Raw genomic sequence first — 54,947 nt, 5'->3', positions numbered from 1 at the left:
TTTAGCAACACAAACACAGCCGGTGTTTCCTTGTTTACATTCCCGAAGGTGAAGCTTTGCTAAGGAACAGAGCGGTCAAGCGAACATGGATCCCAACCACATGTCAACCGGCAGGTTTCGGTGAGAAAATTGTGGTAATAAATCGGCTCTTACCGTAGACATGACCGGAGCTTGCGTCCTCCTGCAACTGCGGACTCTCTTACCTCCTCCCACCGGAGACACCGGCGGTCACCACACCCGTGGCCACACCCCTCCGACTTTCAGGTACCATATGATCTCACTAAAACACTAGTAACACAATAAGCAGATAAGGGGTTTTCCCGAATTATCCTAGTAAATGTGTCTAATAACATCTGAATCGCTCCCACTGCCCTTGCCTTTTTTTTTCCTTTTTTTTTCTAGTCCTTCACTCTCACTATCCTCATCCACGAATCTTTCACCCTCGCTCAAATTATGGGGAAATCGTCGCTTTCTCGGTCCGGATCGCTCTCGCTGCTGGTGGCTATGATTGTAAACAATGTGAGGATGTGAGGAGCTCCACAACCCGTGACGTCACACGCACATCGTCTGCTACTTCCGTTACAGGCAAAGTTTTTTTATTTGCGACCAAAAGTTGCAAACTTTATCGTCGATGTTCTCTACTAAATCCTTTCAGCAAAAATATGGTAATATCGCGAAATGATCAAGTATGACACAAAGAATGGACCTGCTATCCCCGTTTAAATAAGAAAATCTCATTTCAGTAGGTATTTAAGGTGAAGAAGGAGCTGAGCCTACCGTGGAGTTGAAAGGTCACATATTCTATGACGTATGGTCATGAGCTTTGGGTTATGACCGAAAGGACAAGATCACGGGTACAAGCGGCCCTTAGAGATAGGGTGAGAAGCTCTGTCATCCGGTAGGAGCTCAAAGTAAAGCCGCTGCTCCTCCACATGGAGAGGAGCCAGATGAGGTGGTTCAGGCATCTGGTCAGGATGCCACCTGGGGGGGCATTTAGGGCAGGTCCGACCGGTCAGAGACCACAGGAAAGACCCAGGACACATTAAGAAGACTATGTCTCCCGGCTGGCCTGGGAACGCCTCGGGATTCCCCGGGAAGAGCTGGACCAAGTGGCTAGGGAGAGGGAAATCTGGGCTTCTCTGCTTATGCTGCTGCCCCCGCGCCCCAACCTCAGATAAGCGGAGGATGATGGATGGATGGATGGAAACACCACGGCACACAGCTGCGTACACATCAATGGGATTCATTAAAATGACAGAACTCACCTGTATTTCTGCAGAGGAAAACATTACACACTTTATTCTGTTGAGATCCACTTTTTGGATCTTCCACATATTATTGTTTATTGTTCCATTTTTATTTTCACTCTCCATCTGATCCTATTATTTCCTGTTTAAGTCGGTCACCATGGTAGCTTATCAGTTTTCACCTGTTTCTCACGGCCCTGCACACCTGTCCTCACTAATCACCTACCTTATATAAGCCTGCATCTTTTGTTGTTCAGTCTGGGATCCAAATTTGCTTTCACGCAACAAGTTACGCCTGCACTCTGTCATCGTATGTATATTTACGCTAGCTTTTCACGCTCAGCCATTTGTTTATTCCAGCTCTCATGCTGTATGTTTTGTTTTACTCTTTAATGTGTCTATGTGCCAGTTTAGTTCTCATTTTTGTATATCCTAGCTTTTATGCTAGCGTCTTTGGTTTGCCTTTCATTAGCACCAGTGTTTTGTTTCATAGATCCTTTTCGTTAAATAAATTGTTTATATCTTACCTTTGCTGTGTTCACTTGTTGACGCATCCATGATGCCGAAGAGGCGTAACAGTTGGATCCCAGCAAGTAAAAATAATTCCTTCGCGTCGAACACAAGGAAGGACGCCTTCGATGAAGACGCGTGGTTGGAGCTCATGGCGTGGGAAAAGGAGAGACTCCGTTGTAGGCCAGAGGTGTCCTCCGAAGCCGCACGCGCTGCCCCGAAGAGGCGTGGAGTCTAATGGAGGTTTCCCCCTCACGGCAGTAACGCTCCTACTCCACTTCATCCTTCCCATGGACACAGCCAACTTCACTCCGACCAGGATTCACCCTTCATGACCGGTAATCGTTTTGGTTAATTTCCCAAACACTCCTTCAACCGCCATGACACCTTCACAGACTGCCATAGTGACGACATTTGGGGAACGCCCCCCGGTGACTCAATACCGCCCCCTGTCGATTTTTATATTGTTGACTCTTATTCTCAACCTGTTTCAAATATTGACTATGATTTTTTGGACTCTATAGACAAAATTAAGTTCTATACAGATGTTATTTCTAGATGCAAACTAAGGCAACACGAGCTACCTACTTTTCTTCCTCCACCTCTTAAGCCCAATTCCCCGCCCAAGTCTGGGGTTTTTTCTCCTTTTTCAAAAGGACATGTTGGTCAATTTAAAGGGGAGGAGTCTGCCCACCTCCAAACCTCCCACCACCCTCCCTTAAGGTCAGTCCCTGACCATAGGGAACGGGTCTGGGATCCCCGTCTGGAGGGAGGGGCTAAGGCCTATAGCTGTGGTGGGGAAGTAGCTCAGATGCTAACTGTCAAACCGCAACCTCCTATGAGGCCACCTCCACCGATATTCCGCTTAGCTCCTCCTAGTAGACCTCCTCCACCTGTGTTTCCCCCGGTCAAGCCACTAAGGCCACCTAGACCTCCTCCGCCACCGGTGTTCAAGCCTAGTCCCAGTCCTGGTCCGACTTCTGGCCAACATTGTAGATCAACTCGTAGACTGACGCGTAGTCCGAGTTCAGGTCCAAGTTCTGGTCCGAGTCCTGGTCCAAGTCTTGGTACTAGTCCTTGTCATAGTCCCTGTTCTAGTTCCATCCCAACCCTGGTTTTCATACCAGCACATGACTCTAACCTGGTTTTCATACCAGCACCCGACTCTAACTTGGTTTTTACACCAGCAATCGACTCTAGCCTGGTTCTCACGCCAGCACCAAGTCCTCGCCTGGTTTTCGCATCAGCCTCAATGCTAGAGCCCACTCCAGCACCAGTTCCTAAGCTGGAGCCCACTCCAGCTCCAACTTCAGGGCTGGAGCATACACCTGCGTCTACGACAGGGCTGGAGCCCACTCCAGTACCAGCTCCTCGACAAGTGCCGGTACCAGCACCGCGCCGGTACCAGCACCACGCCGCCAAGCGCCGGTACCAGCACCACGCCGCCAAGCGCCGGTACCAGCTCCACGCCGGTACCAGCTCCACGCCGCCAAGCACCGGTACCAGCTCCACGCCGCCAAGCACCGCCGACAACGGGGCTGGAACCCACACCAGCGTCTACGACGGGGCTGGAGCCCAAATCAGCGCAGACGTTGGGGCTGGAGCCCACGCCTGCACCACCGACGACTCCTGCGGCTTCCACGCCACCAATGACGACTCCTGCGGTTTCCACACCTCCGACGACTCCTGCGGCTTCCACGCCGCCAATGACGCCTTCTTCGGCTGCAGCACCCGCATCATCCTCGCCAGCTGCACTCGGGCCTGCTTTGGCTGCAGTCTCCGCACCCTCGTCTACTGCTTCCAAGCCTGCAATGGCTTCGGTGCTGAAGCGTCATCCTCCACGTCTACCAAGGGTGTGGCCTCTGCGAGGTCGTCCGCCTCGCCGGGCACCTCATACTGCAAGTCGGCCACTGATGTGGCCTTTTCGAGGTCGCCCGCCAAAACCTTTTTGGCAACGGCGTTCCATCCGCCGCCGCCACATGACTTGTCCACGGTGGATTCGGGGGCACGCGACCTGGCGACCCTCCACCCTGGCCTCCCTCCAACCTCCCTTAGTGTGTGGACTTTCTGGTTTTGGGGAGGGGTTCAAGTTTTTTCTTATTGTTTTGAGACATCTGGTATTTGTCCATTTTGGGGGGGGAATACTGTTGAGATCCGCTTTTTGGATCCTCCACGTATTATTTTTTGCTGTTCCATTTTTATTTTCACTCTCCATCTGATCCTATTATTTCCTGTTTAAGTCGGTCACCATGGTAGCTTATCAGTTTTCACCTGTTTCTCACGGCCCTGCACACCTGTCCTCACTAATCACTTACCTTATATAAGCCTGCATCTTTTGTTGTTCAGTCTGGGATCCAAATTTTCTTTCACGCAACGAGTTACGCCTGCACTCTGTCATCGTATGTATATTCTCGCTAGCTTTTCACGCTCAGCCATTTGTTTATTCCAGCTCTCATGCTGTATGTTTTGTTTTACTCTTTAATGTGTCTATGTGCCAGTTTAGTTCTCATTTTTGTATATCCTAGCTTTTATGCGAGCGTCTTTGGTTTGCCTTTCATTAGCACCAGTGTTTTGTTTCATAGATCCTTTTCGTTAAATAAATTGTTTATATCTTACCTTTGCTGTGTTCACTTGTTGACGCATCCACGAGGGAATCGAACCCGGCATCACAATGCCGAACAGGCGTAACATATTCCTTCTTTTTCTGCCATGACAAGTTTAACGTCTTCAATAAACTAGATGAGGCAGGAATTGCGTGTGAATGCTCCAATGCTGAAGTTGAACTGAAATTCTGCAATTTTTTTTAGAATTGTTGAAGTAGAGCCCACAATTCCCGAACAGGCTGAATATTTTGAAGTCGGAACAGTTTGAATCAGATGAAACATGTGGGGGTTGTGGAACTTTGAAGAATGTCCCATTCATTTTAATGGGAATTTCCAGACATTTTTGGAATTTCTGGGAAAAGTAGGAAAACATTTTTGGAAAATGGTAAAAAAACAAAAAAAAAACTTGACTGGTCTGAATGAGTATAAATGGTTGGTGTTGGGATTTTTCAAAGAGAAATGTTGAAGTAGTAACATGTTGAAATGAGGAATTGAGAAAACCGGGAATTTTTCCAGTTCAAAAATCAGGAAGGAGTAGTCGCCAGTTTATGGAAATGTTTTCCATTCAAAATTAACTACCCATTTTTCAAACTTCCACAAGTCCCACATCAACCTGTTGAAACCATTCCACCTTCAACAAATATCACTCATACTGGAAATTCAAACAACCTTTTTTTCCACATTCATCGCATTTCTCGGAATTCTTGTTTTTATCCAACCTTATTTCCAACCTTTTTTAGTGTGACTACTCCTTTCATATTTTTCAACTCACTTCAAGCGTTCCACTGTCAAAACATTCCTCTTAGTCAGGACTAAAAAACAAGTTGGTTTAATAACTTGAAAAATTCCCGTTTTTCCCGCAATTGCGTAATACCATTTTTTTTCAATTAAGAAACTGTTACTACTTCAACATTTCTTGACCATTTAAACAATTTCAACACCAACTAATTCAGCTCATTTAAGACAAATTTCACTTTTCCCAAAATCCCGGAATTTCCAGGAAGTTCCCATTGAAATGAATGGGAGATTTTCCAAAGTTCCACAACTTCAATATTTTTCATCTGATTGAAACTGTTTCCAACTTCAAAATATTCAGCCTGTTCAGGAATTGTGTGCTCTACTTCAACAAGAATTTGAAAATTCTCGGATTTTCCTGAATTCCCAGTTTTTATGAACATTTTCCCCATTCAAAATTAAAATGGCCATTTTTTAACTTCCACAATTCCCACATTTTTCATTCTATTCAAACCGTTCCAACTCCAAAATATTCAGCGTGTTTAGGAATTGTGTGCCATTTCAACAATTATTTAAAAAAAATTCTGGATTTCCAAGAATTTCCAGTATTCAGGGATATTTTCTCCATACAAAATAAATTATCAATTTTTCAAACTTCCAAAATTCCCACATTTTTCAACCGATTCAAACCATTCCACCTTCAACATATTCCACTCATCCTGGAAATTCAAACAACCTTATTTCAACGTTCAATACATTTCCAGGAATTCCTTTTTTTTTCTAACCTTATTTCCAACCCTTTTTAATGTGATGACTTGTTGTGATACGCTTCTCGGATCACATTCTTATTTTGGTTTTTGAGTCGTTTTGTGTTTTTTGATTGTTTTGGACTCTTCCAGTTCCCAGTTGTTCACTTCCTTGTTTGTCCCGTCACCATGGTTTCGTATTAGTTCCACCTGCTACTTGTTTTTGACGCACACCTGTGGTAATTTATGACTTCCCTATTTAAGCCTGCCTTCACCCTTTGTTCAGGCTGGATCTTTTGTTTGCGGTAAGCAACTTTCACGTGGGTATCTTCCAATGTCTAGTTCTTGTGCTATGTTTCACCTTAGCTTCCCGTGCGCTCGGCACGCTAGCTTTTGGACTCTTGATTCCCTGCTAGTTTAGCTTTAGCTTCCCGTGCGTTCGGCACGCATTTTTCTTTTGTTCATTTTGTCTTCTTTGTCCCAGTGTAATCATCCTTTTTGTATTAAACTCAAGCGCTTACCTGCCATTCTTGTCCGATCTAGTCCTCTTGCATCTTGGGGTGACAAAACACGCATCACTATGCGTGCACCATGTGACAATGACTACTCTCACATTTTTCAACCCACTTCATCCGTTCTACTGTCCAAACATTCCTCTTAGTCAGGACAAAAAAACAAGAAGACTTAAGAACTTGAAAAATTCCCGGTTTTCCAGAAATTGCGTAATACCATTTCTCAATTAAGAAACTGTTACTACTTCAACATTTCTTGAGTCATTTAAACAATTCCAACACCAACCAATTCAGCTCATGTAAGACAGTAATGATCCCAAAAAATGTCGCTTTTCCCAATGTTCCCAATTTTCCAGGAAGTTCCTATTGAAATAAATGAGAGATTTTTCAAAGTTCCCCAATTCCCACATTTTTCAACCTATGCAAACCGTTTCCGACTTCAAAATATTCAGCCTGTTCAGGAATTGTGTGCTCTACTTCAACAATTATTTTTTTTCAATCCCGGATTTTCCAGAATTCTCAGTTATTAGGGACTTTTACCCCATTCAAAATGAAATGTCCATTTTTTAACTTCCACATTTTTCATCCGATTCAAACCATTCCAACTCTAAAATATTCAGCCTGCTCAGGAATTGTGTGCCATTTTCAACAATTATGAAACAAATTCCTTGATTTCTAAGAAATTCAAGTTTTCAGGGACATTTTCACCATTGAATATGAATTATACATTTTTCAAACTTCCACAATTCCCACATTGTAAAACCAATTCAAACCATTACACCTTCAACACATTCAACTCATCCTGGAAATTCAAACTTTTATTTTCCACATTCAACACATATCCAGGAATTCCTCTTTTTTTCCTACCTTATTTCCAACCTTTTTTTAGTGGGACTACTCCTTTCACATTTTTCAACCCACTTCAACCGTTCCACTGTCCAAACATTCCGCTTAGTCAGGACAAAAACAAACAGTGGGTTTAGGAACCAGAAAAATTCCCGGTTTTCCGGAAATACCGTAATACCATTTTTCAATTAAAAAAGAGTTACTACTTCAACATTTCTTGACCGATTTAAACAATTCCAACACCAACCAATTTAGCTCATTCAGGAAATACATGCTCCTAATCATTTTCCAAAAATTCCCAAATTTCCGGGAAGTTCCCATTGAAATAAATGGGACATTTTTCCAAGTTGCACAATTCCCACATTTTCAACTTATTCAAACCATTCCAACAGCAACACATTCCACTCATCCTGGACATTCAAACTAACATGTTCCCAAGTTTCAAACCAAATTCCGGTTTTCCTGGAAATTCAAACTCTCCAACATTCAAACCATTCCAACATTCCCGTTAAAACATTTAAATGATTGCAACATTTAAACAATGTCTATATTCCTCCTAACAATTAAAAAAAAATTCCGGCTTTTTCCGAAAGTCGCAAATTTTCTGGAAATTCCCATTGAAATGATGGGACATTTTTTAACTTCCACAATCCCCACATTTTTTATCCGATACAAACCGTTCCAACACCAAAAATATTCAGCCTGTTCAGGAATTTTGTGGTCTTTTTCAACAATTTAAACAAATTCCCGGATTTCCAAACATTCCTAATTTTTAGGGACATTTTCCCCATTTAAAATGAATTACCCATTTTTCAAACTTCCGCAATTCCCAAATTTGTCAATCGATTAAAACCATTCCACCTTCAACACATTCAAATCATCCTGGAAATTAAAACTAACATTTTTCAACATTCAACACATTTCCAGGAATTCCTGTTTTTCTCTAACTTTATTTCCAACCTTTTTTTAGTGTGACTACTCCTTTCACATTTTTCATCCCACTTCAACTGTCCCACTGTCCAAACATTACTCTTAGTCAGTTGGTTTAAGAACTTGAAAATTCCCGGTTTTTCAGAAATTGTGTAATTCCATTTTTCAATTAAAAAAAATATTACTACTTCAATATTTCATGACCGATTTAAAAAAAATCCAACACTAAGTCATCTCATTCAAGACATTAATGCCCCTAAAAATTTAACTTTTTCCAAAATTCCCAAATTTCCAGGAAGTTTCCCTTGAAATGAACGGGACATTTTTCCAAGTTGCACAATTTCCACATTTTTCAACCTATTCAAACCATTCCAACATTAACACGTTCCGCTCATCCTGGACATTCAAACTAACACTTCCTCAAATTCAAACTCTTCAACATTCAAACCATTCCAACATTCAAACTATTCTTACATTCAGACTGCATTTTGTCAGCATTTGAGTTCTACTTCAGCATTGGAGTTTCAGGAATTGCCTCATCCTTTATGTCATTATTATACTTCTGCTTAATGCCACTATGACCCACAATTAAAAATAATTATCACAGATTGATTAACACTATTCAATAAACAGTATGGTAAAGTTTAAAAGATTGGGAGTGTGATTATTAATAAAGATACAATAACACAACAAGTAATAGATTCATATAATACAATTACTTCAAAGCTGTACCTCAAATATTACGAGTATATGACAAATTATTTATTAGTGATACGGTAGAAAAGGTGAAGTATTCCTTTTGACCACCAGAGGGCACCATTACTAAACAACTAGTAAAGGAGCTAAACCAGTACAGTACTTATAAACATGCCAGTGGTTTCATTTTGAGTTTCAGGTTTAAAACATACAGTAAAAGTATTAAAAGTGACAGTTTAATGTCATATTAGAAATTATTTATGCAAGCACATGTCCAGTATTTACTGATTCTGTTAAAGTCACAGTGCCTCACCATCAGAGACACACAGTCCTCACAAGCCCAGCCCACTGCTCGGTCCTACCACAGTATCCCCCTGGACCACCCAGACCTGATGCAGTCTGTCTCACTATCACTCCAGGATCTGATGGCCTCCACCAAGGACAACCGCACCTCAGACCTTTGTTCTTTAACATCGAGGAGGATTTTCTAAGTCTGGTGGGACAAAAGTTAGAGATGTCTCAGAACCGGGACCGTCCACACGTCACAAAGTCCAACTTGGACTCGTCTTTGTCGTCCGCCACCAAGGACAGCCTTATGGTAAGTTTTTATCCAGGAGAGAAGATGTCAAACATGAAGTGGTTATGAAATGATCTGTGATCTGATCTGTGGGACGGTCAGCTCCTACAGGACTACACAAGAACTGTTCTTCAAAGGTCTGTGGTTCTGGCACTTATTGTCGGTTTTAAAGACCTCTGTACTTATTTACCCGCACAAAAGGTTCCTCATGTCTTCTTATTCAGATACTTTTTTGAATGGTCTTGTAATCAGACCATGTTTGGACTGTCATCTGCAGTCTTCTTTAGAAGGATCGCCTGACCGCTGTGCTGCGTTGCCTAGCAGCTGTTTTTATGGGTGTGGACAACCAGGCAGATCTGTCAAGTCTACCTGGTGGGGTTGATGGTTAATGGAGGAGGGATTCCTAAGTATGCTCTTTGGGTTGCTTCCTTAGTTCAATCGCCTCTTTAATTCATCGTTTCAATGTGTTACTTTCTGTGTCGATGGTTTTGCCGTTGTCCCGGTCCATGATGTGGTTATTTATTTTGCACTGATCTGATATGGCTGACTTTAAGATTCCCTGTTCAGATTGTTGTTTTAGGCTTCCTATAAAACTTCCAGTTGTCTCTGTCTCACATTTTTTCTGATGTTCTTACATTCTTCTGTTGAATGTCCTCCCTGTTTCTCTCAAGCATGATTTTTGTCGTAGATGACATTGCATTTCTTGTCTTGTTCTATTGTGTCAATGTTGACATATTTTGTGGTCCCCTTTATTTGGAAAATTGCCGAAAATTATCAAAATACATTTTGGTACCCTAGTAGCCGATAACAACGGCAAAAAAAAAAACTATAACAATAACAACAACATCAAACACACTTCTCATTCAACTCCCCTTTCCACCTGGTAAATAAGAAAGCATATTTTATGTGTGAAAAAAAAACAAAAAACACAACTTGTTAGATAAACAAAGTATGCACCAAACAGGGAATAGCAATTCACTCGCTAAACCTAAATATTTTCAAATTAAACTCAATGTAATTGCTTTAACAGTGTATAGTCCTCCCAGATCACTGAAAAACTGAACAATATGTGACAAAAATAATTTTAAATCGCCAGCATTCTTCATTTTAGTTTTATCTCCACTCACATGTCGTGAAACTGCTGTCTTTGAATGGCAAAAACAGTTTGTTTTTGTTTTATTTTGAAACCCAAATAGCTGTGTAGGATATGCCTTTAATGTGATTCTCTGATTGTGGACGTCTAAAATCATCCATCCATCCATTTTCTACCGCTTAGTCCCTTTCGGGGTCGCGGGGGGCGCTGGCGCCTATCTCAGCTACAATCGGGCGGAAGGCGGGGTACACCCTGGACAAGTCGCCACCTCATCGCAGGGCCAACACAGATAGACAGACAACATTCACACTCACATTCACACACTAGGGCCAATTTAGTGTTGCCAATCAACCTATCCCCAGGTGCATGTCTTTGGAAGTGGGAGGAAGCCGGAGTACCCGGAGGGAACCCACGCATCAGCGTGTCCTCATTCATTCACTCATTGTGTCAACAGAGTGAAACTGTATCTTAAAAACCTTTGACAGGTCAACTTAATTCGTCAGACTGGATATTTACTTTTTACTGGTTGTCCTTTGTTATTTATACATTTAATTTGCTCTTTATTATTATGTCCCATCGAACAGAAGTATGTCCATTCAGCGAGTCTTTTTTGTTGGTCCATATCTGGAAAAAGTATATATTTGAGATGTGATTTTGTTGTCGTTTGACTTTATCTTTAAGTACATGTTGTTCTAAAAATACTGTTAGCATGTCATTTTTTACAGAAAGTGTTTTTATTTTTAAGATTAATTAATTCAATCAATGAATGAATTTAAGCAATGATGAATGAATGGATGAATTCAACCAATGAGTTGACTAAAGTTTGTCTTAAAACGTGTTTGTCCTCACATTGTAGTAGTTTTCGTCACTTCATGCTCATAGACTTAGCTTGGACGAAACAGTTTTTCGTTTTTATTTTTAATGAATGAATGAACTAATTAATAAATTCAACAAATCAGGTGACTGAAGTTTTTCCTAAAACATGTTTATCCTCACATTGGAGTAGTTTTCATCACTTCATGCTCAGAGACTGAGCTTGGATGAAACGTTTTTTTTTCGCTTTTATTTTGAATGAATTAATGAATTCAACCAATCAGTTGACATAATTTTGTCCTATAACATGTTTGTTCTCACATTGGAATAGCTTTCATCACTTCATGCTCATAGACTGAGCTTAGATGAAAACGTTTTTATTTTTAATGAATGAATGAATGAAGTAATTAATGAATTTAACCAATCAGTTGACATAATTTTGTCCTATAATATGTTTGTCCTCACATTGGAATAGCTTTCATCACTTCATGCTCATAGACTGAGCTTGGATGAAAACGTTTTTCGTTTTTATTTTGAATGAATGAATGAATGAATGAATAAATTAATAAATGAATGAATGAATGAATTCAACTAATCAGTTGACTGGAGTTTGTCTTGAAACACGGTTGTCCTCAAATTGGAGTAATTTTCATCACTTCATGCTCTCATAGACTGAGTTTGGACGAAATAGTTTTTCCTTTTTTGAATGAATGAATGAATGAATGAATGAAATAATTAATTAATAAATTCAACCAATCAGTTGACTGGAGTTTGTCCTAAAACACATTTTTCCTCACATTGGAGTAGTTTTCATCACTTAATGCTCATTGACTGAGCTTGGACGAAACAGTTTTTCTTTTTATTTTAAATGAATAAAGGAATGAATGAAACAATGAATAAATTCAACCAACCAGGTGACGCGTTTTTCTTCACCTTGGAGTAGTTTTCATCTCTTCATGCTCATAGACTGAGCTTGGATGAAATGTTTTTTTCCCGTATTTATTTTGAATGAATGAATGAATGAAAACCAATCAATTGAAAGAAGTTTGTCTTAAAACATGTTTGTCCCCACATTGGAGTAGTTTTCATCACTTCATGCTCTCATAGACTGAGCTTTGACGAAACGGTTTTTCGTTTTTATTTTAAATAAATGAATGAATGAATGAATGTATTAATTAATAAATGAAAGAATGCATTCAACCAAAAAATTGAATGAAGTTTGTCTAAAAAAAATGTTTTCCTCACATTGGAGAAGTGTTAATCACTTCATGCTCTCAAAGACTGAGCTTGGACTAAACAGTTTTTCGTTTTTATTTTGAATGAATGAATAAATGAATTCAGCCAATCAGTTGACTGACGTTTGTCCTAAAACATGTTTGTCCTCACATTGGAGTAGTTTTCATCACTTTATGCTCATAGACTGAGCTTAGACAGATCTAGTCTGAGTGCCAAAATGTCCATTAACAAATGTCAACCATAGAATCGAATTGTGCATACACTGTATCCAATCTTACCAAATGTTTTTTTTTTTAATATATCGTTATTGAACAGCATAACCCATGTATCTAGAATTAGGGCTGTCCCCATCTGATATTGGTATTAAATATCGGTCTGATATGAAACAAGTATTGCAGTATATCAGTTTGAATCCAAATTGTTTGACACAAGAGTGTTTACAATATTGGACAGCCTCTAACAGCTAAATGTCCTCAATAACCACACAAGGTTGTTTTTTTTATATTTTAGTGAAGTAATTTACAAAAGGCAAGCATTGTAGGAGCTCGCAGCTACACAACAGCTAAGCACACAATAGCACACATACATAATAAGTGAGTTAATTGAACAACATTGTCAATATCTGTCAATATAAACAAGTATCAGATAAGTATACTTATACATATTCAAAGTCTCCAATTCGTAAAACGTCTAGTAACAAACGTGTCCGCATCATTCTAGTCATGAGCTTAAATGTATTAGAAAAAAACAAATACCAATCCAATTTAACATAGAGAGAGCATACATCCATTCCAGATGGTTAATAATAAACGTTGGGGATTTTCCACACCTGGAATTGTTATGAGTAACTTCCCTTGATCAAACCTTTTCTAATGTTCCTCACTCCAAAATGATAAAAGTATGGGCCATTACTCAAAGCTTCAATACTGCTATCCAATTAGAGGTTCTGTTTTGAGGCCTGTTTTTACCCCGTACAGAGCTCCACACTGTGCTACTCGGGACTGTGTCATCCTCCAGAAATGTCACTTTAGAAAGGGAGGGGAGGTGATGAGGAGTTCTTGGATCTGCCGGTGGGAACCCACTGGCAGTGCTAATGCGTGTTTATCTCAGGGGGGAAAGTCACTTTTTCCACTGAGGAAGAGTCAGGTCAGCGGTCAAGTGGTCCCGGCGGGAGGGAGAGTACTAGCTTGGAGCTCAGTCAGGGTTTACAGACCTCAGCCGGTCTGCCGAGTCTCGTAAATGTCTTAGGGAGGATGGAGGAATCTTTACCAGCTGTTTACCTTTCTGTGTTTGGACCTCAAAAAGTCAAACCGTTATCTCTTTGTGTTAGACGTCTTGAATGCTGACGTGTGCATTTGGGGCATACACCTCCGGCCAAGACACATCCATCCTCTTGTGTTGCCTTTTTTGGCGTTGTTTAGTCGACTCTCCCTCAGTTTATTTAGGGGACCGTTTCCTCCCACGTGGGCTGAGGAGCCTGGAACAACCTTTTCCTGCAGAAAAGACGTGCGTATGGACGTGGTCTGCAACCTTCCCTCTAGGGTGCACCCATTGCACATTTACGCATTGCTCACACCCTTTCTGCACACAACAAGTCTATGCTGCGCACTAGGGTTGTGCGGTATACCGGTACCGCGATACTAATGAATCATATTCGGTACTATACCGCCTCTAAAAAGTACTGGTTCCCCTTTTTTTAACAGGCATCACGGCGCATCGTCACGTGGTGACATTGCTGGTTTTAGGAGCAGATGAGCATGTTCGGCAGCGCACAAACACACAGTGCTTACAAGCAGACACAGTGTGTCGAAAGAAAAGGGAGAATGAATGCATTTTGGTGTAAAAAGTAAAGATAAAGGTGAATTTATAACACTGAAACATCTTCAGGAAGAGGTGCTTTAAGACATGGCTATCTGTGTTTTAGCTACTTCTAAATGACTAATCCTGGCCTCCATCCGTCATGATAGGAGGCGTGGCTTTTGAGAATGATGTTGCAACTGTTTCTCTCTGCTTGAAGGCCTAATAAAATCCACAAAAATCATAAAAATGCACTGACATCCAATAAAAGTCAAGATTTCTCGAAGAACAATGACTACCAACGCAAAGTCAGCAGCTGAAACGGCAGGAATTAAAGATTCCCTAAACTTTATGTCAAGGAAACTCAGTGAAGTGGTGGGACAGCAGAAGAAACTGACAGGGCTAATGGAGGAGATCAGGCAGCTAAAGACTTAGACTACAACTTCCCTTTATTGACATTCAAATTTGAACTTTGCAACAGATAAGAACAACATTTTGTTGCATTAGCTATCATCCAACAAAAAAATGAAGGGATTGAGCTCGTAAAATAAAAGGTGGATGACTTGGAACAGTATTCCAGAGCTGAGGACCTTGTGGTCACCGGCCTGGAGACCAGGCATCAGCATGATGAGGATGCACCATCTGAGGAGCTTGGCACCCTGGAGCAACAAGTGGTACGCTACGTGAAGAGTTAACATATTCCTCTGGAGAGTCAGCACATATCAGCATTTCACATTCTTCCAAATATGGACAAAAAAAAAAAAAAAAACCTGAATTCATCATCAAGTTTGCAAATAGAAAGTACAATGTGGAAATTCTGAAGGCAGCTACAAAACTTGAAGGCACTGGGGTTTATCTAAATGAAAAATGTGGGAATTGCTTGGACAGGCCGGATCCTCAAAAAGCAAAATAAAATCCAATCGACCTGGATCAGGAATGGATTTTTTTTTTTATCCGGACAAGCGGCCCACCAGAACAAGCCAAAGTGCCTGTGATGAGAAAATTGAAAGACCTGGATCAGTACAAATGAAAATAGTGAGTGCATTTTTCTTTTTTGCTTGATTATTGGATCTCCTCTAAGGAACTCATGACTCTTTCTTTCAAGACTGAAGCCCTTTCAAGTGTTGACTATACAGAAAGTGGCATATTTGATTTTGAGAATGAAGTGAATCCAGAGACTCATCCAGAGACTCATTCAGAGACTCATCCAGAGATTCAGCCAGAGACTCCAGAGGCACATTTGATTTTGAGAATGAAGTAGATCCAGAGACTCATCCAGAGACTCCGGAGGCACATTTGATTTTGAGAAAGAAATGGATCCAGAGACTCATCCATAGACTCATCCAGACTCCAGAGGCATATTAAATTTTGAGAATGAAGTCGATCCAGAGACTCAACCAGACTCATCCAGAGACTCATCCAGAGACTACAAAGGCACATTTGATTTTGAGAATAAGTGGATCCAGAGACTCATCCAGAAACTCCAGAGGCACATTTGATTTTGAGAATGAAGTGGATCCAGGCTCATCCAGAGACTCATCCAGAGATTCATCCAGAGACTCATCCAGAGACTCATCCAGAGACTCTAGAGGCACATTTGATTTTGAGAATGAAGTGGATCCAGAGACTCATCCAGAAACTCCAGAGGCACATTTGATTTTGACAATGAAATGGATCCAGAGACTCATCCAGAGACTCCAGAGGCATATTAAATTTTGAGAATGAAGTGGATCCAGGGACTCAACCAGACTCATCCAGAGACTCATCCAGAGACTACAGAGGCACATTTAATTTTGAGAATGAAGTGGATCCAGAGACTCAACCAAACTCATCCAGAGACTCGGGAAGCACATTTTATTTTGAAAATAAGTGGATCCAGAGACTCATCCAGAGACTCCAGAGGCACATTTGATTTTGACAATGAAGTGGATCCAGAGACTCATCCAGACTCTTCCAGAAACTCCAGAGGCACATTTGATTTTGAGAATGAAGTGGATCCAGACTCATCCAGAGACTCATCCCGGGACTCCAGAGGCACATTTGATTTTGAGAATGAAGTGGATCCAGAGACTCATCCAGAGACTCATCCAGGGACTCCAGAGGCACATATGATTTTGAGAATGAAGTGGATCCAGAGACTCATCCAGAGACTCCAGAGGCACATGTGATTTTGACAATGAAATGGATCCAGAGACTCATCCAGAGACTCAACCAGACTCATCCAGAGACTCCAGAGGCGCATTTGATTTTGAGAATGAATGGATCCAGAGACAACTATACAGTATTTCATCATATCAAGGATTCTTGCCAGTATTATACTGAGGAACAACTTGATGACGTACGCATAGAAAATACATTTGCTTTGATTCATTTTACTTGTAGAAGTCTACCAAAACACTTTTATAAAATCAAAATTGTTTTGTCCTATTGTCACTTGCAGAGACAATAGGACTGGAGGAGGGGTGGCCCTCTATATACAAGTTGTGCTCAGAAGTTTACATACCCAGGGAGAATTCATGATTTTTTGGCCATTCTTTAGAAAAAATGAATGATAACACAAAAACCTTTCTTCCACTCATGCTTAATGGTTGGATGAAGCTATGTTTTGGCAAACCACTGTGTTTACTCTTTTCAAATCAAAATGACAAAAGAAAGTACCCAAATGAGCCTGATCAAAAGTGTACATACCCTAGTTGTTAATACCGTGTATTGCCCCCTTCAACATCAATGACAGCTTGAATTTTTTTGTGGTAGTTGTGAATAAGGTTCTTTATTTTCTCAGATGGCAAAGCTGCCCATTCTTCTTGGCAGAAAGCCTCCAGTTCCTGTAAGTTCTTGGGCTGTCTTGCATGAACTTTACGTTTGAGATCTCCCCAGAGTGGGTCAATGATATTGAGGTCAGGAGATTGAGATGGCCACTCAAGAACCTTCACTTTGTTCTGCTACAGCCAATGACAGGTCGACTTGGACTCGTGTTTTGGATCATTGTCATGTTGGAATGTCCAAAAACGGCTGATGAGTGCAAATTGTCCTCCATTTTTTTCTGATAACATGCTGCATTCATCTTGCCTTCATTTTTGGCCAACTTTCCTGTGCCTTTGTAGCTCACACATCCCCAAAACATCAGTGAACCACCTCCGTGTTTCATAGTAGGATGGTGTTCCTTTCATAATAGGCCTTGTTGACTCCTCTCCAAATATAATGTACTTAAACGTTGTGGCCAAAAAGTAAAATTTTGGTCTCATCACTCCAAATTACTTTGTTCCAGAAGTTTTGAGGCTTGACTCTGTGCTGTTTGGCGAAATGTAAGCGAGATACTTTGTGACATTTGCGCAAATACGGCTTTCTTTTGGCGGCTCGACCATGCGGCCCATTTTTCTTCAAGTGCCTCCCTATTGTGCATCCTGAAACAGCCACACCACAATTATTCAGAGAGTCCTGTATTGCAGCTGAAGTTATGTGTGTTTTTTTCTTTGCATCTTGAAAAATGTTCCTGGCAGTTGAGGCTGAAATCTTTGCTGGTCTACCTGACTGTGGTTCGGTCTCAACAGAATCCCTCATTTTTCACTTCTTAATCAGCGTTTGAACACTACTGATTGGCATTCTCAATTTCTTGGATATCTTTTTATACCCCTTTCCTGTTTTATGCAGTTCAATTACCTTTTCTCACAGATCCTTTGACAATTATTTTGCCTTCCCCATGACTCAGAATCCAGAAACATCTGTGCAGCACTGGATGAAAGATGCAATGATCTGTCAGAAGCCCAGAAACCCACTGACCTTTTATATACACACACTAACTACAAACAAACAGGTCACAGGTAATGATTGGAACCTTGATTAGCCATCCAAACCTGTTTGTGTCAACTTTTGCTGCGTGAACTGCGCGTGTCATGGGACGAGGCTGGGCCGCCGGTCCCGCGGCACCGCATGACAGTGTCTGTCTCTCGCTCCAACTCCAACACTCGTGTCTCTGACCGGCTGCTGTTGATAAGTATGGCAGGTGATTGGATGACCAGTACCAGCTGGGTTATCCAATCACCTGCCAACTGTGCTTCGATGCAGGTCCCTCCACAACCCACTCTGCGGCAGGCCCGCTTACCACGCCGCCCTCCACAGTGAGGTTTCGAAAATGACGACTGTCAGTGTGTACAATTGTCATGATGATGACTGTCAGTGTGTACATTTGTCACTTTAAAAAAAATAAAAGTCATTTGATGATTAAAATAAAACTTCTTGTGTTTCAGCAGGAACGGGTGTCCAGGTAAGATCTGTTCTCTCCACCGACCATGTGACACAGTCCCAGTCTGAGGAGTCTTCTTGTCCCCAGACCCAGACCCGGGTCATCTGGTCCTTGGGACGCCTCCAACGACAGCAGCAAGAACCACGCAGAGTCTTACTTCTCACGCAGGGAGGACAGACTTTCTGCACGCAAGAAGGCGGAGGAGGAGATGACTCGCACCGACTATAAGAAGGCAGGTGACCCCAAACCTTACACTAATCATCCTCACACCTGTCATGAAGTCCACTAATTATCCTCACACCTGTCATGAAGACCACTAATCATCCTCACACCTGTCATGAAGACCACTAATCATCCTCACACCTGTCATGAATTCAACTAATCATCCTCACACCTGTCATGAAGTTCACTAATCCTCCTCACACCTGTCATGAAGTCAACTAATCATCCTCACACCTGCCAGGAAGTCTACTAATCATCCTCACACCTGTCATGAATTCAACTAATCATCCTCACACCCGCCATGAAGTCCACTAATCATCCTCACACCTGTCAAGAAGTTCACTAATCATCCTCGCACCTGTCATGAATTCAACTAATCATCCTCACACCTGTCATGAAGTCAACTAATCATCCTCACACCAGTCATGAATTCAACTAATCATCCTCACACCTGTCATGAAGTTCACTAATCCTCCTCACACCTGTCATGAAGTCAACTAATCATCCTCACACCTGCCAGGAAGTCTACTAATCATCCTCACACCTGTCATGAATTCAACTAATCATCCTCACACCTGTCATGAAGTCCACTAATCATCCTCACACCTGTCATGAATTCAACTAATCATCCTCACACCTGTCATGAATTCAACTAATCATCCTCACACCTGTCATGAAGTCCACTAATCATCCTCACACCTGTCATGAAGTTCACTAATCCTCCTCACACCTGTCATGAAGTCAACTAATCATCCTCACACCTGTCATGAATTCAACTAATCATCCTCACACCTGTCATGAAGTCCACTAATCATCCTCACACCTGTCATGAATTCAACTAATCATCCTCACACCTGTCATGAATTCAACTAATCATCCTCACACCTGTCATGAAGTCCACTAATCATCCTCACACCTGTCATGAATTCAACTAATCATCCTCACACTTGCCAGGAATTCTACTAATCATCCTCACACCTGTCATGAAGTCAACTAATCATCCTCACACCACCAGGAAGTCTACTAATCATCCTCACACCTGTCATGAATTCAACTAATCATCCTCACACCTGTCATGAAGTCCACTAATCATCGTCACACCTGTCAAGAAGTTCACTAATCATCCTCACACCTGTCATGAAGTCCATTAATCATCCTCACACCTGTCATGAAGTCAACTAATCATCCTCACGCCTGTCATGAAGTCAACTAATCATCCTCACACCTGTCAGGAAGTCTACTAATCATCCTCACGCCTGTCATGAAGTCTACTAATCATCCTCACACCTGTCATGAATTCAATTAATCATCCTCACACCTGTCATGAAGACCACTAATCATCCTCACACCTGTCGTGAAGACCACTAATCATCCTTACACCCGTAATGAAGTCCACTAATCATCCTCACACCTGTCATGAAGTCCACTAATCATCCTCACACCTGTCGTAAAGTCAACTAATCATCCTCACACCTGTCAGGAAGTCAACTAATCATCTTTACACCTGTCATGAAGTCCAGTAATCATCCTCACACCTGTCAGGAAGTCCACGAAACACACGTGGAAATCTCACACAATAGTAAAAATACTTTTAAGAATCCTGTTGCAGACTACATTATATACAAGGCAGGCCACTTAAATGATGTTAAAAGCCAAGTTAAATCATAAGGTGGACCACAAAAAATTTGGTGACGGGCCACATAAATTGACGTAAATGCCAAAATAAAATGAGGTGACAGGCATAATAAAATCAGGTGATGGGCTAAATAAATTAATGTGACAGCCCAAATAAAATGAGGTGACAGGCCAAGTTAAATGAGGTGATGGGTCAAATAAAATGAGGTGAAAGGCCATACAAAGTGAGGTGATAGGAAAAATTAAATGCGGTAACGGGCCAAATAAAATGATCTGACGAGTCAAATAAAATGAGGTGACGGGTCAAACAAAATGACATACCGGGCCAAATGAAATGAGGTGACGGGCCAAATAAAATAACGTGACAGCCCAAATAAAATTAGGTGACAGGCTAAACAAAGTGAGGAGACGGGCCAATTAAATGAGGTGACGGGCCAGTTTAAATGAGATGATGGCCCAAATAAAATGCGGTGACAGGCAAAATAAAATGATGTGACGGGTCAAATGAAATGAGATGACAGGCCAAATGAAAAAGTTTGTGACGGATCAAATAAAATGAGATGACAGGCCAAATCAAATGGGGTGACGGGCTGCATGAAATGATGTGGTCGACTATCTTGGATAATGTGACTGACCACATTATATACAGAGCGGGCCATTTTAAATCACGTGACAGGCCACATGGAATGACATAGCGAGCCACTTTAAATCATGTGACGTACCATCTTAAATCAGGTGTAAGACCACAATATATACAAGGCAGGCCACTGTCATGACGTGACAGACCACATTGTACACAAGGTAGGCCACATTGAATTACATGGTGGACCACTTTAAATCATGTGACTGACCATGTTCAATAACATGTAAGACCACGTTATAAACAAGGCGGGCCAGATTAAATCATGTGACGGACCATGTTGAATCGCGTGTAAGACCACATTCTACACAAGGTGGGCCATTTTAAATCATGTGACGGACCATGTTAAATAATGTGTAAGCCCACATTATATAGAAGGTGGGCCAAATTAAATCACATGAAGGACCATGTTAAATAACATAGACGACCAATTTATATACAAGGTGGGTCACTTTAAATTACATGGCGGACCATGATAAATAACATGTAAGACCACATTATATACAAGGTGGGCCACTTTAAACCACATGACTGACCATGTTAAATAACGTGTAAGACCACATTATGTACTAAGTGGGCCACTTTAAAACACATAATGGACCATGTTAAATAACATGTAAGGCCACATTCTATACAAGCTGGGCCAATTTAAATCACATGACGGACCATGTTAAATAACGTGTAAGACCACTTTATATACAAGGTGGGCCAATTTAAATCACACGACATTTATGTTGTAGATGTATGAAAAGGCACTGGCCACCAATCAGAGGCTGAAGTCCAGACTGGAAACCAGTAAACAGGAACTGGTCGTGATCCAGGAGCAGCTGCAGAGAGCTCAGGTACCAACCGTATATATATATACATATATATATATATATATATATATACATATATATATATATATATATATATATATATATATATATATATATATATATATATATATAAATAATATTATTGTTGTCATTATGGTGGTACTTAATGAATACTTACTGTAGGTCTACTACACTACTGTGTTTAATGTTGTCTAATCTTGTGTTGCAGCAAAAGGAGGCAAAGAGTGAACTTGGTTCCAACTTGCTTGAAACAGAAAAAAAGGTACAAATTATCCTTCTTATTATTAAAAAGTCGAAATGTCAAGTCATCATTTTTGATCAGATTGATCACACTGTTGGATTGGGATTAATTATGATTAATCACAGGTTATGATTTGCTTGCATGAATAACATTTGCTTTAAAAATTGCAATATTTGGGAAGAAATGCAATTAAGTAGTCACAATGTCATACAGGAACGTTATTTTAAATGTTTTACTGGACTGCAGTAGCATGTTTACATTGAAATGCTAACACTTAGCATGTGTGCTAACGTAGCATGATAACAGTTTCCATGATAACATGTGTCCTATACAAAGTTATATGATTCAAAGGTGTACGCAAATGGAAAAAAAAAGCGTAAAACTAGCTCAAAAAGTTAGCAAGCTTAAAGGCCTATTGAAACCCACTACTACCCACCAAGCAGTCTGATAGTTTATATATCAATGATGAAATATTAACATTGCAACACATGCCAATACGGCCTTTTTAGTTTACTAAATTACAATTTCAAATTTCCCGGGAGTTTCGTCTTCGAAACGTCGTGTAATGATGACGTGTACGCAAGACGTCACGGGTTTTTAGGAAGTATGAGCGCTACGCACACGCACAGCTAAATGTTGTCTGCTTTATAATTACACAGTATTTTGGACATCTGTGTTGCTGAATCTTTTGCAATTTGTTCAATTAATATTGGAGAAGTCACAGTAGAAAGATGGAGTTGGGAAGCTTTAGCCTTTAGCCACACAAACACACGGTGATTCCTTGTTTAAAATTCCTGGAGGTGAAACTTTCCTTTGGATCACACCGCGGTCAAGCCAACATGGATCCCGACCAAATGTAAACCAGCAGGTTTCGGTGAGAAAATTGTGGTTAAAAAGTCAGTTCTTACCGGAGAAAAGCTGAGCTTGTGTCGTCCATAGCTGCCGTTGACTCCCCTGAGACACTGCGCGTCAAGACATCCGGGGAGACACCCTTCCGACTATCAGGTACTATTTAACTCAGTAAAACACTAGCAACACAATAGAAAGATAAGAGATTTCCCAGAATTAACCTAGTAAATGTGTCTAAAAACATCGGAATCCGTCCAAATTTAATCGTGTTTTTTTTTTTTTTTTGTAGTCCATCGGTATCAATATCCTCAAACAAGAATCTTTCATCCTCGCTCAAATTAATGGGGAAATTGTCGTTTTCTCGGTCCGAATAGCACTTTTTGTTGGAGGCTCCCATTAAAAACAATGTGAATATGTGAGGAGCCATCAAACATGTGACGTCATTGTCTGTGACTTCCGGTAGAGGCAGGGCTTTTCTCTTAGCACCGAAAGTTGCAAACTTTATCGTGGATGTTCTCTACTAAATCCTTCAGCAAAAATATGGCAATATCGCGAAATGATCAAGTATGACACATAGAATGGACCTGCTATCCCCGTTTAAATAAGAAAATCTCATTTCAGTAGGCCTTTAAGTTAGAATAGAATAGAATAGAATAGAAAACAAAGGACTTTATTGTCAATATATCTGCATATAACGAGATTAAGGTCTCCAATTTAAGGCGCGGTAGTGGAAACAAATATGGGGTAAAAATAAATTGCATAAGAGGTATTAAAGAAAAAACGAACATTTGAAATAAACAGACTACTATCCAATAAAAATATATCTTGGACAATATACAAAACACTATAGGAATACAAAATACTTTACAATGTACAGAACAAGACAAGAGTAGCGGAGTAATAAATAACAATCAGTGTCGGACGTATTGCACTCGAAGGGTAATATTGCCTGCGATGAGGTGGCGACTTGTCCAGGGTGTACGCCGCCTTCCGCCCGATTGTAGCTGAGATAGGCACCAGCGCCCCCCGCGACCCCAAAAGGAATAAGCGGTAGGAAATGGATGGATGGGTAGTATTGCACAGTAGGGTATTAGGGTAGGATATTGTATAGGGGTGAATGATTTATTATAAGTTAGAGTTCAAGATGGTGACAGCTCTAGGAAAAAAGCTGTCTCTGAGCCTGTTTGTACTGGCTCTGATGCACCTGTAGCGCCTGCCCGATGGTAGCAAATGGAACAGGTGGAAGCCAGGGTGTGTGCTGTCCTTGGTGATGCTTTTTGCTCTTTTGAGGCAACGGGAGTTGTGTAAATCTTTCAGGGAGGGCAGCGGGGAAGCCCATGATTTTTTTGTGCAGACTTTATGACCCTCTGAATCGCTTGTTCGTCTGCTTCAGTGCAGCTGGCGTACCACACTGTTATGCAGTACGTCAGCAGGCTCTCGACAGCCGAGCGACAGAAGGTCACCATCAGCTGTCTCTCCAGTCTGTTCTTCCTCAGCACCCCCGGGAAGTGGAGTCTCCGCTGGGCCTTCCGGATGACCGCAGATGTATTTTGGGTCCAGGAGAGGTCAGCCGATATGAGGGTGCCGAGGAACTTGAAGTAACTGACTCTCTCCACCTCCTCGCTGTTGATGTAGAGGGGGGCAGGGTTTGCAGTGTTTTTCCTCAAGTCAATGAGGAGTTCCTTGGTTTTTGTGGTGTTCAGTGCCAGATTATTCACTTAACACCACTCTGACAGTTTCAGGACCTCATCTCTGTATGTAGACTCATCCCCCTCTGTAATGGGACCCACCACCATTGTGTCATCGTCGGATTTGATGATAGTGATATCCGGGTGGGTTGGACTACAGTAATGGGTGTAGAAGGAATACAGCAAAGGGCTCAGCACACAGCCCTTTGGAGAGCCGATGCTGAGTGTGCGGGAGGAGGAGAGATGGGGGCCGAGTTTCACTCTCTGAGGTACGTTGGTCACGATGTCCCTAATCCAAAGACAGGTGGGTGTGTGGAGGCCTAAGTCCAGCAGTTTGGTGACCAGGATGTCTGGAATGATGGTATTGAAGGCAGAGCTATAGTCGATGAAAAGCATCCTGACATTCTGTAGCGAGCCCGGCGTTCCAGGTGGCTCAGTGTAGAGTGGAGAGCCATGGTTATGGCGTCGTCCGTGGATCTGTTTGCCCGGTAGGCAAACTGCTGTGGGTCTAGGGTGGGGAGGAGGTAGGCTTAGATGTGGTGTAGGAGCAGCCTATCGAAGCACTTCATGATGACAGGTGTGAGTGCTACTGGGCGATAGTCGTTGAGGTTGTTTGTGGCAGCTTTCTTGGGTACCGGGATAATTGTGGCGGATTTAAGGCAGGGTGGGATGAGCGCCTGTGCCGAGGAGAGGTTGAAGAGGACGGTGATAATGTAGGAGAGTTGGTCAGCACATGCTTTGAGCACCATCCTGGGTACACCGCCTGGACCAGTCGCCTTCCTGGGGTTCACTGCCTTGAACACCCGCCTGACCTTGTGATCCTCAAGAGTGAGTGTGGGTGTGCTGGGGGCTAGGGGCTGGGGGGGTTGGGGGTGGTGTGGCTGTGACTGTTTGTAATGTCTCAAAGCGAGCAAAAAAGCAGTTCAGCTCCTCTGCCAGGGATACATCCCAGTCTTCGGTTGCTGCGTCACAGCCTTTGTAATTGGTGACGTGCTGTATGCCCTGCCACATCTGCCGTGGGTTGTTGCTTGAGAGGTGGTCTTCGATCCTCTCTTTATAGTCCATCTTGGCTTTCTTGAGTCCTCTCTTCAGGTCAGCACGCACAGCACTGTATAGAGCATTGTCACCCGACCTGAAGGCGGTGTCACGGGCCTTGAGGAGCATGGGGACCTGGCTTGTCATCCTGGGTTTCTGGTTTGGGTAAACCCGGATGTTTTTTTTCCACAGTTACATTGCCGATACAGAACTTAATGTAGGATAGTACCGACTCTGTGTGTCTGGGCAAGTCATGGTCTTGAAAACATCCCATGCAGTGTTTGCAAAGCAGTCCTGGAGTTGGGGGAGTGCATCCTCAGGCCAAGTTGTAACAGTCTTTATTACTGCTTTTGTCTTTGATCTGTGGAGGTGTAGGCAGGGATGAGCATCAAGGAGAGGTGGTTTGACTGGCCTAGGTAGGGGAGGGGGGTGGCCCTATATGCCTCTTTGATATTAGAGTAAACATGGTCCAGAGTGTTTCCCCCTTTAGTAGGGCATCTAACATACTGGTAAAATTTTGGTAGTACTGTTTTCAGATTGGCTTTATTAAAATCTCCAGCAATAATATGAGTGCCATTAGGGTTGGCACATTAGCTGTTTATTAATTGTGTTTAACAGTAGAGAGAGAGCCATGCTAACATTAGCATCCGGTGGTATGTAAACTGCCGTGATGATTACTACTGTTGGTTCTCTTGGCAAGTTAGCTTGTGAGCATGCTACCCTTTGCATGCTAACTGTTAACAAGTGTCACATACCAAGTTATATGACTTTGGGTTAAACGGTTGCGAAACTAGCTCAACAAGTTAGCATGCTAATTTTAGCATGCTAGCAAGCCAACGTGAGCATAACAATAGTTAATAAGTGTCACATAGCAACTTATATGACTCTAAGGTTACAAATGTAAATTGTGTTGTTAGCATCACATTGAAGTGTAGTTTGTATTGTTATCATCACTTCACAATGTAGTTAGTATTATCATCCCCCTTACAGTGTAGTTTGTGTTGTTATCATCACCTTACAGTGTAGTTTGTATTGTTATTATCACTCTACAGTCTAGTAATGTTGTTATCATCACTCTACAGTGTACTTTGTATTGTAATCATCATCCTACTGTGTAGTTTGTGTTGTTATGATCACCTTACACTGTAGTTTGTATTGTTATCCTCACCCTACAGTGTAGTTTGTATTGTTATCATCACTGTACAGTGTAGTTTGTGCTGTTATGACCACCATATATTGTAGTAATTTTTGTTATGATCACACTACAGTGTAGTTTGTATTGTTATCACGACCTTACAGTGTAGTTTGTATTGTTATCATCACCTTACAGTGTAGTTTATGTTGTTATCATCACCCTACAGTGTAGTTTGTATCGTTATCATCACCCTACAGTGTAGTGTGCATTGTTATCATCACCACTCTACAGTGTAATTTGTGTTGTTATGATCACCATATATTGTAGTAATTTTTGTTATGATCACACTACAGTGTAGTTTGTATTGTTATCATGACCTTACAGTGTAGTTTGTGTTGTTATCATCACCCTACAGTGTAGTTTGTATCGTTATCATCACCCTACAGTGTAGTGTGCATTGTTATCATCACCACTCTACAGTGTAATTTGTGTTGTTATCATCACCCTCTGGTGTAGTTTGTGTTGTTATCACCCCCCAACAGTGTAGTTTGTGTTGTTATCATCACCCAAAAAAGTAATTTGTGTTGTTATCACCCTCATCAGTGTAGTTTGTGTAGTTATCATCACCCTCCGGTGTAGTTTGTGTTGTTATCATCACCCAACAGTGTAGTTTGTGTTGTTATCATTACCCAAAAGAGTAATTTGTGTTGTTATCACCCTCATCAGTGTAGTTTGTGTAGTTATCATAACCCTACTGTGTAGTTTGTGTTGTTATAATCACCTTACAGTGTAGTTTGTATTGTTATCATCACCCTAAAGTGTAGTTTTTATTGTTATCATCACTGTACAGAGTAGTTTGTGTTGTTATGATCACCGTACATTGTAGTCGTTGTTGTTATGATCACACTACAGTGTAATTTGTATTGTTATGATGACCTTACAGTGTAGTTTGTGTTGTTATAATCACCTTACAGTGTAGTTTATGTTGTTATTATCACCCTACAGTGTAGTTTGTATCAATATCATCACCCTACAGTGTAGTGTGCATTGTTATCATCACCACTCTACAGTGTAATTTGTGTTGTTATCATCACCCTCCGGTGTAGTTTGTATTGTTATTATCACCCTACAGAGTAATTTGTGTTGTTATCACCGCCCAACAGTGGAGTTTGTGTTGTTATCATGACCCTACTGTGCAGTTTGTATTGTTATAATCACCTTACGAAGCCAACAGTAAATATTGAATGCTCTGTGATGACTGCATTCCCTCTATTGTGCTGCTAACACTGCAGTATTGGAAGTCCGGGTGATGCAATATTGTGTTGTGTTGGACAGGACAGCAGGAGTGTGAGGAAGAAGATCTCTGAGATGGAGGAGCAGGTGAAGGTGAGCATCCTGACTTCACTTGAAAGTGCTTTCTGCTCTATGGTGCTATTTGGTGCGCTTTGGTGTTCTATGGTGCTCTATGGTCCTCTATGGTGCTCTTTGGTGGTCTATGGTGGTCAATGGTGGTCAGTGTGAGCGTGCTTGTCACCCTAGTGCTCTTTTCATGGCAACAAGTCAGAAACAAGAGACAAAAGAACTTGTGTTAATCAGAGAATGAACCTCTGAAAATAGACAGAGAGAGGTTTTGTAGAAAAGGTTAATTCTTCACCCGCAGAGTCAGAGTTCATGTTGTCATGAGTGAGAGGATGAATGTTTACAACCACTGTGTAGTGGAGCAGAGAGTATAAAAACAACCATTGGAGGAGAATACTTATTTGTTTATAAAGATGCTAGAAGCCATCTACTGTCGATAGGTTGCATTATTAACCTCATTCCTGTGCGAATCTTGCGGGTGACCGGGTGACAGAAGCATTAAGGAGCGGGACTTTCCAGGACTAGCTGCTATATATATATATATATATATATATATATATATATATATATGTGTGTGTGTGTTTGTGCGTGTGCGTGCGTGTGTGTGTGTGTGTGTGTGCGTGTGTGTGTGTGTGTGTGTGTGTGTGTGTGTGTGTGTGTGTGTGTGTGTGTGTGTGTGTGTGTGTGTGTGTAAATATATATGTATATATAAGGCATCACATTGTATTTTCTTCCCAAAGGTGAAAGCAGAAGTTGAAACAGAGAATCAGAGACTGAAGGATGAAAATGGAGCTCTGATCCGCGTCATCACCAAATTGTCAAAGTGACGCACAGAGGAAACAATAGATGTGACGTCCCTCACCTGTGGTGTCTCTCATTTGTGATGTCTCTCACCTGTGTTGTCTCACATGTGACGTCTCTCACCTGAGGTGTCTCTCGTTTGTGATGTCTCTCACCTGTGTTGTCTCACATGTGACGTCTCTCACCTGAAGTGTCTCTCATTTGTGATGTCTCTCACCTGTGTTGTCTCACATGTGACGTCTCTCACCTGAGGTGTCTCTCGTTTGTGATGTCTTTCACCTGTGGTGTCTCTCATTTGTGATGTCTCTCACCTGTGGTGTCTCTCATTTGTGATGTCTCTCACCTGTGGTGTCTCTCACCTGTGATGTCTCTCACCTGTGGTGTCTCTCATTTGTGATGTCTCTTCCCTGTGATGTCTCTCATTTGAGATGTCTCTCACCTGTGATGTCTCTCACCTGTGATGTCTCTCACCTGTGATGTCACTCACCTGTGACGTCTCTCACCTGTGGTGTCTCTCATTTGTGATGTCTCTCACCTGTGACATCTCTGACCTGTGGTGTCTCTCACCTCTGTTGTCTCTAACCTGTGATGTCTCTCACCTGTGGTGTCTCTCATTTGTGATGTCTCTCACCTGTGACATCTCTCACCTGTGATGTCTCTCACCTCTGTTGTCTCTAACCTGTGATGTCTCTCACCTGTGGTGTCTCTCATTTGTGATGTCTCTCACCTGTGGTGTGTCTAACCTGTGTTGTCTCTCACCTGTGATGTCGCTCACCTGTGTTGTCTCTAACCTGTGATGTCTCTCACCTGTGATGTCTCTCACCTGAGTTGTCTCTCACCTGTGATGACTCTCACCTGTGGTGTCTCTCATTTTTGATGTCTCTCACCTGTGACATCTCTCACCTCTGGTGTCTGTCATCGGTGGTGTCTCTCCAATAAATCAAAAATGTTATTTTCTATTCTGAGTTTATTAATGTTGAAATAGAGAAATTAAAAATTCAAATAAGACGTTTACTTTTTTCCCAACATAGACAATTGTGTTTGACATTGCTCTAACATCCCAAGGATGCTTCATTTAAGAACTGTTTTCAAAATAAAATACATCTGTCCAAAAAGTCCTGCCAATGTCTGAATAAACACATTTTAATTGATGCTTTTTTGAGTACAATTAAATGTATTTGCTCCCTGCCAACAATGATCATTTATATAATATTTTATTTCTAGAAATGTCCCCACTTTTAAGAGGTATTTACTTATTTTAGTTATTGACTAATATTAATTTCACCATGAATATTTATATTGTTTATATTTTAGTTTTAAAATGGAGGAAACAATTATTCAAGTAAGATGTTTTGGTTTCCCACACCTAGAAAATTAAAGGTTGCATAACATCAAGGAAATTGAATAGTATCTGTTTTCAGAATAAAATACTTGCTACCTGCCAAGATTTTTGTTTTATTTCTAAAAATTTCCCCAGTTTTACTTATTTTTAGTCATTGACTAATTTTAATTTGAGCATGGACATTTTTATTTTTGATATTCCAGTTATAAAATGGAGAAAACATTTTTTCAAATAAGATATTTTGGTTTTCCATGCTTAAAAAAATATTGTTTTAAAGATTCCACAACATCAAGGAAGTTGATTTTGGCTAGCACTTGTTTTCAAAATAAAATTATTCTGTCCTAAAAGTCCTGTCAATTTCTGAATGTACAAATTTGTATTAATGTTTTATTCGATTTAATTACAATGATTTGCTCCCTGCCCAGATTTTATATTTTATTTCTAGAAATTTCCTCAGTTTGATTTATTTTTAGTCATTGTCTAAATTAAATTTTAGCTTGGATATTTATATTGTTTATATTCTAGTTTTAAAATGGAGAAAACAATTATTCAAATAAGATATTTAGGTTTTCCACACCTAGAAAATCGTGTTTAAAGGTTCCACAACATCAAGGACGTTGAATAGTACTTGTTTTCAAAATAAAATACTTATTTCTAGAGTAAAAGTCCAGTTAATTTCCAGTTAAATAAATCTTAATGTTTCATCAAATATAATTATTTATTTAGTCTTGATTTTTATTCCTCAAATCTCATATTTTGTCAGCTCTTTTTCTCAGGCTACACATAAAGTGGTATTTTATTGCATTGTCATAATTCAGGTCTAAAGTAAAAGTGCATTGTTAGATCATCTGTGTGGTTATACTAGCCTCTAGTGTCCAATAGTGGAACAGCACCTTCTTTATAAAACTACATTTTATTCCATCACTTAACTGCAGCGTCGCGTGATTTGGATTTATTCTGAAACATAGTTAAGTCTACAGGAAATACATTTAAGATTACATTTTCTAATAAATATTTGTTTTATTAGCTTTTATTCATCTGTTTGTTTCTGCATGTTGGTCATTGTGGGGAACATGGAGACTAAATTGTTTTCTGAAGAGGTCCAGATAATGTTGGTGTTACTTGTGCCCCGGGGTCACTTTCGTCACCTCCTTGTGTGACCTTTGACCCAGGGTCACTTTCATCACCCTCATGGTGTGATTTGTGACCCGGGGTAACCTTCATCACCCCCATGGTGTGACTTGTGACCCGGGTTCATCTTCATCACCCCCATGGTGTGACTTGTGACCTGGGGTCACGTTCCTCACTCACTTGTGTGACTTGTGACCCGGGGTCACGTTCATCAACCCCATGGTGTGACCTTTGACCCAGTGTCACTTTCATCACCCACTTAGGTGAAAATGTATCATGAAGACTAACATCAGCACTTTGCTCTTTTTCAGACATGCTGGGAAAGCAGAAGTCACAAACATGACATCACAGGTGTCATCACAAACATGACATCATGGATGTCAAACTCGAGGCCCTGGGGACCAGATGTGGCCCACACTTCATTTGACGTGACCCCTCATTAAAGTACTTCGTATTTCTTACAAGATGTGTTTGTTATTTATATTTTGACTGAAAAAAAAAATTAAACATACGTATGTATATATATACATAAACAAATATATGTATATACATACACATATATATATATATATATATATATACACATACAGTCGCAATCAAACTTGTAAAGAACATCATGTCATGGCCCCCTTGAGTTTCCAATCATTTCTACAACTCTTTTTTTTTTGTGATAGAGTGATTGGAGCACTCTATGAACAACATAACTTTCCTCCAGAAGATCGTATCTTTGTCCATGTGATGTCAGATTAAACAAAAATGGAACTGTTTATATTTGGAGGAGAAAATCCCAGGAACACCATGCGCCTACCGTTAAGCATGGTGGTGGTAGTATTATGCCCTGGGCCTGTTTTTGCTGCCAATGGAACTGCTGCTCTAAATGGGACAATGAAAAAGGAGGACAAGCTAAAATCATCAGCCCGAAGGTTGGGTCTTGGGCGCAGTTGGGTGTTCCAACAGGACAATGACCCAAACACACCTCAAAAGTGGTAAAGGAATGGCTAAATCAGGCTAGAATGAAGGTTTTAGAATGGCCTGACTTAAACGTGTGGACAATGCTGAAGAAACAAGTCCAGGTCAGAAAAGCAACACATTTAGCTGAACTAAACCAATGTTGTGGTCAAAAACCCAAGCAGAAGCTTGTGGATGGCTACCAAAAGCACCTTATTCCAGTGAAACTTTCCAAGGGACATGTAAGCAAATATTAACATTGTGTACTTTTGACCCAGCACATTTGCTCACATTTTCAGTACAGCCATAATAAATTCATAAAAGAAGCAAACTTCATGTATGTTTTTTGTGACCAACAAGTATGTGCTCCAATCACTACATCACAGAAAAATAATAGTTGTAGAAATGATTGGAAACTCAAGACAGCCATGACATCATGTTCTTTACAAGTGTATGTACACTTTTGACCACCATTGTATATACGTACATATATAATATACATATAGATATATACAGTGCATACATATATACAGAAACACACACACATACATACATACCCTGTTTCCATATGAGTTGGGAAATTGTGTTAGATGTAAATATAAACGGAATACAATGATTTGCAAATCCTCTTCAACACATATTCAATTGAATGCACTACAAAGACAACATATTTGATGTTCAAACTCAAACTTTTTTTTTGTTGCAAATAACAATTAACTTAGAATTCCATGGCTGCAACACGTGCCAAAGTAGTTGGGAAAGGGCATGTTCCCCACTGTGTTACATCACCTTTTCTTTTAACAACACTCAATAAACGTTTGGGATCTGACGAAACTAATTGTTGAAGCTTTGAAAGTGGAATTCTTTCCCATTCTTGTTTTATGTAGAGCTTCAGTCGTTCAACAGTCCGGGGTGTCCGCTTTCGTATTTTACGCTTCATAATGCGCCACATTTTCGATGGGAGACAGGTCTGGACTGCAGGCGGGCTAGGAAACTACCCGTACTCTTTTTTTACGAAGCCACGCTGTTGTAACACGTGCTGAATGTGGCTTGGTATTGTCCTGTTGAAATAAACAGGGGCGTCCATGAAAAAGACAGCTCTCCGATGGCAGCATATGTTGTTCCAAAACCTGTATGTACCTTTCAGCATTAATGGGGCCTTCACAGATGTGTAAGTTACCCATCTCTTGGGCACTAATGCACCCCCAAACCATCACAGATGCTGGATAGTTCGCTTCCCCTTTGGTCCGGATGACATGATGTCGAATGTTCCCAAAAACAATTAGAAATGTGGACTCGTCAGACCACAGAAAACTTTTCCACCTTGCATCAGTCCATCTTAGATGATCTCGGGCCCAGAGAAGCCGGCGGTGTTTCTGGATGTTGTTGATAAATGGCTTTCGCCTTGCATAGTAGAGCTTTAACTTGCACTTACAGATGTAGCGACAAACTGTATTTAGTGACAGTGGTTTTCTGAAGTGTTCCTGAGCCCTTGTGGTGATATCTTTCAGAGATTGATGTCGGTTTTTGATACAGTGCTGTCTGAGTAATCAAAGGTCACAGTCATTCAATGTTGGTTTCCGGCCATGCCGCTTAAATAATAAATAAATAAATGATAAATGGGTTGTACTTGTATAGCGCGTTTCTACCTTCAAGGTACTCAAAGTGCTTTGACACTGCTTCCACATTTACCCATCCACACACACGTTCTCACACTGATGGAGGGAGCTGCCATGAAAGGCGGTAACCAGCACCCATCAGGAGCAAGGGTGAAGTGTCATGCTCAGGACACAATGGACGTGACGAGGTTGGTACTAGGTAGGGATTGAACCAGGGACCCTCAGGTTGTGCCCACTCTTCCACTGCGCCACGCCGTCTTACATGGAGTGATTTATCCAGATTCTCTGAACCTTTTGATGATATTATGGACCGTACATGTTGAAATCCCAAAAATCTATTGCAATTGCACTTTGAGAAAAATTGTTCTTTAAATGTTTGACTATTTGCTCACGCAGTTGTGGACAAAAGGGTGTACCTCGCCCGATCCTTTCTTGTGAAAGACTGAGCATTTTTTGGGAAGCTGCTTTTATACCCAATCATGGCACCCACCTGTTCCCAATTAGCCTGCACACCTGTGGAATGTTCCAAATAAGTGTTTGATTAGCATTAATCAACTTTATCAGTATTTATTGCCACCTTTCCCAACTTCTTTGTCACGTATTGCTGTCATTAAATTCTAAAGTTAATGATTATTTGCACAAAAAAAAATGTTTATCAGTTTGAACATCAAATATGTTTGTAGCATATTCAACTGAATATGGGTTGAAAATGATTTGCAAATCATTGTATTCCATTTATATTTACATCTAACACAATTTCCCAACTCATACGGAAACGGTGTTTGTATATATATATATATATATATATATATATATATATATATATATATATATATATATATATATATATATATATATATATATATATATATATATATGTATGTATACATATACACATAAAAATTTATAAATACATATAAATAAATATATAAACAAATATATATTTATATATATAAATATATACACATAAATAGATATATATACATGTAAATTTACAAACATATATGTATAACTTTATACATATAGATACATATAGACATAAATGTATATACATATATAAATATATATATATATACATACATATATACATAAAAAATATATATGGATATGTATACATATAAATAAATACATACACAAATATATATGTATATACAGATATATACACACATTCATATATATATATATATATATATATATATATATATATATATATATATATATATATATATTTACATATAAATATGTATATATATACTGTACAGTATATACATACAGAAAATATATACATCCATATAAATATATACTTATAAATATATATATATATATATATACATATATAGACATATATATATATATATATATATATATATATATATATATACACATATATATGTATATATATACATATATATATACATATATATATACATATATATATATATATATATATATATATATATATATATATATATATATTTATATATATATATATATATATATATATATATATATATATACATATATATATATATATATATACCAAGACTGTATATATGTCTGTGTATATATGTGTGTGTGTGTGTGTGTATATATATATATATATATATATATATATATATATATATACATACATATATAAATATATACATATAAATGAATACATATACAAATATATATATACATATACACACAGAGAATAGATGAGGGCTGGTACTGTAAGGTCTCCAACAAAGACAGACCCTCACAGTTCTTCTCCAGCTGTTTTATTATCCCAAAAAGACGAGAGGAGACAAGGACCGATACAGAAGAAGATAGCTTGCTGATATTTACATAATGGTGTACACACATGCGCTGGACTATTCACAAGTGAGTCTGATGCAGGAAGTCTGATGTCCTGGAGTCTGGTGCCAACATGGCCACCGTGAAAGAGAGAAAAAGGCTTTTGCTTCTTGATGAAGGTTAGCATCTAGTCTGCTCTTTGGCTTGGATGATGGGGCAGCGTTTCCATGACGACGGGGAGAAGCTGCGAGGCATGCTACATTCCACAGCTTGGTTAGTCCCTGGCTAGTTCTCATCTTCACCGCCTTTACCAAAGATGATTTCATTTACCCAGACTGGTGAACGTTAAAATGAAAGCTCTTGTTTTGAACGTCTCCAGTTAGTGAACCTGACTCACACTTTAAACTGGGCAACACTCTTTTATTTTGAAAGGCTAGCATGAGTGAGTTGTTGCTGCTCCACAAAGTCCTGAAAGTGGTCACGTTGTGTGTTTTATGGAAGACTTGGCTACATGCCTGATGACTGCTGACAACTTACCCCAAAAGACCCAATCTCAGCCCTTCGGCACTTGAAACCTGCACCAACCTTTGGCCAGTCACAGAGCCCACCCTCCCCCGGTCTCCTGGTTTCCATACCCACTCTCCCCGGGTCTCCTGGTTTACATACCTCCCCGAGTCTCCTGGTTTTCATATCCATCCTACCCAAGTATCCTGGTTTACGTACCCACCCTCGCCGGGTCTCCTGATTTACGTACTATCCCCCCGAGTCTCCCGGTTTACACACCCACCCTCCCCTGCTCTTTTGTTTACATAACCACACTTTCTGAGTTTCCTGGTTTACGTAGCCAACCTCACCGGGTCTCCTGGTTTACGTAGCCACCCTCTCCAGGTCTCCTGGTTTACATAACCACACATTCCGGGCCTCCTGGTTTACGTACCACCCTTCCTGGGTATCCTGGTTTACGTACCCTTGCTCCCCAGCTATCCTGGTTTAGGTACCGACCCTCCCCGGTGGTCCTGGTTTACATACCCACCCTCTCCGGGCCTCCTGGTTTACGTACCCACCCTCCCCGGGTCTCCTAGTAGACGTACCCACCCTCCCCGGGTCTCCCAGTTTATGTACCCATCCTCCCCGGGTCTTCTGTTTTACACACCCACCCTCCCCGGGTCTCCTGATTTACGTATCCAATTTCACCGGGTCTCCTGGTTTATGTACCCACCCTCTCTAGGGCTCTTGGTTTACATAACCACACTTTACAGGTCTCCTGGTTTACGTACTCAACCTCACCGGGTCTCCTGGTTTATGTACCCACCCTCCCTAGCTGACCTGGTTTACGTACCGACCCTCCCCAGGTCTCCTGGTTTACCCTCCCCGGGTCTCCCAGTTTACATACTCGAGTTTGTCGGCAAACTTACCTACTGTATTTTGTCCTCCTTTCCTAACGCCGTCCTGTTCCAGCCCTTTTCACGCTTAGTGCCCAAAATAGGCGTTATATGCGTTCTTAACCATAGGGCCAGGGCCCATGGTATGACAGCACGGAAGCTCTAGAGGGCCGCCAAACATATTTTTTTTTAGCTGTGGTCTGCATGGGTCGCATTGGTACACCCTTGTAATACACTTTTCCACCACTTGTGGCAGGAATGACAATATCAAACAGAAGATGTCTGGAGAAGTTTCTTGAGTGCAAAATTTGTGACTTAAGTAGTGAAGCTTTATTTTTATTTGCGCTTAAAATGGAAATGTGTATTGGCCAAAATGTAACCTTGACGCTGGAATTTCGAGAGTTTAAAGTCAGGCAAACACACCTTGTCGTGTGTGTCCGTAGCTTTAATGCTAACGAGCTGTGTTAGTCCACGCTCCAGACAATCTTTACCTGCTTTTTATAAATAAAGGTAACTTCCATCCATTTTCTTCCGCTTATCCAAGTCACGGGGGCAGCAGCCTTAGCAGAAAAGCCCAGACTTCTCTCTCTCCAACTACTTCGTCCAGTTCCTGCCGGGGGAACCCGAGGTGTTCCCAGGCCAGCCGGAAGACATACTCTTCCCAACGTGGAAATAAAGGCTAACTTTACATTACACATCTTAAAAGTTAGCATTTACACTCACATTTTGAGAAATTACTGAGAAGATTCGACAACAGCCCACTTCTACAGTCGACTGCTGGGTAGTTTTTAAGCTTTTAAGATGTGTAGTGAAGACTGATTTTTAACAAATCTGCTGGGGGTATACACAGGGTGGGCTCAACTAGCTGGTGGTTGGTTCCAAGGTGGGTTTGTGTCTCCATATTGGTGGATTTGCCAGAATTGAGGCAAGAAAGGACCTTGGTCCACTCTAAGCACCACCTTCTGGTGTCAACCTGGTATGAGCCTTCAATATCAAGACTTGGGTATGTTGAGTGATCAGGAACCAGTGTGACTCAGTCTGGAGTGTGTGCCCAGTCTAGGGTGCGTGAGGTTCTACATCCATGCGGTCGTTGGCACAACAATCATCCCTGCCTACGTCTTGCTTTGAAAACAAAAAATTCTCAGTGTCTACCTTGATCAAACTCAATGCGCAGACAGACAAACTTAAAAACCATCGGGATTTCTAAAGTTTTTTCTTTTTGTTTGAAAGAAAAAGGACCAAACCAAATTGCTTTTTATTGCTGTTGTTTTAGCACATCTAGTATGGGGGTAGTTAGTAGGCGGGGTGAACCATGCTCTTTTGACTAAACTAAAAGCTGAGCTCAGTCTGGAAAGAAAGACTTAAAAGTCCACCATTCAGTCTGTCCGTAATGTTTGTCCAACTGAATGATTTTCTATTGAGTCAGTTTTTTTTTGTCAAAGTGGTCTTGGGTTATGTCATGCAATGTTTCAGTAAGAAGGTGCGACCGGGTTACTTCTTGGCCGCCAAGGAGGCCAGCTGACCGTCGATGTCTTCCTCCGGCTGTAAAGCATGCCACTGGGCGATGGGGCGGCGCGGGTTGGCCAGCATGTCGGACCAGTGCTTGAGACCGAGGCCGGTTGCCTTGCTGCCCACAAAGATCTTACCGATGGCGTCGTTCTTGCCAATCTTGTCATAGTCAAACACCGTGACTGCCACAAGGATTTTCTGCAAGGATGACCAGACACTGATCAGATACCACTATCTAACATCAATCAATCAATCAAAGTATATTTATATAGTGTCTCAAGCCACAACGACATCCTCGGCTCAGATCCCACATCAGGGCAAGAAAAAACAACACAATACGCACAATGAGAAACCTTGGAGGGGGCCGCAGATGTGGGGATGGGGGCGACTGCTGCAATGGATGTGGAGTTGATCTAGTTAATAGTGTGAGTCCAGTCCATAGTGGATCTACTGTAACATAATAGTGAGAGTCCAGTCCATAGTGGATCTAACTAATAGTGTGAGACTCCAGTCCATAGTGGATCTAACATAATAGTGTGAGAGTCCAGTCCAAAGTGGATCTAACATAATAGTGTGAGAGTCCAGTCCATTGTGGATCTAACAGAATAGTGTGAGAGTCCAGTCCATAGTGGATCTAGTTCAGGGGTCACCAACGGGGTGCCCGCGGGCACCAGGTCACCCGTAAGGACCAGATGAGTAGTAGTAAATTTTATTTATTTACTAGCAAGCTGGTCTCGCTTTGCTCGACATTTTTAATTCTAAGAGAGACAAAACTCAAATAGAATTTGAAAATCCAAGAAAATATTTTAAAGACTTGGTCTTCACTTTTTTAAATAAATTCGTTTTTTTTTTTTACTTTGCTTCTTACAACTTTCAGAAAGACAATTTTAGAGGAAAAAAAACAACCTTAAAAATGATTTTAGGATTTTTAAACACATATACCTTTTTACCTTTTAAATTCCTTCCTCTTCTTTCCTGACAATTTAAATCAATGTTCATTTTTTTTTATTGTAAAGAATAATAAATATATTTGAATTTAATTCTTCATTTTAGCTTCTGTTTTTTCGACAAAAAATATTTGTGAAATATTTCTTCAAATTTATTATGATTAAAATTCCCCCAAAAATATTCTGGCAAATCTAGAAAATCTGTTGAATCAAAATTAAATCTTATTTCAAAGTCATTTGAATTTCTTTTTAAAAAATTGTTCTGGAAAATCTAGAAGAAATAATGATTTCTCTTTGTTAGACATATAGCTTGGTCAATTTTTTTTATATATTCTAACAAATTGCAGATTAGATTTTAACTTATTTAAAACATGTCATCAAAATTCTAAAATTAATCTTAATCAGGAAAAATTACTGATGAAGTTCCATAAATTCTACTTTTAATTTTTTCAAAAAGATTCGAATTAGCCAGCTTTTCTTTTCCTTTTTTTCTGTTAAATTGTGAATTTTAAAGAGTTGAAGATAAACTATGTTTAAAAATTAAATTTTCATTTTTTTCGTGTTTTCTCCTCTTTTAAATTGTTCAATTAAGAGTTTTTTTCATCATTTATTCTCTATCAAAAATGATCCGTAAAAGGAAAAAAAATGTACAACGGAATGACAGACAGAAATACCAATTTTTCATACATAGATTTATTTATTAAAGGTAAATTGAGCAAATTGGCTATTTCTCACAATGTATTTAAGTGTGTATCAAACTGGTAGCCTTTGCATTAATCAGTACCCAAGAAGTAGCTCTTGGTTTCAAAAGGTTGGTGACCCCTGATGTAGTTAATATTGTGAGAGTCCAGTCCATAGTGGATCTAACATAATAGTGTGAGAGTCCAGTCCATAGTGGATCTAACATAATATTGTGAGAGTCCAGTCCATAGTGGATCTAACATAATAGTGTGAGAGTCCAGTCCATAGTGGATCTAACATAATAGTGTGAGAGTCTAGTCCATAGTGGATCTAACATAATAGAGTGAGAGTCCAGTCCATAGTGGATCTAACATAATAGTGTGAGAGTCCAGTCCAAAGTGGATCTAACATAATAGTGTCAGAGTCCAGTCCATAGTGGATTTATAATAAATAAATAAATAAATGGGTTGTACTTGTATAGCGCTTTTCTACCTCCAAGGTACTTAAAGCGCTTTGACACTACTTCCACACTTACCCATTCACACACACATTCACACACTGATGGAGGGAGCTGCCATGCAAGGCGCTAACCAGCACCCATCAGGAGCAAGGGTAAAGTATCTTGCTCAGGCCACAACGGACGTGACGTACTAGGTGGGGATTGAACCAGGGACCCTCGGGTTGCGCAGGGCCACTCTTCCACTGCGCCACGCCGTCCCGGATTTAACATAATGGTGTGAGAGTCCAGTCCATAGTGGATCTAACATAATAGTGTGAGAGTTCAGTCCAGTCCTCTTGCATGGAGACAAGTCGGGGTGCCAATATGTCACCAACTGATGCAAAGACGAGTGGTCCTTTTGTCCTCCCCGACTTGCAAAATCTAGCGCGTCATCGGTGTTCATCTGTTTACCTCTCTACACAGGAAACGGGGCAGAGGAGAAAATAGAGATGGCAGATCGATTGGTCTAAAAGGGGGGTTGTATTTAAAGTCTAGAGTATACAAATATGTTTTAAGATGGGACTTTCCAGAGTACTGCAGCCCCAATAGAAAACGTTCTATAGTCCGCAAGTCTTTTTGAGGCTCTGGGAATCACTAATAAGCGGGAGTTCTTAGAACGCAGATTTCTGCTCGGTACATATTGTACAATACAATCAGCAAGATAGGATGGAGCTAGACTGTGTAATATTTTAGACATAAGTAGTGAAAAATTTAAGTCACATCTTAAGTGCACAGGAAGCCAGTGCATATAGTGCCAAAGCTCTCCACAAAGGTACAACTCGACACAAATACTGCGTGACTTCTTCCGGTCTCCCACAGACCAGAGCCCTAGAGACTACTGGGGTAAAGAAAGTCTCAAAGGTGGTAAGCAAGTGAGCAAACAAAGAAGAGAGATGATGTTAAGAGTGTTACTACAACAACCTTCTTTCATCTCCCCAAAATAGCTAAAACTTGTCCTATTTTGTCCACCTATCACGCTGAAATTATTATTCATGCATTTGTTAGAACTCCTTGAGTCCTATTATTGTCATGTCTCCCTATGTCTAGCAGAAAAAGATTACAGTTGATACAAAATGCGCCTGCTGGACTCTTGACTAGTACGAATAAGTTGGACTAAATCACGCCTACACTGTATAGACCAGGGTTCCCCAGACTACGGCCCGCGGGACGTCCCAAGTTTAAAAAAAATAAATAATTACATTTTATTTTTAATTAGAATTTCTTTTAAATCTGTCCTTTCTAATCCATTTTACTCTCCTAGCCGCTCAGGCAAATCATATTGTCGAAAAATGCATTTTCCCATCAATAACTTGACATCGTCATCATCGGAAAGTGCGCGCTGTGTCAGTCAATTAGTGCGCGGGAATATATATATATATATATATATATATATATATATATATATATATATATATATATATATATATATATATATACATATATATATATACAGTATATATATATATATATATATATATATATATATATATATGTATATATATATATATATATATATATATATATATATATATATATATATATATATATATATATATATATATATATATATATATATATATATACTATAAAAACAGAACCACTTTTTACATTTTTCTTTGTTTGTTGGGGCAACACGGTGGAAGAGGGCTTTGTGCATGTGCCTCACAATACAAAGGTCAGGAAAAGTCCTGGGTTCAATCCCGGGCTCGGGATTTTTCTGTGTGAAGTCTGCATGTCCTCCCCGTGACTGCGTGGGTTCCCACTGGGTATTCCGCTTCCTCCCACCTCCAAAGACATGCACCTGTGGATAAGTTGATTGGCAACACTAAATTGGCCCTAGTGTGTGAATGTGAGTGTGAATGTTGTCTGTCTATCTATGTTGGACCTGTGATGAGGTGGCGACTTGTCCAGGGTGTACAGCCTTCCACCCAAATGCAGCTGAGATAGGCTCCAGCGATACCAAAAGGGACAAGCTGTAGAAATGGATGGATTTGGAGACTTGTGTATGCCTGTGCATGTTAATATACACATACATACACATATATATATATATATATATATATATATATATATATATATGTCTTGATTGGATTATCCAGAGAATAGTGCTCGATACCGTGGTAGAGCGCAATATGTAGGTGTGGGAAAAATCACAAGACTACTTCATCTCTACAGAACTGTTTCATGAGGGGTTCCCTCAATGATCAGGAGATACAATACAATGATTTGCAAATCATGTTCAACCCATATTCTACCAAGACAACATATTTGATGTTCAATCTGATAAACATTTTTTCTTGCAAATTATCATTAACTTTAGAATTTGATGCCAGCAACACGCGACAAAGAAGTTGGGAAAGGTGGCAATAAATACTGATAAAGTTGAGGAATGCTCATCAAACACCTATTTTGAACATCCCACAGGTGTGCAGGCTAATTGGGAACAGGTGGGTGCCATGATTGGGTATTAAAAACAGCTTTCAAAAAAATGCTCAGTCTTTCACAAGAAAGGATGGGCCGAGGTGCACTCCTTTGTCCACAACTGCGAGAGCAAATAGTCAAACAGTTTAAGAACAACGTTTCTCAAAATGCAATTGCAAGAAATTTCGGGATTTCAACATCTACGGTCCATAATATCATCAAAAGGTTCAGAGAATCTGGAAAAATCACTCCACATAAGCGGCATGGCCGGAAACCAACTTTGAATGACCGTGACCTTCGAATCCTCTGACAGCACTGTATCAAAAACCGACATCAATCTCTAAAGGATATCACCACATGGGCTCAGGAACATTTCAGAAAACCACTGTCACTAAACAGTTTGTCGCTACATCTGTAAGTGCAAGTTAAAGCTCTACTATGCAAAGCGAAAGCCAATTATCAACAACATCCAGAAACGCCGCCGGCTTCTCTGGGTCCGAGATCATCTAAGATGGACTGATGCAAAGTGGAAAAGTGTTCTGTGGTCTGACGAGTCCACATTTAAAATTTTTTGGGGATGTATTCGACATTGTGTCATCCGGACCTAAGGGGAAGCGAACCATCCAGACCGTTATCGACGCAAAGTTCAAAAGCCAGCATCTGTGATGGTATGGGGTGTATTAGTGCCCAAGGCATGGGTAACTTACACATCTGTGAAGGCACCATTAATGCTTAAAGGTACATACAGGTTTTGTAACAACATATGCTGCCATCTAAGCGCCGTCTTTTTCATGGACGCCCCTGCTTATTTCAGCAAGACATTGCCAAGCCACATTCAGCACGTGTTACAACAGGGTGGCTTCGTCAAAAAAGAGTGCGGGTACTTTCCTGGCCCGCCTGCAGTCCAGACCTGTCTCCCATTGAAAATGTGTGGCGCATTTTGAAGCGTAAAATACGACAGCTGAGACCTCGGACTGTTGAACGACTGAAGCTCTACGTAAAACAAGAATGGGAAAGAATTCTACTTTCAAAGCTTCAACAATTAGTTTCCTAAGTTCCCAAACGTTTATTGAGTGTTGTTAAAAGAAAAGGTGATGTAACACAGTGGTGAACATGCCCTTTCCCAACTATTTTGGCACGTCTTGCAGCCATGAAATTCTGAGTTAATTATTATTTGCAAAAAAAAAATAAAGTTTAAGAGTTTGAACATCAAATATCTTGTCTTTGTTGTGCATTCAACTGAATATGGGTTGAAAAAGATTTGCAAATCATTGTATTCCGTTTATATTTACATCTAACACAATTTCCCAACTCATATGGAGACGGGGTTTGTATATATATATATATATATATATATATATATATATATATATATATATATATATATATACACAACCCGGCCCCCGGCCAAATTGTTTTAATCATATGCTGCCCGAGTGAAAAAGTTTGGGGACCCCTGCTATACAGTATATACCTTTATATACATATATACCTAAATATATACCTATACTTTATATACCTTTATATACCTACCTATATACATATATACCTATATATATATATATATATATATATATACATATATACCTATATATATATATACATATATACCTATATATATATATATATATATATACATATAATATACATACATATATACTACATATACATATACTTATATTTATATATATATATATATATATATATATATATATATATACTGTATTCCTATACTGGCTCACCACAACTGGCTCCCGGTACACTTGAGATGTGATTTTAAGGTTTTATTACACATAAAATATAAACTATCGTATCTTGCTGCTTATTGTGCCCTACGTTCCATCCAGAAATCTGCGTTCTAAGAACTCTGGCTTATCAGTGATTCCCGGAACCCAACATAAGTATACAGCCTCTAGAGCGTCTCCAATTCCGGGCTCCGGTACTGGAATGTTCTGCCTTTATGTTCTCTAGCTTTTAAATAGACCTCTTCTTAGACCAGTTGACCTGCCGCTTTTCTTTTATGCTCTGCCCCGGCTCTGCTGCACCTACCAGGTGGCCATGGATAATCTCTGGAAAGGTACCAGTCTTGAGGATGAGAACGCTGTTCCAAGTGGTGAACCGGGGCGGACCAGTCTTTATGCATCAGTTGGTGACGTCTCTGCGTTATTGACATGCCTCCATGGAAGAAGACCGCCTAAGACCCCCAGTTGGCTTCCAGATGGACGGGACTATCAAACCATCAATAATGTAATAATTCAATAACTTTACCCTCTTGGGGGTCCCGACATCTGCAGCCCGTGACCAATGATTCTTCTTTTTCCCATTTGGAGCTTTTGGAAGTTTTTCCTTGCTTGAAAGTGGATTCAGATTAGGGGACACCGTTGTGCTTTGTCAAGCCCTTTGACCACTTTTGATTAAGGACTCTAAATAAACTTTGATTGATGTTCACTTTAAGATGAAGCATGAAACACTTGTTAAGCAGCTAGGAAATATGATTAATTTTCTCATTGTTCCTAGATTTTACAAAAAAAAACAAAAAAATACAGAGTCCCTTTCTATCCAGTTCAACAGTCCAGTATTACCAAATGTGTACTCATGCCAGGCGAGTTGTACAAAGACCTGTTGCACTTGTACCATGATTGGAAGGTGTAGTCAAGGGCCTAGTGCCATACTCACACACTTGAAAACACGCAAAATTGGTGTGTCATAGAATGACTCACCCAATGTGCCCCTTGCAGATTCTGAATGAGAACTGACACTTTTCATAATCTGAATAGAGTACAGAGAGTCAAGTCTAATCAATGTAATTGCTCCTCGAGCAAGAAAGGATGGACAGCTGGAACATTATACAATGGAAATAATTGAAACGACTCTAAAATACAACTAGACAAGTAAATGGTCTGTTTCTTGAATGCTGGCTGGATGGCCTTGAGTGACTACGCCCTCCTGTCACTATATTTGCAATCCAAACAGTCGAAGTACTTAATAGATAGCCAGACGTCCCTGTCTCCAGTGCCCCGAGGCTTCCCCAGCCCACCCGTGAGACGTACCACAGTCTCAGCATGTCCTGGGACTTCCCAAGATCTACTCCCAGCTCGACATGCCCATGTCCTTCCTACCATTGATTCGCTCCCTTGTGACCTTTGCTCTAAGAATGGCATTCTGCAAAAGTACCCATGAAAGGTCTTGGTATGTTTTTTTTTAAACCTGTAACTTGAAGACAAAATTATGACGACTTGTATCGCATACCTGCATCTGTTCCAGTGGTATTTCAAAGCTAAAGGATTCATTGTAGTACGGATTGAGGGTGTTCTTCTTCACCGTGGTCTTCTTCTTCTTCAGACGTTTACCGCCCTGCAGCAGCTGGATCTTCACATAGGGATCTTGCAACAAAGAACACAACCAGCAACGGTCCATGTTCCAATTATGTTAGCATTCGTAACGGTAATGGTCTCAATGTGAGGTGTTCCCCCTACCGGACAATCCACAGGCATCCATCTTCTTCAGGTTCTTGGCCTCCAGGATGCAAACGGTGAGTTTACCAGCAGTGGGGACGTAGCGGAGGGAAATGCAGATGTCCCCAAGTTTCTCAGGCTGGAAAAACACAATTGTCACGGTTGAATGACAAATAATTCAGATTCCTAAGAATAGCAAAGCTCTCCTTTTGTTTAGAGGATCTTTGAATGGCCGTTTTGCATTGGGGCCTCAGAAACAGAACAGGTGAGGGTTCAGTACCTCCTCTTGGTCGGCGCTCTCCAGATCCCGCCACTCCTCAATGGGCCTCCCGAGGTCGATGGTGTTCATGGGGATCTTCACCTCTCCGATGACGTCATGTTTTGAAAAGCGATCGTAGTCATAAACGGACATCACCAAAGTTTTCCCACCGAGCTCCTCATAGGGTACCTAGCGTTACATGCAGAAAAAATATTGTTCTCAAACCAGGTGATCACAATGTAGCCTCTTTCTAAATGTATTGATAATTTTTGATTTGTTGATCGCGCCAAATTGGATCTAGCTAACAAAACTGGGACAATGGACGTAGGAATAAGCCCTTCGTATTCCTACGTCCATTGTCCCAGTTTTCTATACAACTATTTCAGGCCCACTTAGTCTGCTGCCTAAACAGGCTGTCAGAAGAAATCCAACACAAGGAGTTCAAGTTAGCTTGCCAATGCTGCTGCAACTGTTAATTGTAACAATTTAATGCCGTGCCAAATGAATTGATTTATCAAAAGTATTTGAGTGCTCGTCCCTCGGCTCTGGAACACAGAAATATTCAAAGTGAAGCGTATGGTGAGATGAGGAAATGAAGACACCAGAGTCGCTACAGCTGCAGTAAATGTGCAGACAAGCAGAACTTCCATTCCGACCCGGAGACATTTGTCAAGTCCCCGCAGGCCTTATTAGCTGAGACAGGAAAGAGCCGAGTGCTCTGCAGCCTCAGGAACCTGACATAACACATCCTGGTTGGATCACAATCAGAATCTCCTTCCTCTTTTTCTCAGGCTCACCTTGAAGACAAACGTCTCGTTGAAGACTGGGTTGAGAGTTTTCTTGTGGACCTTGGTGTCATACTTCTTCTTCTTGTCAGGAAATAGCAGGACTTTCACGTACGGGTCAGAGGTTCCCCCCGAATCCATGGACATGAGGTCTGCAGCTTGGAGAATGCCGACGGTGAGCTGTGTGCAGAGACAACGCAAGCGTTTGAAAACTTCAGATTGATGTCAGGGTTACGTCTCCAGACACAATCAGGAAACACTTGTCTGGACTGTCGATGTATTATATTTATATCCTTATATCCTTATATTATATCATTCAATGTCACAAAGACTGGGAACAACAGCTCCTTCATAAGGGATGGGGATCAAAAACAGCTTTTTATTCAGATGAATACATTCCTAGGAATCGCTTGCCATTTAAAAAAAAATATTCCTTTTAGTGATATCAGACAGCAACATGTTTGGTTCCATTTGACAAGAAAATATGTCTACTTGTAATCAGTGCAAGGTTGCTATTTCATCCAGAGGAGGATATAGGAGCTATATGCTGAAACATTTGAACACACACACAATATGTTTACATGAATTTCTTATCCTATCCCATCTTATCCCATCATCTGGTGTGAATACAACAGGTGCTAACGAACACCACCTAACATGTTAGCAACATTTTTTGTGACATTGAAATGGACATCTTCTCATTTAAAGATGAACATGAGCAGAGACAGTGACTAAGTTTGTGGTCAAAAGCTTGCACTCATTTGCCACAGTGCTCCTGATTTTCGGTAGGCAAATGTGCAATTGTAGTCAGAGAAAAGTTGCATGTTTTCCTTATACCACATTTTATTAAACAGGTGGAACAAACAAAAATAGAATCTCATTTATTAATCCATTACGATCAGGAAATCAACTTCGAAAGTGAAATAATTAAAATTAACTCATGACATGCAAAGTGAGATAAGTCAAGACTTTCTATTTTGCTATCATTTTGACAGTTATGGCTTACACTTTTTAGAACCCCACATTTTATGAGATTTCCGTAGGTTTTGATAAGCTGTAAGCCACAATCACCAAGGACATAATAGATCAAAAATATCTCACTTTGCATTCAATGAGTTAATATCACATGTTACTAAATCTGGTGTAAATACAACAAGTGCTAAACAACACCACCTAGCATGTTAGCAACATTATTTGTTACATTGTTTTCTCATTTAAAAATGAACATGACCAGAGACAGGCTCTGACTGGCTCCAAGGCGGGCAGTAAGTATTCGGTCCAGGTCACGTCTAGTGCTACACCAATGTCAGCCAGCAGTGACTAAGTTTGTGCACAAAAGCTTGCACCCATTTGTCAGAGTGCTCCTGATTTTCGGTAGGTGAATGTTCAATCGTAGTCAGAGAAAAGTTGCATGTTTTCCTTCAACCACATTTTCACTCAGTCATTTCCATTACACAGGTGGAACTCATCAAATTAGAATATGGCATAAGAGTCCATTTATGTCAACAACTCAATTTCAAAAGTGAAACTAATATGTGATATTAACTCACGACATGCAAAGTGAGAATGTCAAGCTTGTATTTATTATATTTTTGATGATCATAGCTTAGAGTTTGTATGATCTTATTTCTGATATTGGTTCAACATTGTAAAGAACATTTAAAAAATAAACTTTTTTAAATTTCACCAGTATATTTCCTGGAAAATATTCCTAAAAGTTTTGAAAATGTTACTAAATGTTACATTCTTGTGTCATTATCCACATGTGTTTTATTTTGTTCGATTCCACAGAAGAAAATGTATCTCTTGTATGTATTTTCAAAGAAAGTAAGGGAGTAAGTAAAGTAAGGTGTGTGCCTCTTAAGACCTCTCTGTTGGCTTTGTAAGTTTATGTTAGCTTCAACAGAAGTCAAATGATGTTAATCCACCTTTTTGTCCTCTTTTTTTACAAACAAGAATCGATAAGAAAACCGATAAAGAACCGAATCGGAAGTGAAAATCGTAAACATCTAACCCATTCTTAGTCTTGTCGCCTTCAATCACATGTTTGGTGGTCAAAACAACAGCAAACTTTAGAATATTGGAAATACTTTAGAGGAGTCAGCGTACAGTCTGTACCATGAATTGATTAACATGGACCCCAACTTAAACAAGTTGAAAAACTTATTCGGGTGTTACCATTTAGTGGTCAATTGTACGGAATATGTACTGTACTGTGCAATCTACTAACAACAGTTTCAATAAATCAATCAATCAATCAATCACAGTCAAGTTTATTACTCACCAAACATGACCTAACAATTCTTGATGTCTAAATCAGTAGGTTGCTTGCGATCCGAAAGCAAGACTCGTTTTCAGTGAGTTGTGGAGTTTAGCTTGGACAAAAAGAAAAATGAAAATAATCTCTGGTTTTTATGAGGTATTCTGAAGGGGAATTTTGTTTACGTTGACTCACCCTGTAGCAACAGTGCTCCCTGGTGCAAACTCGTTTCTTATCGAAGAAGACCAAAAAGGTTGTTTCGTATTCGCAAAACGCAGGGTGGGTACGTAAACCAGGAGTCCCCGGAAGGTTGGGTACGTTAACCAGGAGACCCGGTAAGGTTGGGTATGTAAACCAGGAGTCCCGGGGAGGTTGGGTATGTAAACCAGGAGACCTGGAAGGGTGGGTATGTAAACCAAAAGACCCGTGTAGGTTGGGTATGTAAACCAGGAGACCCGGTAAGGTTGGGTATGTAAACCAGGAATCCCGGGGAGGTTGGGTATGTAAACCAGGAGACCTGGGAGGTTGGGTATGTAAACTAAGAGACCTGGGGAGAGTGGGTATGTAAACCAGGAGTCCCGGGGAGGGTGGGTATGTAAACCAGGAGTCCCCGGAAGGTTGGGTACGTTAACAAGGAGACCCGGTAAGGTTGGGTATGTAAACCAGGAGCCCCGGGGAGGTTGGGTTTGTAAACCAGGAGACCTGGGAAGGGTGGGCATGTAAACCAAGAGACCCGTGTAGGTTGGGTATGTAAACCAGGAGACCCGGTAAGGTTGGGTATGTAAACCAGGAAACCCCCGGGGAGGTTGGGTATGTAAACCAAGAAACCTGGGAGGTTGGGTATCTAAACCAGGGGACCTGGGGAGGGTGGGTATGTAAACCAGGAGTCCCGGGGAGGTTGGGTACGTAAACCCTGGAGCCCCAGGGAGGGTGGGTACGTAAACCAGGATACCCGGTAAGGTTGGGTTTGTGAACCAGGAGACCTGATAAGGTTGGGTATGTAAACCAGGATTCCTGGGGAGGTTTGGTATTTAAACCAGGAGACCTGGGGAAAGTGGGTATGTAAACCGAGAGCCCTAGGGAGTGTGATTATGTAAGCCAGGAGACCCGAGGAGGTTGGATACGTAAACCATTAGACCAGGTAAGGTTGGGTATGTAAACCAGGAGTCCCGGTGAAGTTGGGTATGTAAACCAGAAGACCCGGGCAGGGTGGGTCTGTAAACCAGGAGACCTGATGAGGGGGTTTGTGATCCAAAAGACATGACTACTATTTGCACTACAATGTCTGTGTTGAATAATTTTGAAGTAGATGGTAAATATACAAGCTGTACATGGACTGCACTGAAGGGGAAACCCAACAAATATGGTGCAGAGGTTTGTTTATTACATTTACAAAGTGAAACTATTATATGACATGAGCTCATAACATGCAACTTAAGATGTTTACTTTGATATTATTTGATGATTATGGCTTTTAAAAACCTCAATTTGAAAATCTCAGAATATTTTTTTTAAATTATGACAAATTGACATATTTCGGTTTGAATGCAATGAGTTGATATCATATATTAGTTTCACATTTGAAGTTGAATGCTGGAATGAGTGGAATTTTACACCATATTCAATTTTTATGAGTTTCAGCTGTGTAATTTAATGAGTTAAAACATGCAGCATTTCTCTGACTACAATTGAACATTCACCTACCGAAAATCAGGAGCACTGTGGCAAATTTTGACCACAAACTTAGTCACTGTCTCTCTTCATCCACATTTTTAAATGAGAAGACAATCATTTCAATGTAACAAATAATGTTGCTAACATGATAGGTGGCGTTAGTTAGTACCTGTTGTATTTACACCAGATTTAGTAACATGTGATATTAACTCATTATATGCAAGGTGAGATATTTTTATTTATTATGTGTTTGATGATTATGGCTTACAGCTTATTAAAACCTATGGAAATCTCAGTAAATGTGGGGTCTTAAAAAGTGTAAGCCAAAACCGCCAAAATGATAGCAAAAAGAAAGTCTTGATATACTGTATCTCATTTTGCATGTAACGAGTTGATATCACATGTTAGTTTTACTCTCGAAGTTAAATTCCTGACAGGAATGGATTTTTAAATGAGATTCCATTTTTGTTTGTTCCACCTGTTTCAATGAGATGTGGTTGGCAGAAAACCTGCAACTTTTGTCTGACTAAAATTGGACATTCACCTACCGAAAATCAGGAGCACTGTGACAAATTTAGTAACAAGTGATATTTACTCATTACATGCAAAGGGATATATTTTTATGTGTTGTATTTACATATGTAAGCACAGTTGAAATATTAATAACAATATAATAATGACCTTGGTGTTCTCAAAGTCGTAATCGATGGAATATTGCAGCTTCCCCAGCTTCTCCTGCTCCTTCTCCTCTTCCTCCTTCTCCTCCTCCGTGAGTCCCGTCTCTCCCTCGTCATCGTCGTCATCCTGAGGTTTCTGTGGCCAGGGAACGAAAACAAGGCGACGTCAAAAACTCGAGTCCCAACGCCGAGGGCTTCCAGAAACTAGCTCGCATGCCACAGAGTCCAGTTTTTGGTGACTGCTTACCAGCCCAGTGACCCAGAACATGTTTGAATTCAACTATCCTACCACTCTGTCCTCCATCTTAGGGCTTCTAACATGCTGGTGCAGGACAGGGACAATGAGGCTTTGCATGCTCCTTCCTCAGCATTCCAGCACTTTCCTGGTTGCCTCCAGGCTCAGAGGCTCTTAAGTACAGAACTACATCCGTCATGATCAATGCTCGGGGGATGTTTTAGTCGGGTCATCTCCGTATTAGACCTCTTTTCCACCGCACAGAAGCAACTTGGCTCCACTTGACTCGGTTCAGGGAAGGTTTATGGCTCCAAAAGTACTGAAAGTTTTTGTATCTTGAGGGACTGGACTGGAGCAAAACAGGATCTTTGACCCCAAACAGGGATGTGATGTTTGAGTTTAGGATAGGGTTGTCCCGATACCAATATTTTAGTACTGGTACCAAAATGTATTTCGATACTTCTCGGTACTTTTCTAAATAAAGGTGACTACAAAAAATGTCATTATTGTCTTTATTGGAACAAAAAATGTTAGTGTACATAAAACATATATTTATTATTGTCATTTAGTCCCTAAATAAAATGTTAACATACTAGACAACTTGTCTTTTAGTAGTAAGACTCCTAATTAGTCTGTTGACGTATGCAGTAACATATTGTGTCATTTATCCACCTATTATTTTGTCTACATTATGAGGGACAAACTGTAAAAATTGATTAATAATCTACTTGTTCATTTACTGTTAATATCTGCCTATTTTCTGTTTTTAACATGTTCTATCTACACTTCTGTTGAAAAAAAATAATCACTTATTCTTCTCTTCTTTGATATTATACATTAATTTTGGATGATACCACACGTATAGGTATGGATCCGATACCAAGTAGTTGAAGGATCGTACAATAAAATATAATACCTAATACATAAAATACTGATGTAAAGGTTAGGTGTCGCAATGTTTTCTGTTTTAACATGTTCTATCTATTCTTCTCTTCTTTGATACTATACATTAGTTTTGGATGATACCACACAAATAGGTATGGATCCGATACCAAGTAGTTGCAGGATCATACAATAAAATATAATACCTAATACATAAAATATTGATGTAAAGGTTAGGTGTCGCACTGTTTTCTGTTTTAACATGTTCTATCTACACTTCTGATAAAATGTAATAATCACTTATTCTTCTCTTCTTTGATACTTTACATTAGTTTTGGATGATACCACACATTTAGGTATCTATCCGATATCAAGTAATTACAGGATCATACATTGGTCATATTCAAAGTCCTAATGTATTCAAGCACATATTTACTGACTTTATAAACATAAAATGATTTTTTTTTTAACAAAAAAAGATTTTGTGATGCTAAAAAATAATAATGTAATCATAGTAGTATCAACTAGATATGCTCTTGTACTTGGTATCATTACAGTGGATGTCAGGAGTAGAGCCACCCAGGGCATTTGTTTACATTGTGATGCCGGTGAACTATTGTATCCCCCCACGGTGTGTAGTGAAGCACGTTTAGCTATTCCTCTTCCTCCAGTGATAATGCTACATGTGAGAAACATACTTTATTTGTCGCCATGGAGGCCAGGATTAGTGATTTAGAAGTAGCTAAAACACTGTGGATGGACTTTAGCCGCTAGCTAGCTAGCCATGTCTTAAAGCAGCTCTTCCTGCTCTTCAGTGTTATAACTTCACCTTTTTCTTTACTTTTTACACCAAAATGCATCCATTCTCTCTTTTCTGTCTACACACTGTGTCTGCTTGTGTGTACTCAGTGTGTGCGCGCTGCCCAACATAGCAATTTCATGACCGGTACTTTTCAAACCGAGTATGATCCCATTTTTTATATATTAATACCGCGATACTATACTAGTACCGGTATACTGTAGAAACCCTATTTTAGAAGTATCTTAGCTCAGATTCTAGTGCAGGATGACAAAAAAACACAAATCTTTGAGTAAATCTGCCAATAGAAATGTTTTTTCATTTTCCTTTTCTGGGTATACAAGACGACTTAAAGGGGTCACAGTATTATTTTCTACATGTAAACACTTCTTTGTGGTCTACATAACATGTCATGGTGGTTATTTGCTCATAGTGTTTCATTTACAGTCCATCTTCCAAGATGCTTTCTGACAATCTTATTAACGTGCCTCCACTTTGACTGTTTTTTCCCCGTCATCTTTTTTGTAGTTTTTAGCCTTTCCCTAGCAAGTCTAATGACAGATATAACTTAGAACTAGGGTTGTCCTGATGCCAATAATAGGGTACCGGTACCAAAATGTACATCGATATTTTTC

At 40.2% G+C, this 54,947-nt stretch overlaps 2 protein-coding genes across 4 annotated transcripts in view; one reads left to right on the top strand and one right to left on the bottom strand.

Annotated features, from left to right (window-relative positions):
• The first annotated feature begins 1,806 nt into the window (after window positions 1-1,806).
• LOC133548248 (uncharacterized) lies at window positions 1,807-31,965 on the top strand. The gene is made up of 10 exons (XM_061893567.1): window positions 1,807-1,936; window positions 3,563-3,750; window positions 9,145-9,423; window positions 18,589-18,605; window positions 18,672-18,816; window positions 21,822-21,923; window positions 22,129-22,182; window positions 23,101-23,166; window positions 28,204-28,254; window positions 28,968-31,965. The coding sequence occupies exons 1-10, from the start codon at window positions 1,807-1,809 to the stop codon at window positions 29,052-29,054; spliced, it is 1,119 nt and encodes a 372-aa protein (XP_061749551.1). The 3' UTR covers window positions 29,055-31,965.
• Window positions 31,966-35,809: 3,844 nt separating this feature from the next.
• Window positions 35,810-54,947, bottom strand: part of LOC133541779 (synaptotagmin-2) — an 83,838-nt gene continuing 64,700 nt past the window's right edge. For 2 of the 3 annotated variants that reach the window (XM_061885375.1, XM_061885369.1), the window contains exons 4-9: window positions 52,401-52,532; window positions 47,798-47,965; window positions 47,022-47,189; window positions 46,763-46,880; window positions 46,536-46,669; window positions 35,810-38,936 (exon numbers count right to left, since the gene is read on the bottom strand). In XM_061885375.1, coding sequence (XP_061741359.1) covers window positions 38,721-38,936; window positions 46,536-46,669; window positions 46,763-46,880; window positions 47,022-47,189; window positions 47,798-47,965; window positions 52,401-52,532 — 936 coding nt within the window. In that variant the 3' untranslated portion in view covers window positions 35,810-38,720. The remainder of the gene's footprint in view (window positions 38,937-46,535; window positions 46,670-46,762; window positions 46,881-47,021; window positions 47,190-47,797; window positions 47,966-52,400; window positions 52,533-54,947) is intronic. The other variant, XM_061885382.1, reaches the window with a different exon arrangement.

This window comes from Nerophis ophidion, linkage group LG02 (assembly GCF_033978795.1).
Source record: "Nerophis ophidion isolate RoL-2023_Sa linkage group LG02, RoL_Noph_v1.0, whole genome shotgun sequence".
Classification (NCBI taxonomy): domain Eukaryota; kingdom Metazoa; phylum Chordata; class Actinopteri; order Syngnathiformes; family Syngnathidae; genus Nerophis; species Nerophis ophidion.
Note: the sequence above shows the minus strand (reverse complement) of the source record. Positions and strands in the feature narration are given on the sequence as shown.

Coding starts and splice junctions, on each gene's coding strand:
- LOC133548248 (XM_061893567.1), top strand. CDS start 1,807: ATGCCGAAGAGGCGTAACAGTTGGATCCCAGCAAGTAAAAATAATTCC. Junction 1,937..3,562: donor GGAAAAGGAGAGACTCCGTT/GTAGGCCAGAGG, acceptor ACTGCTTCCAAG/CCTGCAATGGCTTCGGTGCT. Junction 22,183..23,100: donor TGCTTGAAACAGAAAAAAAG/GTACAAATTATC, acceptor TGTCGTCCATAG/CTGCCGTTGACTCCCCTGAG.